We start from the raw sequence: 53,564 nt of genomic DNA, 5'->3' as shown, positions 1-53,564 counted from the left end.
TTACACTAAGGGCAAACAGTCTTTTTTAAACAGACCCCCTCCACCACCACCACTGTGCATTGCTTCCAGCTCCCGCAGACCTGTCCTGCCCCTGGTTCCCTGGTAGACTCAGCCAAACCAGGAATACCGTTGCTCAGGAGATGGCAATACTGGCAAAGTTTAGTCAACATCCGTAACATAGGAGACTATCTCTTTGATTCAAGCAACTAGTCAAAATGTAATCTTTTGTAAGCATTATTTAAATTAAATTAAATGCTTTCAGTCTGGAAGAGAATCATTTAGATATCTTTGATGTAATCCACCCACTGGTAAGAAAATATGAAGTCTTATCTTCTTGACCTCAGGAGGAAATAAGCAATAGGAGACTCCTTTTTATTTCACAGTTCCTTGACCTGAGAGATCTCTTTGTCTACGGGCTACATATTGAAAACATTGATTTTTTCTTCCTAGTTTTTTCCTTGACTTCTCTGACTGAATCATCTGCTGCTACCTAATGGATAAACCTACCAGATTCCTTGTGGTGGGGTAGAAATGGAGGCAGGAGAGTAGGGCAGGGTGAGGGGAGAGGAAAGGAAAGCAGAGTTAACACCAAGCAACCAGCAAAGGTATTACTGATCTAGTCAAAGGGAGCACATTCAGAAGATCACCTGACAAGAAAATGAATCAGCTGAGACAGACAAACACCTTCATGCCACTCCTTCTGTACTCGTACTGTTTGCCACTTTCTATCAGTAAGGCAAAAATCCATAAAAGGGGTTCACACAATTAAATCTTGGCTCATAGGAAATACCTCACCCTCTCTTCATACATCAGTCTCTTCCTGAGCAATGTAACACTTTGGATTGAACCTGATAAATTACTTAAAAGAAAGTTTCAACATGTTGTCCATTTTCAGAGGCAAAAGTAATTAAAAAAAAAAAAAATCCATTTTCTCAGCATTAGTCAGAAGCATGCTTTTTACTCAAATAAAGGTAACCTTTTACTTACTATAAAGGGACCCAACTATTTCAGAAAGTGGGAAGTGGCCTTGTGGAAATCAGTAGGAATTAATTGCAGACTTCAATGGGACCCATTGTCATGGTTTAGCCCCAGCCAGCAACTAAGCACCACGCAGCCGCTCGCTCACTCCCCCTGCCCCGATGGGATGGGGGAGAGAATCGGAGGAGTAAGAGTGAGAAACACTCCTGGGTTGAGATAAGAACAGTTTAATAATTGAAATAAAGTAAAATAGTAATGATAATAATAACAATATAATAGTAATAATAATATCCAAAGCAAGTGATGCACAATGCAATTGCTCACCACCCGCCGACCAATACCCAGACAGTTCCCGAGCAGCGATCGCTGCTCCCTGGCCAACTCCCCCCAGTTTCTATCTGAGCATGACATCATATGGTATGGAATAGCCCTTTGGTCAGTTTGCATCAACTATTCTGGCTGTGCCCCCTCCCAGCTTCTTGTGCACCTGGCAGAGCATGGGAAGCTGAAAAGTCCTTGACTAGCATAAGCAGTACTCAGCAACAACTAAAACATCAGTGTGTTGTCAGCATTATTCTCATCCTAAATCCAAAACACAGCACTATGCCTGCTACTAGGAAGAAAATTAACTCTATCCCAGCCGAAACCAGGACACCCATGTATTGGTCAGAGGATATGATGGCTTCTCCAGATTGCTCTGAATGCCACAGAGCTGGGTGTTGGACTGAAGGCTGCCAGAAGGTGCTCGCACTGTCTCAGAGCTGTGCATACCCTCAGGGAGCAACTGAAAAGGATGGTAATCATAGAATCATAGAAACATAGAATGGTTTGGGTGGGAAGGGACCTTTAAAGGTCATCTAGTCCAATCTCCCCCTACAGTGAGCAGGGGCATCTTCAACTAGATCAGGTTGCTCAGAGCCCCATCCAACCTGACTTTGAATGTTGCCAGGGATGGGGTATCTACCACCTCTCTGGCAACCTATTCTAGTGTCTCACCACCCTCATTGTAAAAAATCTCTTCCTTATATCTGGTCTAAATCTACCCTCCTTTAGTTTAAAACCATTACCCTTTGTCCCATTGCAACCCGCCCTACTAAAAAGTCTGTCCCCATCTTTCTTATAAACCCCCTTTAAGTACTGAAGGGCCGCAATAAGGTCTCCCCGGAGCCTTCTCTTCTCCAGGCTAACAAACCCAACTCTCCCAGCCTTTCATCACAGGAGAGGTGCTCCAGCCCTCGCATAATTTTTGTGGCCCTCCTCTGGACCTGCTCCAGCAGGTCCATGTCCTTCTTGTGCTGAGGGCCCCAGAGCTGGACGCAGCACTCCAGGTGGGGTCTCACCAGAGCAGAGCAGAGGGGCAGAATCACCTCCCTCGGCCTGCTGGCCACGCTGCTCTTGATGCAGCCCAGGATTCGGTTGGCTTTCTGGGCTGCAAGCGCTCATTGCCGGCTCATGTCCAGCTTTTCATCCACCAAATCTTCACAGTTTGCAGTGAGTTCTGATTTTGTCTATTACTACACCTGATCCCACTGGAAACTTCAAGATGCTCAAAGCTGATCAAAAAGGAATCTTAGTTTTCATATTGTTATGTGTGGGGCAGCTTTGGCTAGTTGGTAACTTTATTGCCAGGGAATTTGAAGATGCTGACCATGCTGTATGAACATACAGGCCTTTCCTAAAGAATGCCTGATGATATTTATATAATATATCTCATAATCTTTCAATATTACTTGCAAATTCCATTCTGTGTTCATGACGTGCAATAAGAACAACTGGTTTATCTTGTGGTAGGCAAGATTTGAAACAGCCATCTGGTTTGTATTTTTGATATAATATAGAAAAGTTGAGATCAGTACAAATGAATCGTCCAGCTGGATGAAAGAGTCATCTAATTCTGTATCCTGATGGCTCAGAGGGGAGCGTCATACTCCCATTCTGGGATCAGAATGATTCAGGCTGGAATGGAGATGATCTTGTTCAACCCCTTGCTCCAAAAAAGGCCAACTTTGAGGTTAGATCAGATTGCGTAGGGCATTATCTGCCTGAGTCACGGGTATCTCACAAGGTAGACATCCCACCACCTCTCTGGGAAGCCTATTCCAGTGCTTAGTCACCCTCTGGGAGAGTCACCTTTTCCTCCTGTGCAACTAGTGTTGTGGCTGATGGTTCTTGTCTTCTTTCATGAGCACCTCTGCGAGGAGCCTGCATTTGGGAGAAGTGAATAAAACCAGTTCAAAAAGAGAGAAAAGAATTGTTACATTTTCCCAGTTTGTATCTCAACATGGCATCTCGGTGTTTTATCCACCTGGAATCACCCATCAGGCAGAGGTCTCCCCTGAGCTGTGTACAGCAGAGCTCAGATCTCACCACCATGTTGGTGTTCTCCATCTAAAATTCCAAAAAGTGTTTGAAGAGCTTTATCTTTTCCCTCCAGTGCTCTTTGCTTTGTTTTCGTTATGAAGGGCTGTTCATCACGGTATCCTCCATTTACTTGTCTTTCATTAGGTTCTTCTTCATTCAACTTGCCTTGTAATATTCTCAGGTTTTAACTAAAACAAATAGCCATGTGGCCTTTGCAGGTTTTGCTAATTCACTGTTCACATCCTCTTTGCACATTTCCAAGTACTTAATATGTTATGTAGATCAACTCTTGAAGCTTAATGTTTTTAAACATTTTGATGTTTCTAATCTTTTGCCATCCTGAAAATCCTCAGTCCTACTCTGTTTTCTGTATCATGGCTAGATTTGTAGCCATAAGAAGATTCTGCATTTTTATAGCTGCTAGGAAAGGACTTCCTCAAAGGTTTTTGAATGATTAGTTACATTATGTTGTCCTTTATCTGTCCTTCTTTCAATTTTTTTTTTTTTTAATTTCAAATGATCTATTAAACCTATTTGCGAGCTACAGACACAAGGTTTACTGGCTCTTGATTCTCTGATTGACCCAGAAAGCTTTTTTTTTTTAATCTGAAAAAACCCAGAACAAAACAGACACTCAGCATTTTGCGTAACTTTAACCCTCTAGCGCAAAGTCAGGTTTCAGTGAGAAATTACATTTTTTTAGTATGTAATATATATTATTTTATACATTTTGTAATACATATTTGTATAGATAGAAAGTATGATGCAATATATATAAAAGTCTTTAGGAAAACTGTTTACATTATATTACATAATATAGAAAACAGAATAATGCTGAATAATATGTGATATGTTATTGTGTAGTTTAATAGTATATAATCTATGAATATATAATTATATTAACATATGTATATATTATATGCTACAAGGTATATAAGTATATAACAACATACATATAGAGTACATAGTGTATGTAATATCATTTATAATATATAATACATATAGTTTATAAATAATAATATAAATAAAATTTAAAAAGAATAGATTTAAAGTACAAATGAAGCATAAGCATTAACATAAATTTAACTTGATAAGATTAATTTTAATATATCTAATTAATAAACATTGACTACAGAATATGCATTTATATTTATGATGTTTTCTGTACTATAACATAATTTTATTCGCAGCTCTTCATTGTCAGGCTTATGTCCTTTCCAAGCTCTTGAACACACACCAACTGGACCTATTGGAACAGGCTACTCTTTGATGTGCCATTTTTGTTTGGTACCTACTATTTTGTTCACCAGTTTGTTCTGGTAGTTCCTGTCCTCATAAGACTTCATCATTACTCCCAAGCGTGGAACTGGCCTGTCTTCAACACTGTCTGCAGAGGCAGTTACCATTAAGAAATCACGTAGCTTGCTAGCAATGCCCTTAATTGCTTCCTTTAAGCACTCAAGAGACCAGCTCTTGCGCGGACGCATTTCCCTCAGGAGCTGGAACCAATAAGTGCATCAGTGCTTAAATGTGTTGTTCACTCCTGGAAAGCCGCTGTTTGAGTGCTGTGCACACACACTATGTCCCAGGTGCATCTTTTAACATTGGATATTTGATGTTCAAAATACTTCTAATATTCCTCTCATCCACAGCCAGCTGCAATTTCTTCATTTGCTTATTATTCCAAATGTTGCAGGATTGCTGTTTCTCCCAGCAATCTTCCCCAGCTTCCCAACTTTCTCCTAGTGCTTATCCTTTGCCCTCCCATTTCCCATCTAGTTCATCACTTGTCCCTGAAGCTTTCTCTCCCTTGCAGCCTCCCTGGGGACTCACAGCTCATTTCGCTTTCCTGCTAGGAAGCACAGAGCGGTTTGTGAATGGACACATCCACATGAGAAGAAGCAGGCACAGCATTTAAGAGCATATTCATGGTCAGGCCAAACCAGCTGTTCCCCTAAGCCAGGAAAGCGCTGCAGGGGCACCTATCGGAGGAAGCAGCTTTTATTCCATGTTTGCAATGGTTCTGCTCGCCCACCTCTGAGGAAGCATCGCTCATGCACGCTGCTCCACTCTGCAGTGCTTCTTCAGCATCCTGGGCTCCTGCAGACCCATCCTACATCCTTCAGGAGTGCAGGCAGACAGTGGTTTTGACCAGTTTGTTGAACAAGGTCACACCCCCTCCAAAGAACGCTTCTATAATGAGAGCTTGTGGAGCTGGTATCATGGGCTGCATACGCTTCGGCTTCTTTAGACAGGTTGTTTCTGGGCCGTCCCTCACATGTGCCATATGTGAGAGCACTTTGCTGCTGCTGGCACACATCTTCCACACGTAAGGGGGCTACAGCCAATCTTTCTGTCTGTGACCTTCAAGCTCAGTCGGGGGTCTGGAGGCAAATACAGTGGATTTCCAGTAATCCCGATGCATTTGTTAGACTCCTGTCCCCAGACCTTGCTTGGAAACAACACCTGACAGCTTTGCTTGGTGCTATCAGCCATAAATTCAAGTGTTGTCCTTACCAGCTATTTGGGACCTTTAACTTCTTATGATCAGCCTCTGCTCTTCATTTTTGCACAGTAAGGCCCCTCCATTGGCAGTTTTAGCAGTTAGCCTGACAAAAGGTATCACTCATATAAATCTCTGTACATTCTCTCTGTAAATCAACGGTAATTTGTTGGTAATGATTCATTTCCTACCGAGACCTCTCTGTTCTCCCATGTACTGTTTTTTGTTTGTTTTTTTTTTTCTCTGTCTGTGTGTGTGTGTGTTAAACACGTATACTGTATTTCAGTACAGCTGTGTAAAGGGCCAACTGACCTTTGTTTAGCTACGTTTTGCTGAATGCCTTCTCTGCAGGAGTGGGTAAGCACTGGAGCAGTTGCCCAGAGAGGTGGTGGACCCTCTGCCCTGGGACATTCCCCAGACCTGCCTGGACCCTGAGCAACCAGCTCCAGCCTTGAAGTTGGGCCTTTGTGGTGCAGGGGGCTCAACTGTGCAACCTCCCCAAGTCTCTTCCAACCCAACTTTTTCTACTGTTTCCATGATCCTGTGTTCTCAGCTTAGTGGACAGAGTTGATTTGAAATACAGCCTCATTTGCTTCAGAGCATAGGCTGGAAATTAATCTAGAGAGATGGAAAATTACATCATCTTTTCGTAGACAGTTGGCATGCTACAAAGAATATATCAGGGAAAATATCCTGTTTCATCTTGTTTACCTTTTCAGGTCAAATCTGATTTAACGTGCTTTTCTATGAACTTCTGGAAAGAATTGGGCTGAGTTCGGCTCTCCTTTCAATGTAGTTCACAGAGGTCAACAGCATTACCCTGTTATCACAGCGCTGTACCAAGACCGACTGGAGTACAAAATGTTAATGTTCTGCCCTGTGCTCAGTCTCCTCAGAAAAATATATTTTTCACCATTAGTGTTACATTATCCCTCCTATTTCTTCTCAGAGGGAATGACACAGCCTCTGTAATAGCATGATCAGAGATTTCATATTATTTTAATCCTGCAAACCCTTTTGTATGACATCAGTTCTTAATAAAGCATGTCACTTACATGACCTGTTGCAATTTGTCAAAGGAAACATTAAAGAGTTAGTTCTTATTTCAGGGGTTTGAGTGAGGTATTATGTGAGTTTTCCTGAACACTGATGTGGATTCAAATCTTATTTGGATGTGAAAAGCAGAATAACTGGATTTTCCACAGGAAGCAAATAAATTGTCAGTCGTGATGACTGCCTTTGTTGTTTGACACACTTTTTCCAGGTTTTGCTTTAGCTCACTTTTTTTCCAGTGCAAGGCATACCAGTGTTGCTTGAAAAGGTTTTTTTTCGAAAGAAAACCCAGATTAACTGAATTGCTTTTGATATTGGCCAAACACTGAAGTCCCACCCACAGAGAAGTAAGATTCAGTTGCCTTAACATCGTCTCTGACTGTCTTTAAGATGTTCTAGAGCATCAGAAACATCTCCACAGAACTGGCTGACCATCACATGGGACCTCCTGGAGGCCCATCAGCATATGCATGTGTTACTTTTCTCTGCAGACCATTTGTTTTTGAGATGTTCTCACGAGCCATCTAGAACAAAGCAACGCTTGCTATCAACACCTTCTACCAGTATTTCTTTCCTAAAGCGGAACTGCTTAACCTCCTTGAAACATACTGTAGTCCCGCCAGGATTAGTGCCTCACAGGCTGTCATTCCTTTAGTGCTGAGGCTTCCTTTCTAAAATGAGATACAGTGAGAAACTGAACCTGTGCCCCCTGATTTTACCACATGCCAATTGGTAATGTGTTATATCTCCTCTGGTCAAAGCTCAGGCCTGGGCACAATGCTGGGGTGGTGCTTGTTTTGGTGGATAGCCATCTCTTGGCCAAAGTCGAAGGGAACATGGGCTTTCCTGTGCTGTCTAATAACCCGATAATCCTGCCCTCCTTTCATTTTTTTGCAGAAAATGAAAATGTCCTAAAATTGCTCAAATCTGCCCTTTTTATCTGAAATTCATAGTCATTATGTACAACTCATCCTTTGCCTCTAGAGACAATATAACATTTACAGCTGAACATATGACTTAATAAAAATAGGAACAATTCAGATCTGTAGATACCTCACATTACTCATGTACCACAGCATCCGTGAGCTAGGAATGCAGCATGCTGAAACAGAGGACATAATTCACCAGCCTTGTACCTTCTGTAGCATTATTGAAGTAACCGTATTGTGTGGTGATACAAAAAGCCAAGGTGGAGGCTCGTTTCTACCATAGCAATCTAACACTAACAATTTCATCAACAGTTTCAACTCAGTCCTCTTTTATCCTCTGATTTATGATATAGTTGAATCAACAGTAAAGTTATTCCTTCTGCATTTTGGCAGATTCCACTGAATTAACTTGAATTACAGTAAATGAAAAGTACTAGCAATAGTACTGTACTACAGTCAGTAGGGGATCCAGTGACTGTGTTGTTAAACCATTGCACTCTGGTTTAACTTGAGTTAAACACGTGCACGTGCTTCTCTAATTGCTAAATGCAATACTTCAATGTCTGAATAGCCAGAGGGTATCCATAGGCGTGTTGAGCAGAAGAGTCTCAGAGGGCTGTGATTGTCTGTACATCACTGAAGGCATTCACCAGGGAGTGATCCTAGAATCAGAAAAAGACTAGGGTCTGGACATTAGCTGGTCCAAGCCCCTGCTCAAAGCGGGGCTAACTTCCCAGCTAGATCAGCTTGCTCAGGGCCTCACTCAGCCAAGTTTTGAAGATCAAGGATGGAGATCCACCACCTCTCTGGACAACCTGCCCCAGTGCTCAACTCCTCTTGAGGGGAAAACTTTTTTCCTCGTGCCCAACTGGAATTTCCCTTGCTGCACCTTGTATCCTTTGCTGTGAGTCCTGTCACTTTGCCTTGAGAAGTGGCTTTGTCTTTTCTATAGCTACCTGTTATTTACTGGAAGATAACAATAAGATCTCACCTACCATCTCTTCTCCAGGCTGAACAAACCAATTTCTCCCAGCCTCTCCTCACAGGGCATGGGCTCCATCCTCCTAACCATGTCGGTGGTCTTTCAGTGGTGGACTTTTAAGCGGAAAAAGGACTCATAAAAAGAGCGGGAACTTCTGTTTGCCAAAGTGAATGTAAAAGAATACATACATATAAGGAAGAAATATGTGCAAAATGAGATTCAATTTAAGCAAGAGAATTACAGGATAACAAGAAATCATTGTCAGGGTTTGTTCTTACCTTGTTGAATGGCCCAAAGAAAACACTGATAAATATATTCAAGGGAAAGGAATCAGCAGATGATTTCAAGCTGGATTGCCTGTTACATCTTTTGAATCTGTCCTCTCTAAATAGTAATTAATGTATCTAAAAAGAGGAACTAGCCCTTTAAAAAGATGAGGCTGTTCATGCACATAATATTGATGAAAAGGTCTCAGGGATGAGAGAAGAATAAGATAGAGGATAATGAAATAAGTGAGACCTAATGAAATAAATTAGACATCTTCAAACTAGACAAGGCTGATAAACATCATCTAAGGATACCTAGAGAAGTGGCTCTCACTGTCTCAGAAGCCTTAGCAGTCATCTGAAAAACTGAGTTATGAGAGATTAGAAAAGAGCAGATGTCTTTGAAAGGCTGAAAGAGAGGAGCTGGGAAATAATGGAACAATCAGCTTAACTTCAAGGCTGTCAATCTGGCACCTTTCACAAGCTCTAAATTATTTTTACTATAACAATAAAAAATAACCTAAGCTGATTTTGCAGCAATCAATTTGAAGTGGCCCCCACCCCATGAAAATATATTACTAAGGCATAAAAGAACACGTATTTCTAAGGTGTAGACCACTTCAGATCAGCTGAGCACACTTACCCCTCTACACTTTTAAAAAAACCCTCAGATTCGAAGCTAGGAAATGCTAGGATATAGAAACATATATAAAAATAAGTTTATTATAAACACCATAAGGTCTGTGCCGATGCAAATGACAGGTTTAAAAACAGAGAACAGACTGACTGAGACCGCAAAACTCGAGGTGGTGTTAAAACGTCCATAGGAGCAATTAAAGTTGCACTAGAGAAATAGCAATGTTCAACCATTTTGGAAAGGGAGGCGGGGCGGGGTGCTTTCTTTTTGTCCCTGTAAACGGCCACTCAGGAGGAAGGTGTTGACTCATCGTTTCTGTGGATTCCTGCTTAAGATCCTACAGGCACTAAGAAATTACATTACAGGAGACAGAGGAAGGTTTCTTCAGAAAAGGTGGCTATCTGATTATGGGCCACTAACACCCAGCTCCACCTGTTATCTGTGGGAGAAGGTGAAAGCTCAGAGAAGCAAGATCTCCTCTTCCTCCGCAGTTTAGAGTGTTTTTTTCATCAGAGTGACAGGTAACCTGTTGCAAACAGAGAGACCTGTTAGCATTGTGAGGGCCTCACACCAAATGGTGCACACACTCTGCCACCCTGGCTATCTAGAGGCTTCTTAGCAATGGATCAAACCTAAGAAAACACGTTATCTTCCATCCATCCTTCTATCATAGTTATCCCTTCAGTTAGTTATTTTTTTCTAGGAGGGGGAAGAAGCTGGTTGGATTCAGCCCTCCTCGGGGTCAGAAACTCCATTATCTGAAATCCTAACCTGCAGGTTTAAGAGGATTTCAAGCTAAGGTGGAGAGCTCCCCTCAGAAATCCAGACAGACAGGACCTCAGATGAGGGGATGAGAAGCAGTTTGCATTGCTGTTTGACTAGTACTTTGAGATTGTCCCCAAGAGCAGATCCATTCTACGTTGACCCAGACAGCAAGACTCAAAGCACTCAAACACTCTTCGCCTGTAGGACATATGTGTGTAGGCAGTGGACGAAGCTAGGAGCTTCTGGCTGTTCCTTTTTTTACCATGATGTAGTCATGCCCTTTGGCTCCATTCTGTACTGCAGGCAGAGCTGAGAAACGTGTTTTCTGCTTCCATAGCCCATATTTCTAGAACAATGTATTCGTCAACTGAGTGGAGATCATGAGGCATTCCCACGAGTTCCAGCCCCTTTCTGCATTAAGAGGTATGTATTTTGAGTCAGAAAAGAAGGCATGTATCTTTGTATTAAAGGTGATCCACACATTAAATATGATATTTAAAATCATAATTCAAAATAATTTACATTATTTATCATCATGAGGGTGTCACCACATAAAAAGCCCTTAAGCAATGATTACTGAAAAATCTTTGCATTTCATTTTATTTTCTTTTTGTATTCAAGAGAATTTTGCACAAAGCTAGTTATATCTTCTTATTGTTCAGTAAATTGGCACATTTTGCACAGCTGCACAGATTTTTTTTCTGTCATCAAGAGAAAAGCAATTTGAAAAATTAGGATATCAATATAAAGTTATGAGGCACGGAAACCCATCAAGAATATTCTAGAATTGCAGCAGCATAAACTTCTTGACATTTAAAACAGTCATGAAATAGCCAGGGGTTTGAGGGTAGCAATTATTCCCCTCTACTCTTTGCTTGTGAGGCTGTACCTGTACTGTGTCCAGCGTAGGTCCCACATTAGACGATTTGCCACCAAACTGGAGAGGCCTTACCAGTGAAGGCCCACCAAGATGGTTAGGAGGCTACAGTGCATGACAAATGAAGAGGGGAGGAGAGAGCTGGGTGTGTGTAGCCTAGAGAAATGACTGTTAAGGGGGTTTCAGCTGCTCTCTTCAACACCCCAAGAGGTGGTTGCAGAGAAGATGGAGCCAAACTTTTCTCAAGTGTGCAGTGATAGGACAAGAGGCAACAGGCAGAAGTTGCAGGAGGGAAAACTCCAACTGGACATACAGAAAAACTTCTTCCCCACGAGAATGGGTAAGGATTAGAAGAGCTTGTCCAGAGAGGTGATGCAAGTGCCATCCTTAAAGATTTTCAAGACTGATCTGGACAAGGCTCAGAGCAAACTAGCCCAACCTTGAAGTTAGCCCTGCTTAGAGTAGGGGTTTGGACTAGGTGACCTCCCAAGGGCCCTTTCAACCTAAATTCTTCTGTGTTTCTGTGATTTTATAATCAGAAAAACTCTCACTAATTGAGTGGCTCCTGATGCGCTGTCCTCAGCTGCTGTCTGTAGCAGGCGTTCATCTGCAAGCTCAGACTGGCTCACCTCTTCGTGGTGAGTATGTGGAACCTACACGGCTGCCTAAGTGAACATACAATTCCTGTAACATTTAAAAAAAAGCTGCTGAGAACAATCCTTCAGCTAGCTCACCTTGAATCATTTAAGTTACCTGCCACCTGGCTTTACATCCTACGTATCTGCATCTAGCACCATGGGTGTTACTGAACAGTTTCTGTTCTGTCCTCCCTTCTCCCCCTTACTTCAGCTTTTTTTGGGGGTGAAGAATCAAATGCCAATATGTTAGCAAGTAGGTTTGACAAAAATTGTAGGAAGTTTTAATTATGCTGGCTGTCATTACATTAATATTTCTTATTGGGAGATGCTACTATATTTAATCCAATGTTATAGCTTAGCGTTAGGTTCATGATGCTGTTAGCTACCATGCAGGACCTGGAATTTCATTCCCCAGGAGATTTTGCATTTGTAAAAATTCAAATGATGGAGAATGAAGAGTTGAAAATGCAGTTTTCTACATGGTAAAATGGCTTTAAAAACCCACTTGGAACATCTGAAACAGACATTTTCAGTATTTCAGGCCATTTCCCCAACTCCCTCTTCACTACCCTAGAGTGTCAGCAGAAGATACGGGCAGACAGCTGGACAGGGAGACATTCAGACCTACAAGGGCAAGAAATCCTGGTAACACAACGTTCAGGGTATCACCTTGTTGCACAACAAGTTAGCCGGTGAATTTGAAGCCTGAGAAGCCACAGGAAATGGGAGTTTAGGGGGCGGTTCTCAAGAGCTTCCCAGAGAGATTTCTAGGTTGAGGAGCCCTGGAAAAGATTCGGGGGAGGCTGCCAGAAGTCTTACTCTTTGTTCCCAAGGACACTTTTTTCCTTCCAATAAGCTGGTATTTTCCAGAATAAAAGCATTCTATGAGAGTAGTTTGTGGACAGATATTTTATTTTTTTTAAATATTAGAAAGAAAATACTATACTCTCTTTGGTGCTTGTTCATCCTGCTCATGAGCATTTTGATGTGAAATTCTTCTCCTGTGATCTTGTCGTAATGAAACAACTAGCTCAGGATCCCTTCAGAGTTACCAGGGACCTGCAGACTTCCAGAAAACTATTCTGTGTGGGATACAATTCAATCAGTAGCTATTGGCTTAGGTTCAGCTACAAAGAATTGCAGAAGGACCTTACAAGACTGAGCAACTGGGTGAGAAACTCAATACAGGCAAAAGTGATTTATGTGGGGAAAAATAATGCTAACGTCACATGTAAAACAACAGGTTCTCAATTGCCCCTCTGAACACAATAATGAGGTTATGATAGGCAATTCCACTGAAACATCAGCTTGATATTTAATAGCATTAAAAAACACCAACCAGATGACTGGAGGACAGAACAGAGAGCACACACTTGCACAAACGCCACATCCTAAGCATCATGTGCAGTTCTCGTTCCCCCACCTGGACAAGGACATAAAAACTGAGAAAAGTTCAGAAACATTTGATAAAGATGATGAAAGGTTCAGAGTAGTCCCCATACAGGGAACAAACAAGTAAGCTAAGACTTTCAGCTTGGAAAAAAGATGACTGATAAGGGATATGACAAGAAGACAATAAAATCACAAGTGTCCTGAAGAAACTAGTCAGCGATGAGTTGCGCGTTCTCTCTCCCACTGCAAGAAGTGGGGATCATTGAACAAAACTATTAGGAGCCAAAGTAACCAAAAGGAGATGATAATTCACACAACAGGTAGGATCTTGGGGGTCCCTGCCACAGGATGTTACGAGCGCTGAAAGTTCACGTGGTCTCAGGGAGCGACTGGCAAATTAATGGTGGAGAAATATACAAAGGACCATTAAATCCAAAGACAACATCTCTGGTCCAAGAAATGCCTGGAGTCTGGAAGAATATTCTGGGCAAGGATCATTGTTTCTTTGCCCTGTTCTTATAAAAATTGTACGAATTGTTTTGGCCACTGTTCGTATCAGTTTTCCCTTTAGGAACAGGCAAAAGTCCATCGCTAACACACCTGAAAGGCTTTGAGCTACACAAAAGACAACTGGGGAGGAGTCAATAATTTCAAGGGATGACAAATGGAAAATGGGAGTGGAAGATGCAAAGCATCAGAAATACGAAGAGGTATACAGGTGAGGCAGGAGTGTACAGGGATGTTCCCGAGGGATGGTTTGGTGACGGAGTGCCTGGAGTTACCCATCCTGACACAGCCACGCATGGGTAACTCATTTAAGGAAAAACATAGGATTAGAGGCAGACACGTATGTAGCCAACAGCCTGCTTAAATGTAACTGAATAGGAATACTGAGTGCAAAGTAAGGAACTTAATTTAAATTCATAACACAAGCAGCCACATCGCAAAATGTAAACCAGATTTTAGTCAAAAAACAATACTCAGGTTTAAGAAACACAGAGCAAGAAACTAAATAATGATTAAATACAACCATGTGTTTGATACAAGGATCAGTGGTATGCGTGGAAAATCCACCTGGAGAGACAGAGGTGCGGATGCCCTGCGAGCAACACCGCACCCCAAGGGTACGCCCAGCACCGCGCTGCCCTCGGTCCCTCCGAAACGGGCCCTTGCCGGTGCCCGGCCCAGGCAGCAAGGTGCCTCGCACCCCTGCACAGGCTGCAGGTCCCCCCCGCCGCTTGCTGACTGACATTCCTGAACGCCAGCTGCAAAGCGGAGCGGCAAAAACACGCGGTGCTACGAGCGCGCCAGCCCACTTTGTCCGGACGTTTGTTGGGAAGAACAGAACTGCTGTTGTATCCGTGCCGCTTTGCCGGGGGTTGTTTACAAGATTTGTCCTGGAGAGACAGCAGAGCAAGACGGCGTGCCCAGCTCAGCTCCGGCAGCAGCGCGGCACGAGCACACCGCCGCTTGTGTTTTTGGGATGGAGTTTTCCCACTGGAAGAAACACACTGATTTCCCTTTGCTGTAGCCTCGGATAGGGGTTGTTACAGGAGCTAAATTGCTTTCTTTTACCGCTAAGATTAAATTTGAAGTTTATAGGCAGGAATTTTTCAAGGGGCCGGTATACTTTTGAGAAGTCTCATTGACTTTTAATAGGATTCAGACATTTAAGAAAAAAATAAATCACCCCGGTGGCACTAGATTATGGTATATTAATTTTGCGGTGAACTGAAGTATGAAAATGGTAACAAACTTCCAAAGCAATGACTAACATTAGGTAAATACTGAAGAAAAAGCTACAAAGGAGTATCCTGTGTGGTGTTTTCCCTCCTTTTCTTTCCAGGTTTTTCAGTCAACAGATTATTTTCTGAAGGCTCCAGCAGCTTCTCCTGAGGGCATCTCTAAGCAGAACATAAACAGACTATCCATTTAGATGCAGAAATTTTTTCTTGTTTCCCCTCTATCACATATAAAACCCCCCGCCATCAGTGCAAGCATCTACAGTGCTTTCTAAAAAACAGCGTTAACTAGAGAAATCTCACATTTAATAGGGACTGCTTACAAGGATGGACTTAATTTGTGAACCTCAAACCTAGTGTTTTTTAAGAGACTTTCACATTTTCAAACTTAACATCATTGCATGTTTCTTCTCTTTCGTCTTCCATTTAAATTATTTGCAGCAACCCACGTTCAAAACCACCCAAGCAGAGGTTCAGCCACATGACCACCAGAGCTGCAGGAGCGCATAGTTCAGCAGAGACAAACAAAATGTACCCCGTCTCAGCAGGCTCCCAGCCCGGGAAGCTAGGACAGCATTTTCAGCCACTACCTGGAGTTTTGGGCATCTTCCTTTCTGGCAATCCAGGCTCTGGGACAGAGCAACTGGTATAAGCAAACATGCACTATTTAAAAAAAAAAAAAAATCTGCAGTCTCTGGGTTTTTTTTTGAGTTAAGGACTAAAACTGTTGATCAGCACAAGAAAATTAGACTCCTGGTTTCTTGGCTGAAATCTCCCATTTGCACTTGACAGGAAAAAAACAACCTCCAAAAAGCCAAGAGCAAAGCAAAATAGATAATGCAGGAAAATGGGACTACTCAAAGGATTTAAAATGATGCAGATGTGGGCTCTTATTCTATTACATGTCTAAGTTATACCCAATTTCAGTCAGTGTATGATCCAAGAACCTACTTTTCTTTAGCTCCCAGATAAAAGCTTTCTACTCTCATTTTAGTCTGCCAGTGGTAAGCTCTGTCAAAAAAAACCCAAAACAAAACCCCAAAACCAAACCAATCAGGACTGTTCATTTTCTATAGAGTTAGCTTTTTGCTGATTTAATTGTCTGGATTGTCTGTATCAACAAGTATTCTTATCAGCTTAACTTGTCATAAGATTGTATCCTTAGCAGAGTCACTGACTGAAAGGAAGCTTAAACTGCTGCTCAGGGGCATCAGTAGATACAGTAACAGCAGGCATAATTCAAAACAAATTCTGGTTTCTTCACGTAAGTTTTAACACTTGACCTTCTGATAATTTATGGAGATCATTAGAACGTAAAAAGATTAGATGGATTAAAATCAGTCATCCTCAGGGTTGAGTACTGCAAACTGTGATGGTGATGAGGACTTAAAAATGGCACAAGTTTTCCAGTATTCTTCCATTTCAAATGCCCAATGTATCAGAATAAAAACTCAAACCTTAACAAAATACAAGGGCAAGAACTGATTTTTTATTAACCTATTTTATGGACTCTCAAGAGGAAAATAATTACTGTCAATGGTTCTTCACTGCATGAGACTAATATCTTATCAGAGGACATGGCATTATTTCACTTCTATTACGTTTCACTTTTACGTTTCACTTTTAGCTGAAACCAGGACACTCTCCCTCAAGAATACTCCCTTTGATGAAGTAGTTCAAGGGCAGGCATCAGAAAGGCTGTTGTAGCAAGGTACAGCAAATGGATCCAAGCCACATTAGGGCCTCATCAGTAAAAATACACATGGTAAAATTTAGTTTGACAAGCAACACAAATATTTGTATCACCATGGTCCAGTGGAGGACAATACCTTGTACCACTGGTCACTTTCCTTTCAGGTCAACTTGATACAAAGACAAAGAGTATTGCTGAAACTAAGCCTCAAAGGATGGAATTTATATTGTAAGTTTCTGAGGTAGCCAACTAATTTTTTTTTTTTTTATGTCAAATTAAGTAAATTACCCTTTTGGACCTAAATAACCTCTTTCAAACATCTGCTATACAACAATATATACACCACCACACTTTTTTAAACTATTATTTCAGCTATAAACAAGTATCTTGCAAAAATTAGAGATGACTCCCACTTGAAGAAATGACAGAGAAACAGGTGATCACAGTAGATTTGAGGGACAGTCACAGACTCTTAAGCAGGCACATTTTTAAGATATGAGTTTGAGGCATGCTCAGCATACCTGAAGATCTAGTTAAGGACATTTATTAGCTGTGCCTGTCAAGCAATTCAGCACTCTGAAGAAGAATCTCAGACATCAGTCTCTGGCAAAATGCATTCTGCATTTTTTTTTTCCAGGACACTGCGCATGGTTTTATTTTGAATAAATGTTAACTACGTTGTAGCTAGATATCCTGTACGTGCATTTGTATGCATACTCACGCTGATTCCCTTACCCATTAAAGAACCTGCATAAGTAGCAATCAGATTGGGTGGTAGGTGGGGTAAGCAATCTTAAGAGAAAAGATGTTTTTCGAGAATTTGTGTGCTTTGAGTGAAACCCCAGTTTTCTCTTCTGAAGGAATTCTTGACCAGTTACACAGGCAGTTCATTTGTACATATCATTATTCCATTTCAAATACTAGCTTTAGATTTTACCGGTGCATGGTCCATTGCCAGCAACAGACATACAAACCGACCAGTAATATGGAGCTTAAAATGGTAAAAAGACGACACACTTGAAGAGAAATCTCTTTATAGTTTTCATTTAAAAAATAAAATAGGCCAAACTTTAAAAGAGGAACATCCCATTCCAACCAAAATTTTAAAATATACTTTCATGCTAAAAGCAAAAGTCTGGATGTGAGCCTCATGGAAGCTGCCAAGTAACAGAGAAAGAAACTTAATCTTTCACATTACTCGTATCCGTGTCTTTGCTTTCCTGGCTTACATGACTGTTGGCATTTTTACTAGATTGATCAAAATCCTCAATTTTATTTTCTACTTCCATAGTACTGCTTTCCACAGGACTGTGGGAAGATTCTTCACCTATTTCTGCTTCCATTTTTGTGACTAAATCATGTTCTTTATCTTCCACATCCATTCCTTCCTCTGTTTGTGCCAGCCTCTGCTGAACTTCTTCCTCCGTTTTACTTTCTGATTCCTCCTCTTTCCTCTTTGCTTTAAACACTTCAACTCCCATCATCCTCAGGTAATGAAGTCTCTCATTCTTGGGCACAAAGGCACGGAGTGATGTCTTTCCTTGCCAACCACACAGCACTATAGGACACTGAAGATCATCAGGTTTTCTACAAACAAGCAGTTACGTTCGGTCAACTATGAGAAAGTTAATCTTCAAAACTTAATTTTAAAGCCATACCGTGATAAATAAGTACACAATCTTCAATAGTGAATGCATTTTATAACTATCTGTAGAAGACGCAAGTACATCAGTCTTAAGTTCAATTTCTAAACAGGTACCTGCTTGTCTACAAGCAAGCAAACAAAAAAAATAAAGCTCAACCCTATTAAATTTCTGCAACAAGCAAAATAATTTTCTGGCTCTGGTTTCAAAACTAATATAAGCAACAGCAAGATGGAAGTTCACATTTAAAAAGTTCTCAAGAGCTTCTGATACTACTTTGTCAACAAAAATGAACAATGAAAAAGTTTAACTTTTTCTATTCCAAATGCTGGACTTCACAGGGAAACAAACAAACAAACAAACATACATGCAGTGATACTGTGGACCGCTGGCAGAACTACTAGCTCTCCCATATAAAGCTAAATCCTGCAATTGTTTTAAGAATACACAGGCAAGATAGCTTCTTTCCCTGTTATATTCTTTGTATGCTGTCTGGCTTTACTGTTGACCTCACTGCATCTCTATGCCTCCACTTCTGTTTTTGCTGAGTGAAAATAAATTCTTGTCCAAGTTTTAAAACTGCAGAAATGGAAAGCAACATATCTACTTACTCAGGGTCTGGGTCATACTTCAGAACTATACTTCCCATTGCTACAGGGAAGGGGGGAGGGAGGAACAAAAACAAAACAGATGTGTTACTTGGTACAATGTTAAAGTCATTGTAATTTGAAAATGTTCAAGAAAACAAGTTTTTAGACAGCCACACAGCATGAGCTGGTTAGCAGTTATCTACATCAGTACAGTAAACTATAGACAATACTAGTTTTTATTCCTTTTTTTTTTTTCTCCAGACCAAAGCATTTATATAGTTATGAAATCAATTACCAACCCTGCCCCCTGCCAAACACCAAACAAACAAATTAAAATACAAAACCACATAGTGGATTAATTTACTCAGTGAATCTAGCAAGAAACTTTTACTTAAGTAAAATGAACATGAGTATGTCAGCCCAAACTTTAGAAAAATTTTTCTTCTCATTCTGTCTCATCAAACACTGAAGTACAAGGACCAGTGATGACTTAGAAATAAAACAGCATAAACAAAAGACTGAAAACCAGTCTTCATTTCTTCAAGCTTCCAATGCAGAGGAAATAAAAGTTTAATATGAGTATACATTGTTCCCCGTATTTAAGAAAATCAAATCTGAGTAACTATATCTGATACATAAAATCATGACAAACAATTGCAGATGACAGACAAAACAGTTTCAGCTGGAGCACTAACAGGCTCAGTAGCGTATATAAAATCGTTGGTCATCAGATATTTTAAATGCTGCCTTACAGCATTGCTTCATGGAATTCACAAGTTTGGCAACTCTTCCGTTCTCTGGAGTTCATAAACCTTAAAGGCTGTGATCAGAAAGGACTACAGTTTCTAGTAGCACACTGGCTTTCAGTAACGCTTACTTACCTAATTAACAAGCATATTTAAGATAAATTTTGTAAAAATTTTAACAAACAGTTTATGTGACAGGATTTTCATAGTCTTCTGTGTACTGTATAATAATAATTTCGTCATAGCACAAATCAGAAGGCTTACCCATGTCTTTGACTTTCTTCTGTGTTTCACTGCTGAATTTACTTAAGAATGGATTTTCCTGGGTTAGCAGAATTTTAACATCTTCTATGCAGACATTTATAACCCTTGCATGAATGAATGGGTACAGAGTATAAATTCCCTGTTTAAGAAATAAACATAATTATTTCAAAATGCATATCTACTTTTTGAAGGAAAAATGTTAAAAACAGTATGTCCTTTAGCTAATATCAGAAAACAATTTTCACATTTTAAACCATATGAAAACACATATTGTCATTAATCTGACAAAGTTAATGCCAGCTGAGCTATAGGCTCTAGAGGAAACCAAAGTATCTCCTTCAAAAATACAATGCTATGTAATTACCTCTTGTGCTAATCTGAATGCACATCCAAACTGTTCTCCATCGCTGTTGCGAGACCAGACTTTTATCCCTGTGTTAATAACCTGCAAATGGCAAGGCCAATAAGCATCATTAAGAAGTATAAATTCTGTATTACTACTGTGAACTTTGTTTTTCCTCAACTGTTTGACTAAAAGGAGGAAGAAAGGATAATTCTGCTGTAATGTTTGTTCATTTGTGCTGGATGCTGAATTCCCAGTATCAGAACATAGTTCTCTCTCAACATAAACACCTTTTACTCCTTTCCATGTTGAAAACTGAACACTGTGAGGAAGTCTTAGTCTTAAAATGAGGGCAATGAACTATTAAGATCTAACTTTAAATTTAGTTTAAGTAAAAATTTTCTGGGTGATTCTGGGAAAGTCAATCAAGGACGGGATTTTAAAAATGCACAAGTGCTTAATATTAGGACACTATATCCTTTGTGGTACTCAAAGTCTCACTGCCTAATACAATGCACCAGTTTCTTAAAATGTTGTCAATTATATACCCATTTCCTGCATGTGGGATAAAAGGATAATTATTTATCCATCTCAAAGATCTGTTGCAAAGATGTAATGAATATCCTTGGAAATTTTCACAATTTGACTGGACGAGGCCCTGAACTGTATCTGATCTAGCTTTGAAGTTAGCCCTGCTTGGGGCAGGAAGGAAGCTGGACTAAATGACCTCATTCTAACTTAATTTTTTCAACAACTTTTAAGACAAATCTTTAGCACTTGCAAGGCATTTTCCATGGGGAGTTATACAGAACAAATTTTCATTTTTCCCTCTAATTCACAAAAACTACTTCTTATCCCATTATCACTCAGCTTAACAACTTCTCAAAATATTTTGTTGTTGAAATTACTTTGAAACAATGTCTCCATGTAACACAGCCAACTAATAGTTCAGCTGAAGTTATCTGTTATTTTTGGTAGGCTTTCAAAGCCCTTAATACTTTTATAATTAAGGCGCTCAGAAGTACAACAGTGTCAATGTAAACTTGTGAAGGTACCTAAAGACCACATAACAATGCTGGTACACACACAGCAGTTACATATTCCCTTCCATCTGCCAAAAAACATACCTGTTTTAACCTTGGATACTGTTATTTACTTCTCAGAGACAACTCTTCATCTCTTTAACAGGGGAGGGATAGAGAGGAAAACATTCATTCAGACTAAAAAAACCAAAGGCCTATCAGAGGGCTAATCCTCTATATAAACAATAAGCTTGGTAATAAAGTTCAAGGAGACATCCACTGATGCTTATGATCTCCATTGTGAAAACCTGAAGAGATGAACCATACCTTCATCTTCTCACTGTTGTTCAGAAGCACATTCCTTAGCTCCTTAGAAACCATGTACAGCTGTCTCTTCTTTCCTTCTTGAGTTCGAGTTAGTAAATTCATCTTGGGAAATGATGGGTCCAATGCATAAAACTTCCTGTGGCCATAATACTTGTTTTGATTAACTGAACAATGCAATTATACTCAAAATGCATGAGTTAGCCCATTTCCTCGAGCCATCTCTGCAAACACTTAACACTTTGGCTGCAGAACACAAAGACTAGACTTTCTAAAATGCATGACATTAGAAAAAGACAAGCAGTCATAGACACTGAGATATACTAAAAATTCCAGTGCAAACTACAGTTGGCTATTTTCATTTAAGAAGAGTTTAAGTGTTGAGGAAAGGGGCACCTGGTGCAAAGTTAGGGAAAAAGTTTTATGTATGACCAACTAGACCCATCTTTTGTGATGAACTGAACTATTAATATTCCTAAACTACCAGAAATCTTACTGCCAAACAGAAACATTTTTTCTTACTGGATAGGAAGGAACAATGGATCATCTTCAGGGAGAAACACAAAAGGATCTTCTTTAAAACCAAACAATTTCATTTTTTTAGATGGTGGTGGTCTAAAAAGAAAATACCATTGCATTGTCAATTTTAGTAAAAATACTTGGTTTAAAATCAGTATATTCAGTTCATTTAGTCAACACTTGCCTTATGGTAATGACAGTATGCCAAACAGAATACCGACAATTCTCCTGTGCTTCACTAAGACAACACTACCCACAATTTAACTTCTTAAAATGAGGTAGTGAAAGCAGTGCTTGAAAACAGAAACCACAAAAACAAGTAAACAGATATTTCTGAGGGAGTTATTGTGAAGACAGTAAAGAACTTCCAAAGGTTAACTTGTGAAAGTAGTTTTTCCCTTAACAGAGAAGAAAGGACTAACAGACTTTGCAAATCCTAATATGAAAAGTGGTTATTTTCCTAACTTGCTGAAACACAAGACAGAAAAAGTGGAAACATAGGACAACTGAGCAAGTTCATTAATTCTTCTTGATCAACTTCTAAATGAGTCCAATAACAAAAGAACTATAGAATACTCAGCAATTAAGAAGCTGCCACAGGACAAATACTTAGACATGGTCTCTTACCCACATACTCCTTCCTTTTTGCTTTGCTCAGTGTCTGAATTCTGCAATTCTTGCATTTTCTTAGACTCTTCATTGTCAGCAAGTGTTGGTTCTTCAGTAATACATTCAGAACCGTTATCTGAATTAGCTGCTGTCACTTCAGTATCTCCTGTTCTTTGTGGTAATTTCTGATGAACCTATTCCAAATTATAGCATTTTCAACATAGCAAAAGTAGTGTCTAACCTTGTACCAAAAGGTACCTATGTTCTCTCTTTGCATGTGCTTAATTCTTATCAATTTGTATGTAAGTGCTTAAACAGATCCATTTAGGGAGTTAATCTGATTACTAAGTCAAGATATGATTGTAAGTTGCATTTACCTCTAGTACTACTCTGGACAATTTCTTACCAACTGTCCAAGAAAGCTATTTTTGTACCATTTACAAAATCATGTTCAAGCACTCACAGAGAAGACTATTTTAAGTCAGGATCTGCTGCTTTCCTCCTAGCACTCAAAGTGACACACACATCCTGCTGCTGCACACTTTCTGTAAGAATGCTACAACATTAAACTTAGAACAGCATAAACTATTTGGTTGATGCTGGCTTCTGAATAAATGCTTTTTTCTTACTGCCACATGCATTTTACTCCTAACGTGTTCTAATAAAACAAATAAAATAAATAGAAACAGCTAAACGGGATTCACACAAGAAGTTTCTCTCAAATATATGAACAATCTAAAAGATCAAATAAATCATGTCAACTTAAAATCCTGTTGACAGGATTTTCAAGACAATTGACAACAAATGGATTAAAGTCAGATGACTGAAGCTGCTGCTGCTCCTAACAGTTTTACATCCATTCCCCCTGCTGCTGATCTGCTAGACTAATCTGCTAGTGAATCACTCCTAAGCAACCAGCCGCAGAGTAAGATAAAATGAAATCAGAATTAGCTTACAACACAGCAGAAAAAAAGCCTTCAGCAGAGGGACCACACACAGCTGAAGGAAGTGACAGCTTTAGCTACTCAATCTAATCCGCTTCTGTGATTCTTTCAAAGCCTTAATTTTAGGTTCAAATTTATCTTGCTATTTTACTATGATTTCAAAATCCCCCCCTTCCTTTTTTTTTTTTCTATTCTGAAAGGACTTTTTTTTAAAAAAGTCCTTAAGGGATTTAGGAATTGATTTTTAATTGACACACTGAACTATAACTGAAGGGCAGATACAAAACAGTTAGAGTATGTTTTCTATTACATAAGCTTTCAAAAAAATTCCAGAAATATCATTAAAATTTAACATTTTAGCTCTTTTAAAAGAAGTTACCTTAGGCTGGCGTTTATTCCATGGCATTGGAGATTTCTTTATTAACACAGCCACAAAGAAACCTCCTGTGTTCTGGTGATGTGGCAATATTCTAAGACTAGAGGGGCAAAAAAATGAAAAAATAGAAATGTTGCAGTGTGTTCATCATCAGCATTCAGGCTCTCACAAAGTACTAGAAGTGTCACATTTATATTTACTTCCAGGGTAAACTAAGTATTCCTAGTAGGATTGCACAGATTTAATTTATCAAGCTCAAAACAGGACCTAAAATAAAGCATTCTGGCAAAGTAACTTGCATCAGTGCAACGCGTTCATTTCACCACTCACATCTGAGCTTTAATGACTCATTTCTAAACACTATTTTTAGAATAGCTATGGGAAAGCCTTTCACAGAGAATACGTCACACTGTTAAAATGTTAAAGTTTTACATCCTTTTCCAGTAATTTTGGCTATGTATCTGTATTGGATGCAAAGAAATTGACCTGTTTGTGTGAGTACTTATCCCTGGTAAGCAACTTTCAATCATTTCTTTCAGTTCACTGGAATTTCAATATTGTGTACTGCCATTACATATGAAACAATCAAAATATACTCAGACCTATACAAGCATAGGTCTATACTGCAACAGATTCCTAATATGACCTCCTAATTATAATTTTCCCACCACCATACAAGGTAATCATCAAAACCTCATAATATCTACTCTGGGAAAACTTACCAACGCTCTAGATTCAATGCCTTTAGCTTCTCTTCATCTTTTACTGGAAACATAGTGGGACGTATTTGTGTTTGTCTGTTTGAAGGCACATCTTTCCACTCTTCAAACCACTGTCCATCTTTCAGCATTACCTTCAAAGGAATAAATATGAATACTGTGAGAATATGCGTCACCATTTTAGAAATTTTAATTAAAATACTTTCAAACCAAGGTTCAGACGTCAAAAAGAGAAGTTGTTTTCTGGTGTAATAAATTAAGTTCTTCAAAGTGTATTGTTCCCATGTGCATTTTATATGCGTACTTAAAAGCAGGAGATTCTTGCCAGCTGTACCTCTTTGCTCCACTCTTTATGCTTCAAGAAGTGTACAGTCAAGTAAAAACTGGTGCAGAATCAACCGCAGTGATCTCCGTTAACCTTCCAGAACATACAGAACATCAAAATCCAAAGGAAGGACAGTGGTGGAATAGACAAGAAGATTAGTAAGCCATCAGATTCAGGATACATTACTTTTCTCCATGAGACTGGCTGTAAGGCAATCTGCTCTCCAAGCAGTATACAAAGGAAAAGGGCTATTGCAGTCTAGGCAATCTGCTCTCCAAGCAGTATACAAAGGAAAAGGGCTATTGCAGTCTAGTAAAGATTAGAAATGAGGAATCCCAGTTTCATTACGTAAGACAGATGCAAGAGTGCAACACAACAGCTTGGTAAGCATACAGCCCCATGACACAGCCCTACACAGGTCATAGATAGAGATGTTTTCAAGGAAAGCTACTGAAGAACCATGTCCCCATGAATTTTTTACTGTCTGTACCTTTATCCAGGACTCAGAACAAATCTATAAATCCACTTTAAGATACCGTGTGGACATAACATCACCTCATTCTATCTAAGGGTCAAAGCTTTCGAAGGATGCTTAAGATTCAAGCAGAAGGTTAGAGCCACAACTCTTGTAGCAAGGCATTTTGAATGCTCTTTAAGCAAGAATACCAAAGTGGAAGAAACAAAGAGGACAAATTTGACTTCAGAACTCTACAGAACATTCTGTACTGGATGCTAGGGCTGTAAGAAAGGTCACATCCAGGAATGTGTGGGGCAAATGCATAAAATTAATGACTGAAATGAAGGCCCGTTTTTGTTGTTAAGGCAACAAAATAGAGAAGTCACAGTGATAGTGACTTCAGGACTGGCAAGTGCGATGAAGTGTTTTCATACATCTCCCTGTGATTGTCTTGAAGGCTTAACCAAGTGTTCTACTGGAAACTGAAACGTAAGATTTATCCAGATTACAATTTCACTAAGAATGTTAGAACACAGATTTCAGTGTCATTAAGTCTGGCGTTTCTCAGCCACTGATCAGATCACACCTAAAATATTGTGCCTTTGCATGTTCCTGAAATAGAAGTGACTGTACTTCCAGAATTAGTATTACAAGTCCAAATATGCTACATGTCATATTACTTGATGGAGACAAGATAGACTGCAATTCTGAATGGCTCTTCTTTGGAAGTCATAAGTTCAGCTTGAGAGAAACAAACAACAGGACTGATAAATAACTGGAAGTACAAACAAGTCTAGAACTATTTTGGATGTACTAGAATAACTGCCTAACAGCCCTGCTCTGTTCAGTTTTGGTTTACTGGTCTAACCACACAATGTAACTGCTGGAATGACAAAGCATCAAAGAACATGCTGAAGTCTTCTCTACTGCATATTTTGCTAGCCTTTTATTAGTGTAGAATGAAGACTAAAAGTGTTGCAGAAGTAGATTAACATATCTGAAGTTAAAAAGGTCTCTTCCTTCAGGATTCTGAAATAACACATTTGAGTTCAGCCATTGTCTGGCTTTAGAAAAGAGTACTGAATCCTATTTCCTAGCGCCTAAGTGTCTCTTGAACAAAACTTTATTTTTATTGTGTTGCTTCCAGAGATTTACAGTCAACTGATGCTCAGGAATATTCAATGTAATCACTAAGTCATAGAGCTCCCACTGAACAGACGTTTCACCAGGAAACAAAAGACCACACCAAGTAAAAACAGCACCAAAGCAAGCAAATACATTCACTGACAAGCTAGCCAACAAGGCTTGAAAAAATACAGTAGCAGCAAATAAGGGCTGAAGAAAATCTTGCAAACTTTCAACAGATTTTATTAACCCACTTGTAAAACTAAGATTATAGAGCCATAATCATGCATTTTACATTTATCCTTCAGGTACAAGCATAAAATTTAAACTTTTGGAACTGTAAGAAGAAAGAAATCAGCTAGTTTCTAAGCTAGATTTCCAGTGACAGAACATAAGCAAATCTTTATTCTAGGCATCTTGTTCATTAGCCTACTCACAGGCACAAACCATTGCAAGAGACTAGTGAAACGGTGAGAAAAGACAGAACAACCAATGGAATTGCAAAGGCACACTCTCATAATTAAAAACTAATCAGAGCTTCTTTCTCTACTACCAGGATGGCCTTCTACCCTTCTTGATTATACTCTTAACAGGAAGCTGAAGAAGCTTTGGGGTTTTTTGTCCCTCCCTACCAGTCTGTTTCCACAACTGAAATCACATAAGGCCTGGAACAAAACACAACATTCTATTAATATTCTAGGACTACTCACATAACTGCAGTTTTTATAGCTTATATCCAGAAAGGGTTTAACAGCTTTTACTTCCAAATGATTCAAACGGACCAGCTAAAGAACCGTACAATCTAACACTCACAGACTGTAAAGGCAGAGGAGGAGGGAGCTTAAAGTGGCTGAAATTATGGTGCCATCTACAGGCCACATGCTGCACACAACAGAAAAGGGAATTATATTAAGAGGGGATACAGCAAAGAAAGCTAGAGGAAAAAGAGGAGAGCAGGTGAGGAGAAAAGAACTTACCTTCAGAAAGATTTTTAGCCTTCTCCCCTGTGATACTATATTGTCTACAACTCTGAACAGCAAATCAATACCATTACTTCAGCTCAATCCAATGTTTTGAAATTTTACACTTCAAAATTTCCCTAATTTAACACTCTATGATAGACCAAGAACTTCACAGAAATATCAGGTAAATACCTTCCATTTTGTAATTCCTGGCATCCTCTTCAAACCTGGCAACTCAGAAGAGACATCAGCAAGTTCTAAGGCACCTGAAACCCCAAGAATATAAACATTCTTGAAAACAGAATTTGAGAGTTGTGCTCCTAATTAACTTCTATAAAAACAGTTTACCTTCAAGTTTTATGACCATTTTAAGACCATTGCTTTTTAAACCTCTCAAGGAACAAAATGTTATACAATTACTACAGTTTAAATTAACAAGAAAGGTGGTAAGAACTGTTCATAATAACTACAGAAGTTTGCAATCTATAAATTAACCAAAATATAATGGTTAGATAGTTTTTGTAGCAGCTGCATAGAGTAATACTCTACAACCTGTATTGTTAAACATCAGTGTTCCAGGCAACGCAGCCACAGAAGTTTTTATTCTCAGTTACTTAGTATTTGGATTTACTACACTGATTAAGTATTTTTTGGAGAAGTACTCTTTTGGGATGACTAAGCCTTTTAAAATGCTTGATATATTCTGATTTTATGGACTTACAATCTTAATATATTCCAGTGTGAGAGGAAAAAGAATTTACTATTTTTTAAACGGAAAGGAAAATTCCAAACTGCTTAACAGGAAGGTAAGTACTATCAACCTAATAGGACAAAAGGCTATGTGCCTAAAATATGTCAGGTTACTACAAGAAACATCAACAGAGTATAATTTAATCTACTGAATAAAAACTTTAAAGTGCCCCAAGTCCAGAAAGAATGACATAAAAACTTACTATTTAAATACGTTATCTCTCTAGAGAAGAATAACCTTAAGTCCTTTTTGTGATTCTGAATAGTTAGTTATTTAACAAGTAGGTAGGCTTTTCCTCATGTTGTACACGATTTATCAACTGTTCAACATGACTAATGGTTTTCTCTTACAGTGACAGTTTACGCAAGTCTTTTGAATAAATGACAAAGTGATACATGAATTCATAGACAAATTCCAAAATGACATTTCAAATCTGATTAAACTTGATGTTTGCGTCTGTCCTTTCAATATTCCTGCCTACCTACAGCATGACTCCAGCTGATGCTTCAAGGCTGCATCAGACTGATCAGACATTAAATGGTCAGTCAGAAGTACTACAATTCCCAGAAAAGAAACATGGTACAAAAGTGCCTTTTCCTTTCTCCTTCAGCCCCAAGGGGAAAGCAATCTCTGATCTGCTCCACAAGTACCAGTATAACACAGCGCTAGGAACTAAGTTAAGATTGAAGAACCAACAAACCTTCTGGACTGACCTGAGCAAATCCTCGAGGTCCAATGCCCCTTGCAGACCACTCCATTACCTCACCCTTCTTTAGCTACACCTATGTTCAAGCCCCAAGCATAACATTCGCTTGCTGGGACACATCATAACCTCCAAGTAAGCCTCAAAATACCCCCACTGGGCAGAGACAAGATCCAAATGCCACAGCCCAATACTGCAGTCAAGATCCTTACTTCCAAGTACTGAATTTGCCCCAAATACTGCAATTGCTGGCCTCCGTCAACATCCATACTGCTTTGTGCTCCTATCCAAACTAGTCCTTACTGCTTTCCAGTAACGATGACGGCTTGTCATTGTTAAACTTAACTGTGGTGCACCGCAGCCTTCAATAAGCCAAGCATACTATAATTTACTGCAAACATGTCTATGCTGTTTTTTTTCACTCAGTCTGCCAAATAAACCTGCCTCTAAATAAAAATGCCCTTTGAGTGGAAATTAAATTGTCAATACCTAATTATCTACAGGCATTTTAGCTAAACTGCTGTTTGGGAGACAATGAAATTTTGTGCATAATCTGGGGCCAGGAGAGTGACTGGCACAAAGGAAACACTACACAAAACAGGCTACTTTCAGGACCAGCGCAGTTCTAGGAGTAATACAGCTGCCTCTGTTCTGTACAAGGCTCAACTTAACAAACTCTGTGGAACTTTTCATGCAAAATCCAATTAGATGTCTCCAAACTTCAGGTTACTGACTCAGAAAAAAACAGTGTCCATTAGCTCAAGACCAGAAATTTGGGCTACTAAGCCATACTATCATAAACTGATTGCTGCGGAGCTTCCCAGCTCATCTCAATTTTTCTACCTCTTGTTACTTCAAATGATGGAGACTTAACAGCAACTTATACAAGCCTTCATATGCAAGTCAAAAGTGTAAAAAAACCCCATGAGCTTAAAGACATTAAAATTCCAAGCATGTCAAAATGTGGGTCAAAGGATGCCAAAGGTATCAGTGACTCCCACCTACTGGTGCACAGTAATATTCCTCCAAGTACACTTGCTTAAGTACACTCTGGGCTTTTTACTCCTATGGTGTACAGCAGTAATGTCCCACGCTGTGTTTTCCAAAGGAAATACAAATGTCAGACAGGGACTCCAACCACTGGAATCGATTAGCAGAAGCCAGATAACACAGACTGAATTCTACTGATCTGTAGAAGTCTTCTGTGTATCATTAACTGAACTTCTTCAGGTTTTATATTTGCTCCTGATTTAGGCCCGTTTAAGAAGACTGCTCATATCAACACCAATGAGATCCTCCCAGTACCAAAAAATTGCTGCAGTTTTGCATACTAGGAGCACGTTACCTACATTAAGCTTATTACTAGTACTATCATACACGCATCCTTTTTTGTGCTAAGAAAAAAAGATTTCCTCACTCTGTCCAAGCTTGCATTCTCACCTTGACTCTTTTCCAGCAGAGATGCGATCACAGCCTCATTTTCGATAGGATTCAATGAACACGTAGAATATACCATTCTCCCGCCTTCTGCCAGCTGTTCAACACCACGGGTTGCAATTCTTAACTGCAATCTAACAGAACACTCTTGGTCTAGCCAGGTATCATTCAAGAATCAGAAAGATTTGCCATCACATGTCTTACAGGTGAAGCTATATTGCAGACACATAACTCTCCATGGACTAAGTCAGCTCATACTGAGTTCCACAGCTGTCACCAGTACACAAAGTCAGTTTTAAAATAAGTCAGCTTAGTGCAGTCTATACTGCAGACACACTTACAATTACACTGATTAAAACAGCAATTAGGTCAAACATTAACATTACTGCATGATAACTTTTAACATAACATTCTGTATTTTGTTCTTTCTAGTGCCCCATCAAGTTTATTATAAAGTACTCAACACTAGAAAAGTAACCCCCAAAAACCTTACTCTTCTCTGAAATCGAGAATTAAAATGAGGAGCAATTTGACTATTACAAATATTATGGACAACCCAGCTTAGCTCACATTAGCCTTCTGAGAAAAGTGTCACTGAGCTGGGTCACCAGCTTATACCCTACCTGCATACTTACTACTAAAATAAAACCTGCAATTATGAATGAATTACCAAGCAGCAAGTCACCATAGGTCAGCTGAGTCACAGTAACTGACCACATTCCCAGCTTGTTAAAAATGCACAGTAAAAATGTTCTAAGCTTTTTCATCTGTGTTTAAATTACTGCTTTTTACCATGCACCTGCACTAGGCTAAGCACTCATTCACCATCAGTTAACATAAATCAAATCTCAGGTAACTGAAACTGTTTATGTATGATCTCTAACATTCTAAAGATGTTAAAACACTATTATTAAATTTTACAAGTTTCTGTATTTTCCAAGAGTATTTTATGTGCCCAAATGCTAAGAATCCCAAACAAATACCAAATGATTTGTTCCCTGTTTAATTAGGTACCTTGTCTAAATTAATTCAATGAACATTAGTATGTCAGATATTCATAAGAATACAAGAAATTTGTATTCATACACTCCACTGGAGGTTGACCTCACATCTGAAACACTTCCCTTTCTCTGAATAGCACATAAGTTCTTGATTTGAGAGAAAAGCAACTTTTCTTAGTCTCTGCTTTGTCATATTTTAACATGTCAATGCATGCAGATGTTAAAGGTATGGGAAAAGGAGGATAAAGAAAGGAAAGAAGTGCAGTATGCAACAAGCATTTTTACCCATGGAGCTGCAAACTATTTTGTGTTGTCCACTTCTTCCATACATCAATGTTTTTCCTCATGGTTCCATCTCCACTGTAACAGAGGTTGACCAGATTAGTATTATTTGTGGGTAAAACTCATTTCATATCCAAGTCATTTATAGCAGCAAAAAATTAACAGCCCCTCTCTCATGTTAACTAGTTCTCCTGTGCTGTACTGTTTGTTTCTACACTATTTTTGTATTTTAGTATCCCGAGCATAAGTTCAAAATTTCATAGAATCATAGAACGCTTTGGGTTGGAAGGGACCTTTAGAGGTCATCTAGCCCAACCCCCCTGCAGTGCGCAGGGACAGCTTTAACCAGATCAGGTTGCTCAGATACTCAAATTTGAAGCCCTTCAGCTGGCCAAATTTAAGTACCACTTGGAATGAAAAGAGTTCACCTTGAGTTGGTATCCCCTTACCTAAGACAGTTTAAGGCATTCACCTGTTTTGGAAGTCACTATAAATCATAACTCACTAAGCAACTCAAAAAGCATAACTCAGTAACACAAAAATGCTAGCACTGCACTTAATGCAATAAAATTTGTGTATTGAAGATTACATGCAAAATACCTGCAGGGGACGTCACACAAAATCCTGTCATAGAAGAGGACCTCTTTTCTTCCATCAACATCGATTTGTAGATTAGGAATGCTGGAGGCATCATGATTTACCACCATGATGCATGGACTGTTTAACCTCTTAGCCTGATGAACCAGCAAATAGCAGCGCTTGTTGTCGACATCATTAGCAATTACAAAACCCTCTGGAAACATAAAACAGTGGGAAGATGCTTTACTATTCAACAGCTAAATAATTTTACATAGCTTATTGCCTTATCTTCAAAGTTGTGTAAACCTTCCACTAGAGATTTTTACTTAAAAGACTACTTATGAATAGAGGACCCCTTGCTGAACATAAAGTAACATAAAGTACGTTAAGGTTTAACTGATGTGTCAAATACAGTCTCAAGAGTTCTAGCTTGCATGCAGCGGAAATAAGACACAATCAGGGGCCTTTCAACTTTTCACTCTCAAAGTAAAACCCTTGTAACAGAAAACCTCCACTGCCACCAAAGACAGTCTCTACATCAACAGATTTTCATTAGAACACAGAAAGAATCCACACCCCCCAACTTATTCTTATGGCCAGTATTTTCTGTGAGCATCTAAATGAAAGTAAAGATTCTGAAGCTTAAAAAAAAGATAAATATCATGACCATTTTAAGGCTAAAGCAGCTTAATCCAGTGTTTGCAGGATACCACTAAAACACAAGGGTTTATGGGCCACCATCTAAAACTAAGCTCTGATCACATCTACTGTAGTCTGAACTGCGAAGGTTTATAACCCATCTCTCTCCTTCAAGCCAAGGAATCCCACAAAGTTTCAAGGAAAAGGTGGGGTACTTCCCATCTCATATAACTCAGCTACTCTGGGAATTCACTGTGTAGTTAAATGCAGTTACTTATCTGTGATATTAAAAGTAATCTTCTACAAGAAAAAGAGGAAATTCAAAGTCACAAAAGTTTTTGGTAGTTTTTCCAGACTTACTGGGAAAAGGAACATTCATGTCTGCATGCAACATTTCAATAAGTTGTGCAGTCTTAGATCCAGGTGCAGCACACATATCTAGAATCTACAAATACCAGAAAGTTAAAAAAAAGTCCTACTTTGTAGTGTTTAAATACTTGAAAAATTTCCTATGTGCTCTTGTTTAAATTAAATATTTTTGCATACAATTGCAGAATTATAATTGTTCTGAACACCTATTTGCAAAACCACAAAGTATGGTTCTGTTCTTTGTATACATCACGGAATGCGGCTTTATCTCCGAGGGTCTAAAATATAACAAGGACTTTGGTTTGTAGAGAACAAATACACCAGCTGAAAAAATTTTGAAAGAGAAATCTGAATATAAATATGGGAAGATGGTCCTTTTATCAGCTCACAAGCAATTCCGACTGAAGTTAACTGGAACTTTACATATAAACACAAACATTAAGGGAAAAGTTACATTCAAGAGCAAGCTGTACTTCTCTTTAACTATCAGTAAATTAATCAGAGAATATCCAACAGTTGATTATATAGATTTTATAAAAATGAACTGCTATCTCTCCTCACACATTTGTGTTTTAATGCAAAAAATCAGGGCACCATAAACTGCCCATTTCTATATCCTGGAAGAAGTACTTGGGAAATATTCGAACCATCATTGGGCAGCAGAACAGAACAGCACAGACACCAACACCTGATTTCTAGCGTATTTCTCCCTCCTGGTTCATCACAAACTTGGCTTGCGATTGAATCATTCATGGAGTCACTTTCACAGCAAACCATTAGCACTGTTTTCTTAAGGAAGGAAGCTTAGAGTCTTTCCTCTTGCCTAGTTAAAGATTTTTCAGAACCATATGACTCTATCTTCTGGACCTTTAGCTCCAGTAAGTTAGCTGAAATCATGCAACAGGATAAAAGATGGGGATGGATCTGCTCAGATCCTCATGCAAGCCCCTGGCATGAACAAGACTAAATGGGAAGACAGACCCCAGAGAAATGCTGACAGTTCCAGAGAGCATGTGATAAGTGCTGCCATGCAGCAGCGTTAACGCATCATGAGACATACTCAGTAAGAGAGCATCATATCTGCTGTTTAAAGTAACAGTTGTGATGCTACCCGTTTCCACTTATTTTTGTAGATAATGCAAATTTTAATGAAGAATAAGCAAGCCTAAATGTGCTCTAAAATTGTCCAGCAAATTGATGGTGATGGAAAACTGAATTGTGAAAAGTAGATTAAAAATGAACACAACTACAGAGAGGTTTGACAGTCATCAGGCTGATCCTTGTATAAGATAGGAATCAGCACAAAAGACATGATTTACAGAACATGCTGTTTAAGCATGAAAAGTAACCTGCAATTCTGGTCATAACAAGCAGCTCAGAAAATAAGGCACTAAGAACCATAAAAGGTCCTAAATGACAACAGCCAAGGCATCGTTAGAGCATCTTAGTATATCCAATATAAGTAAGATGCGTGCAAAAATATTCTCACAATTTGTGTTTTAGATTAAGTCGAACACATTCACTACCTGTTCAACTCCAGACAAAACTCAAAACGCACCTGTGACACATTAGGACTGGATCTATCACTCAATTTGTTATTCATTTAAGAGAGGTGAGAAGACCTTGCCACATGTAACATAGCCATCAGCCCCGTGTCGTACATTGGGTTGGGGTGAGAGTAGGAGAAAATAAACTGGAAAGTTATGTATGCTAAGTAATGTTAATATAAAAGCGAGTATGTATGAATGAGTCTCTAAAACGTACAAGTCAGAAGTTTGAAAAACTTAAAATTTTAAGATACGTCATGAAAAATTTAAGAGAGACGTGCACAACATGGTTACTTGAGATAGCAAGGCACTTCTAACTAGCTCATTACTTTAACAGATTAAGAGAATAAGGCCACCTGATTAATGACATTCAATGACAGATTCATTCTGCAAACAAGCGTAGTGTATGAAAACATCACTAAGGTTCGAACAGGAAGTTTGCTACCAGATATCCCCATTCCTACAATCTGCCATTAGAAAATATTGTGGGCATTCCTTAAACACCTCAGTTAAAGTTAGCAATCTGTACTCTTCAGCCACCATCAAAAGCGTGTTACAGCTCACCCAAATTATTTTGCCTAACAGATTTATAGAACAGAAGTTTGCAACTTCTTCAAAAGGTACAGAGGGGTGAAAACTACCTGGTAAGGAACATTATCATTTGAATCTGGAAAACTACATCTTTTCTCAGTGTGATGGATAGCAGGAAGTTAGAAACAGTCATCTTTCTTTAAAAGGGGATCAAAACACGAATATGTAACTTAGATGTGGCTAAATACATTTACACTTTGAAAGTAAGATTATGTAAGTACTTAAAAACTAAGTGGTTTTTTACAGGGTATTACACAAAACTGAAGAAGCAGATGTTCCCCTGATAGTCTACTTGTGATCTGAACACTAGTCGATTGCTGTTGTTTACATGCAGAAAGCATAAAACATACCAACACAAAACAGAATTCTGTATTAGCATTGATACTGCTGTTATAATTTGTAGTTTAATCAAACTATCTTCCCGGACAAAACTCCAGCACACAGTATATTCTAGAGTTACCTTATGATGAGGGTTAACATTAAGCAGCAGAGGTGGGATCATACTAACAGCCTCCTGACGACTGATATTTCCCTTGAAAGGAAAAAAAAAATCAAAACCAAAACAAACTCCTTTTTATTCCATTCCAAAAGAATGCATTTCTTTTGCAATACATTTTTAAAATCTCTATGTAGTAAAACAATAAAGGAATTGAAAACACACTATTATAAACTTAGGATTAAATTTTGTTAGCATTTAACAAACAAAATCACAGCATTTCACCCAACTGAAATTTCTGATAACTGCACATTTACTCGAATTTTATTCATCCTACAGATGTAGCTTCTGCTCAAGAGATGAGAAACTGCCTTCAACCAAGTGAGAAACATCCATCACTAAAGGTAAGTCTTGCTAGGCACACACATGAACTTTTTACCAGACTCAAACATCTGTTTTCTAACAGCAACTAATTTTTTCACAAGGACTCATTTTCACATTCTCAAACAAACAAACAAACAAATGCAGTTAGTTTAGGAGAAATATTTGTAACTGCGGTTATGTGCCAGAGTCACGGGATGAATCACTGTCAACAGCAACATAAAATCCAGATTCTTCTGAGCTACTCAACCTCTGAGAGAAAAGGTACAGTCTCAGTTTCTCATAATGCATTTAAATAAAACATTGCTTGGGATATGAAAGGAAAAAAAAAAAAAAAATCAAGATCTATCCAAAACTTACACATTCCGTCTCGCTAACCAGAAACTGATGAAACTTTTCCAGTTGCGGTGACTTGCGTAAGATTTTTCTACTCAAGTTAGTGTGCCAGGCTAACTCTTCTGGATACCTGGGGGAAAAGAGACAGAAAAAGGGCAGGGGCAAAAAAAAAAAAAAAGAAACAAACCAGTTTGTCAGGCTCAACGCTGGCAATACGCAGGGTATATAAGGTGCCTTACTGCACGTCCAGCTTGCTTACCAGCTCAGCGACTGCGGCATTTCGACTTTTTGCCCATCCACCTCTAGGTCCTGCAGCTCTCTGAAGTACTTTTCCTTCAAGCAGTGGAGGATCTCTTTGGCGTGACTGCAAGGGAGAGAGACCGGCAGAAGGGGACCGGATGGAGCTCACGCCTTCTCGACAGCCGACCGCCTCCGCGGTAGGCACGGCGGGCCCTCGCCGGCCCCGGGCCCCCGGGGGGAGCGGGGCACACCGGGTCCCCCTGCCCGCCCCGCCGCCCCTACCTCCGGTAGCCGGTGATGCGCAGCGTGGCGGGCAGCGGCTCCCTCAGCGCCGCCATGAAGGCGCCCCACTCGCCGTCGGGGACGATGCCCAGCTCCCGGTAGTACCGCTCGAACAGCTCGTTCTCCTTCACGATCTCGGGGTAGCCGCCGGCCCAGCCCTGAAACACGCCGCCACAGTCAGCCCGGCGGCCCTGCCGCTCCCCGCCCCGCCCCGCCCCGGCTCTCACCGCTTGGTCCTCGCCGCCCCGCTCCGGCCGCTGCTGCTGCTGCTGCTGCCGCCTGCGGTCGCGGGCCCGGCGCCCCATAGCGGCCAGGCGCCGGCCGAGCCCCGCCGCACGCCCCGCCGTCGGGGCGGCCGCTCCCGTCCCGCTCGGACAGACGGACCGCGGCGACAAACGGCTGCAGCGCCGCGTGCTCTCGCCGCTAGGCGCATGCGCGGGCCCGCCCCCACCGCTCCTTCCGGGCGGCGGCCGCAGCCGCGCCGCCTCCTCTTCCTCCTCCTCCTCCTCCGCCGCCCCGCCGCCGCCGCCCCGCCGGAACTTCCGCTCCCCAGCGCCGCTGCCGCCCGCGGCGGCCCCGCCCACCAGCGGGCGGGCGGGCGGGCGGAGGGGCGGGGCGGGGCGGGCCACCGCCCCGGCGCCGATTGGTCAGCGTCGGCGGTGGGCGTGCCGCCGGCCGGCCGATGAATGGAGGCGCCGGGGCGCGCGCGGCTGCGTGGCGGGATGGGGCTCGGCGGCGGCGTCGTGTGCGGGTTCTGGCGGCGGGTGTCGGGCCCGGAGGAGCAGCGGCTGCTGGAGCTGCTCGCCTACGGGCTGGTGGCGCTGGGCGCCGCCTCCAGCCTGCTGCTCTCCTTCATCCCCATGCCCTACGGCCGGTACTCCTCGCGGCGCTTCGGCTGGCTGCTGCCCGCCCGCCCGGCCTGGGCGCTGCAGGAGCTGCCCGCCCTCCTCGTCCCGCTCGGGCTCGTCGCCTGCGGCGGGGCGGCCGCCGCCGCCTGGCCCAACCGCCTGCTGCTGGGCCTCTTCGTCGTGCACTACGCGCACAGGTGCGGCCCCGGGGCACCGGGCGGGGGGGCCCTGGCAGCGGGCACCGCGCCGGAGCGCTTGGCGGGCTGCCTGCCGCCGGGTGCTCCCGCTCGGGCGCGCCCCAAAAGCGGGGGGGGTGGCCGATGACGGAAGATTCTGTAATCGTAGAATTGTGTAAGAGGAGCAGTTCTGCGGCTGGTCAGGGTCAGTCTTGATAGAAATGCCCGGCTACTGCTTTCTGACTGCAGAGACTGGGATTCTGTCATTAACTAATTATTTACCATAATAATCACGACGGTCTCTTCTGCTTGTGCACGCGAAGATATCCTGTGTTTTTCCATGAGCTGAGCAAGTAATTGTGGCGGTGCGGTGCTTGCTGCTTTGTTTTGCTGCTGTGTGGTTTGCAGTGGAGTGCTACGGCACCCTTCGGCAATGGCATAAAAATGGGGCGTTGGGTGCTCGCTCAGTGTGCCGTATCATCTGTAGGCTATAGCTGTAGCTTTTGCGATTACCCCTGTTTAAGCAATGACTTGACCCAGTACTCTTAACGACACAGTGTTCCAACAGGGAATGTTCAGCTCTGGATGCTGGTATAATGCAATTTTAATATTGTGAAACAGTAGTTATTTTCCAATTAAGTCTTTCAAGGTAGCGTTCATTGCAGAAGTTGAACGCAGTGATCCCTGTGGGTCCCTTCCAGCTTAGGATATAATGATTCATTAAAATACTGGCAAAGCTGAGGCTTAGCGTTCCATGTTGCCTATGTAGTCAATGGTATTTGGGTATTTTGTAAAACTACTTGGGAGAAGGCAGCTTAGTTGGAAATCAGATAAGATTTTGCTGTTCTCTTCAAGTCATTGGCAACAGTTGCTGGTAATGCTCCACGAATAATTTTGCCACCATATGAATACGGCAAAGACAGACCTGTCAGGCTAATTTTAAGCTGAGTGTGGCTGCTATACAGTTATTCTCCCCTGCTTATTGTAAGACGCTGTTGCTTTTGACCAAAAGTATTCCACATCCTTGCAATTGAGAGAGACGCAATGTGCGGTTGGCCTGATGTCTGACTGGCTTTGTAAACCCAGGAGTGTGTCTTTACTCCCTCTTTTTCCATTCTTAAGAGTAAGGAGATTAGGTTTGGCATGGGATCTTAACTCTTCATTAATGTCTGGGAAAAGCTAGAAATGCAAGGCAAAGGTTTGTACGGAAAGCTGAGCTGTATCACAGTTTCTTTTTTCCAGTTGCTTATTGCTATTGCCAGACTGAGGGACTGTTCTGCAGGCGTGAACATAGACTGGAAGAGACCTCTGTTACCCTGTTCTGTTTGTTGTAATGTAGCAGGCTTTAAATAATCATATTAATGAATTTGATACGCTTTCTTGAAAGCCGTTACAGTTTTGCTTCCTCTGGAAAGACTCCTTTGAAGCAGTAGTCCTTGGGTAGCTGGAAAACACGTGAAGAATGCTCAGGCTTCAATAATTCTGCTCCTATATTATTATAGATTGTAATTAAATCAATAGGGGATTGGCTAGTTACGTGGGGCAGAGCACAAAAACACTCACCTGCTATTCTTGTTTGGAGCTTGTTTGTTAACTCATGTAATCCCCTGGGAAAAACTATCAAGATTCCTTTCCCAAATGGAATGGCAGTTGCGGATTTGTCATGTCTTTAACAGGTGTCATAGGGTAGACCAAGATTGGCAAGGCAAAGCAATTAATGTTTTTAAGTGACTTTCAGGGCCAGGAATACATTGAGCTCAATTATCTTCATTTCAAGGGGATTGACTTTCCCCCCCTGGAAGTGCTGGTGGATTTGGTGTAGGGATTGAGAGAGCTGGCTTGTTTCAGAAAGCTTGATGATAATACCACTGAGGATTTAGGAACAAAGGCAGGCAAAAATATGCTGTGCTTAACATTGGTTGCCTTTACTGCTCTGGTCAAAGTAATTGCCTTGGATACAAAATTCAAAATTTCTGTCAGAAGGGGAGCGAGGACTGATGTTACAATCCCCAATAGGCAACAAAATTAACATTTAGGTGTTAAAGCAAGTGTAACTATGCTTCTGAACCAGGATCAAAGACTCGGCTGAGAATTTGAAAAGCAGGATAATATGGACTATGGATTTCAGTTTTGGACATTAAAAGTATCTTTTCTGTTTGTTAATGCAACAAGGTTTCTTTCCTTGTTTCCCATAGGGCACTCATATTTCCTTTTCTGATCCGGGAAGGAAAACCAACACCGTTTTTCACTTTTGTGCTAGCGCTTCTGTTCTGTATTTACAACGGATACTTGCAAGGCCGAAGCTTAAGCAACTATGCGAAATACCCCTCAGGCTGGTTAAAAGATCCGTGTTTCATTACAGGTGAGTTAAAACACGTTATGAGAATATTAGGTGTAGTCTTCCTTTGCCTTCGCAGCTTTTTATTTTTTATTATAACTTTATAGTAGCTTCAGTCCCATTTTATAACTTTTCTTATTGTTAATTGCCTTGTTTGCTGTAGATGGAAGCCTTTTAACCTTTTTTATTTTAGAACTGTGAACTGATGTTTCTTTCCACAATGTCAGTGCTAGGTGAGCTGACTGTCATCTTTATTTTTAACACCAAAGAAAGTACAGCTTACGTATTTTTTTCAATGTAGGAACTTGAGGCCTTAAATGGAACCAGCAGGACACAGGTTTAGAACAAAGCAAGCAGATTTTCCACACAACATGTAGATTAAACTGAAATCCCTTGTTTCTTGGTGTTATAGGTACTAAAGGTTCGTATGTGGTCAAACAGAAGTGAACAAATTAGTGTAGTAAAAATCCAGTAAGGGTAGCTGCTCAATACCAAGATACCACTTCTAATGCCAAAAGTCCTTGGTGTTAGGATATTTACACATGCGTGCACACACATGCACCAACCCACCCACTCTCGTAATAGGAGGGTATTTATCTCAGCTAGGTACTTCCAAATATCTGCAGTTTATGCTTGTAGCTTTGGTCAACTTAAATGCAGAAGTGCTGTATTGTACACTGGATACTCCCTGAACAACTGGACTATTACGTTCTAGTTCTTCAAAAACTTCTGGCAGTGTCTATAAGCCTCTGTTTAAAATGACTAAAAAAAATTGAGTAGCAGTTTAGAAAATAGCAATAGCGAGAAAGCATGTTTGCTGAGGGCTAGCAAGATATTTTTTCAGTCTATATGAAGTTACATGAGGAAGAGAAATGGGAGGGTGTCTATAAGTAGCAGCCAAACAAGTTCAGTAGTTGGAAGCTGAAATTGGATAAATTTACATACAAGACAGAAATTTGGAGAAATGAGGCTGATAACCATCATGGTGGGAGGTTTCAAACAACTGATAATGTTCCCTGTCTGTGGAGCCTTAGTATACAGATTGACTGTCTGTTTCCAGATGTTTAGGAGTTAATTCTGGAAAAGCTATAGGTTATCTACACCAGCAATTGATTTGGAGCAGCAATATAGTTTTGATGTGATTCCTTCATGGTTCCTCTGGACTGTGTGTGAGTGCAGTGAACTGCAGTGAACTAGTCTGTTTTCAGAGGAAATGGAAATGTTCTGCTTCAGATGCAGTACAACATTTGATAAAAACCATCAGCTTGCAAACCAATGTGGGAGCAACATCATAATCTTTCAGCATGTACCTTACATATATGTACCAATAAAAAGTTTGTGGTCTTACCAAGAGAACCCATGATACCCTGAAGCGGTGAATGCTACAAACAGGGGCATGCATACGCACCTGCCTGTTTCACCCTTGTGTTCTTTCCTAATACGTCTGCGCTTCTAGCTAGAAGCTCCTTCCTTTCTTTGCTTGCTTTAGCTTGTTCAAACACTTAGCAGTATGCTGTATGTCTTTTCTTACTCTTTTAAATCCCCACTCAACTACTTCCTTCTAATGTTGATAGCTAACCCTTGTGTGCATCAAAACACTTTTCTCTGCAGCAGCTCTGCGAAGCAGAGCAGTACCCATAACTCAGAAGGTGCAGGTGACAGAACATCAGCACCTAGTCTGTTGGGTGAGGCTTTTTACCTGGCAGTCACGCAACCAAGCACATGTGCCACCTCTGCTCCCTACACAGAACAGGCACGAAGAGAGCATGGGGAGTGTCTGTACGTGGATATGGTCTCATGACCGAGGGATGTGGGTTAGTCAGTATCTCTCCTAATATCTATAGGCATCTGGAAGCTCCAAATGATCTTGTGCCTTCTTGGAAAGACTAACCATGCAATCTGAGATGAGGCACTGGTTCACCTGAAGTGTCTACCAGCACTACCAGCTGTAGAAACTGGCCTCCTGCTGTTTCTATACAGCATCTTGTACTGCATATTCCTGAAATCCGGAGTGGGGAGGTGAACCAGATAGCAGTTACCATACTGTCACTCTCAAATAGCCTGCAGAACAAGAGTAGGTCTTTTTGTGTGAGATTCTGTGTGGGTGAGGGTGAAGAGAGCACTGGCGCAACAACACACACGTGCTCTTCTGTTGCACTAGGTTGTTTGGTAATGTAGACTTAATTACTGTCCTTCTTATGCAAGTGTTCTAGTATGAACCCAGGCCTTAATCTCCAGGTTTATCCTGATGAAGGAAAAAAAAACCTCTTGAGTTTAATAGTCTTGTGAGGTCATCTGTGTTGTGTGGCGCATCCTGTGGTTCTGAGAACCCACTGGAGTACGCTGTGGCTCCCTTCCTGTTTACACATCTGTGTTTCTCTGTGGTGGAAGTGAAGTCATGCAGATCGTGGTGCATAACCAGCTCTTGGCTTTGTAGAATGCAGTCCTAGGACTCAGCCATGGTGAGAATCTGCAGATGAGGACAGTGAAGTACAATGCCCACAGAGTATAGGCACAGGGAATGTGGTTATGCAGTACTTCAGGGGGAAGTGGATCTTCAAATCAAAGAGGGGTGCTGTGAAAGTAGCCTATGTTCATCGGCTTGTTGTCAATGAAGAGAGATTTGATTGTTTCCTTCTGACATATGGTAGTTTTCAAGTAGGAGGGGTAAAAATGCACAGAATCAAACTAACCTTCTATAATAATTGGACATTCTTAAAGCAAGCTCCAGTCTTTCTGCATTATCTGAAAAGTTCTTAGCAGTTCATACACTAATTTACAAACAGGTACCAATGCAGAATGCGCAGGTAACATTCTTCAAAATTACGGTGGCATTTCAGAGAAATCAAAGGGACTCTAATTTCCCCTCCTGAGAAAGAAATTTAGTATTCTTTCTAGAACTGATACTAACTTTCAGTATAGATTTTTCCTCATGATAACACTGAAGTAAATTAGTAGAAATATTGTTTACGTTTAAGTAGAATTAATCTGTGTGCTTGTTAAGAAATTTCCTTTCAAATTATTGTATGGATATAGATAATGACTTGCTAATTTAGTTGCATGCATAACATCCCTTGTTTTCCCAGGTAGTCTCAATCTTCTCTGGCAATTAGCAAATTCATAATAATTACTAATGCTAAGAGGAGAAAACTATTGTTGTTGCTGGATGCAGCAGGGATTCAATATCCTCTGTTTGGATAGAGATCTGTTTTGATGGAAAAACATTACAGTGATCCATTTTCCTGAAAGTAGAATTCAACAGCATTTGAATTCTTCATCCTGTGTTTTTGAATGTTGTCATTACATGAACTGGTCTTCCTCATTACATTGATTTAACCTATCTCGTGATGATGTAATTACATTGAATATACAGTTGAAAGGATTATGGTAAAATTTTACTACAAAAGACACTTTGCATATGGCATCTACACACCTTGATTGCTAATGGAAACTTGCTGTGCTGTATGAACAAAAGGTTAAGAAACACGCTTCTTCACAGGACTAAATTCTGCTACTAGTTTTGTAATAAAGCAGATCATAACAAACACACACCATTTTTTATTTCTATGGGTAAATATGGAGAGAGCTTTCATGGAGAAACCTCAGTTTCTCTGCAGAACAGTCATTTCCTCCTAATCTACGTGGAAGCAGAGAGCTAGGTCCTTTAGGTAAACACAGTCCACCAGGGCTTGAGAGAAAGCAAGCTGCCTATTTAGCAACTTTTTTGAGAGGCAAGGTCCACTTGTATCTGTAGCTTCACTTTGAAATGTAGCTTAAGTCTTGGTAAAGTGTGCTCTGACAACCAATTAGTCTTGCAACATGACCTTATACATCTGGATATCCACTTAGTGTCTTTGAGGTGGTCATACCACTGAATTTCTCTGTATTGAAGGAGAACCATCTGAAAGACTCAAGTTATGGGTGCAAAAAGGCAAAGTTTTCTTTATCTGGCATGTGACTTTGTTCTAGAAGCACATCACTGGCATTTCCTTGGTAATTCAAATAAAAACCAATAACTTGGGAGGTGGATTCAAAACAACGCAATGGATATACCCTCAAAACCTGAATCTTGTGTGTTCCTAAGAACAAAGAACACTGCCTTCAAAGGAAGATAACATAGGTAACGTAGCCAAAGACTCAAAATGGAAGGGTGAAAATACTGAATTTCAATCCAAAACTCCTTTTGATTTATCCAATGCAATTATGGTGACAAGACATAAGGATGCAGAATGTGACAATAATATCAGTTGCTTTGAAAGCCTAGTATAAATGGTTAAACCATTTTGCTGAATGACACAAGTAAATGGTGCATGAATTCCTTCACAATTTCATTATTCCTTTTATTGCACAGAAGCCTGCTGTGGAAACTCTGGTATACTGTCAGTAAAAAAAAGAGGGGGACTGAGATGTGTCCTTCTGGCAGGAATGAGAATGGCTGTTTCTTTCAGTTTTTAAAACTTTAGTGTATTTGTTTTTCTGTGTGAAAGTTCGGGAAATACACACTTTAGGTCTGTATATATGCACATGCATACATTTATGTAAGTCTAGCAACATAAGAATAAACTTCATACTTACAGTACTATTCCTATCTAGAAACCTGTTGATTACTACAAGCTCTGCTGACTGATGAGCTCAGTGTGGGACTGGGATTGTGCATGGTGTCACCAGAATTGCTTATACTGCTTACATTACTACTGCTTTGAGATAATATGCCTAATATGTGATATATGGCTGTAGTTTGTTTTCTGAACAAGCACTTTGGCTCAGTGCATTAAAGATAGTATTTTAAATATTTCTTTTCAGGTTTTATAGGGTGGTTGATCGGCATGGCCATCAATATTCATTCTGATCATATTCTCAGAAATCTGAGAAAACCAGGGGAAACCGGTTACAAGATACCAAGAGGTGAGTAAAAATTTTACAGAAATTTATATAGCAAAAGAAGCATCTGTCATATGAGGAGAGGTGGAGGGAGCTGGGACTGTTCACCCTGGAGAAGGCTCAGGGGGATCTTAATGATGTATGTAACTACACAATGGGAGGGAATGAAGAAGAAGGAGCCAGGCTTTTCTCAGTGGTACTCAGTGACAGGACCAGAGGCATTGGGCACAGAATTCAAACACATGCAGTTACATCTGAACACATTTTTTGCTGTGAGGGTGGTCAAACACTCGAACACGTTGCTCAGTGAGGTTGTGGAGTCTCCATCTGTAGAGATACTCAAAACCAGGCTGGACATGGTCCTGGGCAGCCTGCTCTAGCTGACCCTGCTTGGGCCAAGGGATTTTGGACTAGATGATCTCAAGAGGTCCCTTCCAACCTAAAATGATTCTGTGTAAAGATGACCTTCTAAAGCTTGGTGTATTTTAGGGGAGATAGTAATTTATGATATAAGAAGAAACTGGAAATAGCAGTTTGTTGTCTACCTCAAGAAGTCATTTAGTAGTGTGGGAAACATTTTTTTTTTTTTCCTCTTAAGCCAAATATTCTAAGGGATCTGTTTCATGGTATCACGTGGCTTGTGCAAGGCTTTGAATTTCTTGGCCAGCTTTGACTGTATTTTTAAAAAATGGTAAAAATGTAGCATAGCATTCTAAACTTGTATGAGAATCAGCAGGTAGGTGGAGAAAAAAGACCTAAATTATCATCCCAGTGGTGGGGCAGGACAGGAAGGCAGAAAGTACTCGGCAACTGTGTGTGGCTGGCCCATCTTATGTTGTCCCACATATGAAGAGGGAGGGCTCTTAGGTAACTGAAGAGCAACCACTACAGCTGTAAGGGGCATACAGGGAAAAGAGGACAGAAATCTAAAGGAAATTAGGCATTATAAATTCTGGGCTTCATGGGAAAATGGAGAATATGAAAGGACTTCTTATGAAGCCAATTGAACTGTTAAGGTTTATTGACACTTTTGGAAACATTACTTTTCCAGGTATATTAGACTCTCAGTGAGAGCAGAAAAATAATAGTTACCTCTGAATTCTACTGTTTCTCTAAGTTTTTCCTTTAGTTGTTGCTCTCTTCTGTTTTTTAGTGAGGTTTTTTAAATAAAACTGGAAGAAATAGATATATAAGGCAGTAGACTCTTATTTTTCACCAAGAAGTTAACTCTATAATTTTAATAGATGTAAATCCAAGTGCCCGTGTGAAAAATGAATATGAACATACTGTACTGTTTTCAGTGTACAAAAAAATTCTGAAGGAAATAAGATGTTATTTGTTGCACAGTCAGGAAGAGTTGGTCTTATTGATATTGCTCACTCAGTTTAAGTGCTAGAATTCTGCTTCTCTTTTGTCACAGAAGTAAAGTAATTAAACCAAGGTCAAAACATGTCCTTTATTACACTTGGCAAATACTTGTTTGTTTAGTCCCACTGGTAAAGCATGTACTGAGATGTTATCAATTTGTACACTAACTTTGGAATTAGGGTGAAAGTTCTCATTTTATAAAATTCCCAGCAGGTGAGTACTGATTGTTTATGCATAGCTGGCTGCAAAACACATTTAATGCAGACTGCCAATTACTTCTTTCACTGAGTGTCAGGGCTGAAGCAGTAGACCTGATGGGGGATGGGAACAACAGGGCAACACATTTTAAGCTAGAGGATAAATTTGGAACTTTAATTCATAATAAACTTAATTTCTGAAGTACTTAAATTAAATTAAACATTGTATGCTAACTAACCCTATGAGTATTTTCTGGGACTCTTAAAGGGGAGCATATTTTCTATTTTTACATATTTTAAAAAAGGTTTATTTTATGATCAAAGAGCCAGTTTGATATCATTGTTAAATAATTATTTACAAAGGCATGAACTTGGTTCTAATACTGGTAAATCTGCTTTTCTTTCATGGTCTAAAGAGGAAAAATGGAGCTGGAGAAGGTCTGTCAGAATGAGGTCTGAAGTGATTCTTCATAGTACAGCTTGAACTGGAAAATGCTGGCTTTAAAAATTATATAGAGACATTGGTGATATAGCTCTTATCTGACTTATGGTAGAAGATAGCTTTGGAGATCTTCACGATTAAGGTTTTTTTAAAATACCTCTGTCCTGCTTTCAGGAGGGATGTTTGAGTATGTCAGTGGAGCCAACTTTTTTGGAGAGATCCTGGAATGGTTTGGGTTTGCCCTTGCCTGCTGCACCATTGAAAGCCTTGCATTTGCGTTGTGTACGCTTTTCATCTTGGGTTCAAGGGCAAAACAACACCACCAGTAAGTGTGTCTTACAATTTCTGTTGTCTCTATGCCACATTTTATTTCCATTTCACAAATTATGCCTCATCCCATAGGGATGTTGCAGAGCAAGTCTTGTGAAAGACTCTGCTACTGCAGTGGAGAATGATAGAGAATACTCTGAGTAGTATTAAGCACTGCAGAATTTCAATGGGATAGTACTGAGCATAAACAACACACAATGTACAATGAGGTGGTCAAAATAATGTTTAAATGAACATAGTTCATCCTGGATCTGTAAAGACTATAGACAAGTTTGGGAAAATTGTCTTAACTGATCATATTTATACTTTCCCTTGCGGCTCAAATTTGTTTCTATAATACTAAAATTTTGAAAATGACTAAGCCTTCTGTAACAGGCACACTTTATAGTCAAGCCTATACCATATTGGCTATAATCAAGTGTATAGACAGTATGAAAACAGTTCTAGTAGATGATATTTAATAAAGTCTCTGGTCTGTAATTAAACAGTCTGCTAATGTACTGTATTCATAATGTGGCTTTCCTGCTAGCAGAAGGATCATAGTTTAAGACTTGTTTCTTGAAAGGATTCTCTTTAAGGAATAGCATGTTTAAAATAATTTGAATGCCTTAATCTTATTTTGGTTATTTTCAGCTTCCTGCTTTGGTTCTCATGCTTAAACTTAGTGACATAAGACGAAATAAACATGAATTTATGGAGGAAATAGGTTGACAAAAATGCCATTGCTAATAGTCTGTCAAGGCAGCCATGGCTATGTCTAGTGGAGTCTTGAAAACCTCCAGAAACAGAGGTTTTCTTGCACCTTGTATGTAGGGTGTTCCAGGTCTGTATTACCCTCCCAGTGAACAAGTTTTTCCTACTATCCAACCTGAACCTTCTAAGCCTGTCACCTGTGACCATCTCTCCTTGTTTTACCACCTGCAATTACTGAGCAGAGTCTCAGAATATCTTAGGTTGGGAGGAGCATCTGAAGGTTGTCCAGTCATCCGGTGTGACCTGCTCGAACCAGGGCTAACAGCAAGGCTATATCTGGTTGCCCAGGGCCTCATCCGGTTGAGTTCTGAGTGTCTCCAAGGGTGGAGGCTTCAGCACATCTCTGGCAAAGCACTGGAACAGGATTTTTCTCATTCTCATGGGGAAGAGGGTTTTTTCCTTATGTCCAGTTGGAATTTTCCATGTTGCAACTTTTATCCCTGCCGCTTGTTCACTTGCTGTGTGCCTCCAGGAAGGGTATAGCTTTGCTTTTATTCTTCTATCACTGTAGGTAGTGGAAGACTGCAATTAGATCTGCCTCTTAGCTTCTTTTACAGGCTGAACAAGCCTAGTTCCCTCAACCTCTCCTCTTACATGTTCCAGCTATGCAGTTGTATTAATGATGATCTACTGGATTCTTCTACAGTTTGTGGACATCTCTATTGTGCAGGAAGCTGAAAACTGGAGGCAGTAATGCAGATGCAGGCTCTCAGCTGGTGAATAGTGGAGAATAAGCACTTCCCTTGACTTGGTGGCTCTATACTTGTTACAGCAGGCCAGTATGCAGTTAGGCTTCATCATTGCATGGATCCATTACTGAACTCATGTTCAACTTGTCCACCAGGATGTCCATGTCCTTTTGGGCAGAGCTGCTATCTAGCCAGTCAGTCTCTGCCCTCACTTTTGTGTGGGGCCATTGCATTCCAGCTGCAAGAGTTTGCATTTCATTCATGGTTTTGCTCCGTTGTCTTAAATAACTCCCCTTCCAGTACCTGTAGGCAGCAATAACAGGCCCCCCTTAGTCTCTTCCTTGTCAGACTAAGCAATGCCAGGTTCCTCAGCCTCTCTTTGTATATTACATTCTTCAGACTCAAATTCCATGGTTGGTTTCCGTCTATCTTAAGTCTTGACAGCACTCTTTCAGGGCTCTTGACTTACAGAGCATAATGAAAAGCTAAACATTGCTAAAAAGTAATTTGCACTGAAGAAAAAATGCATAAAAATGAGGGGTACAGAAAAAAACCCTAAAAAGTATCAAATGCTTTTAAGTGAAGACATATTTTGGTGTAGTCTGTTTAGTTTGAAAAACTTGTAATAAATGACTGAAAAGGATAAATAGTGTAATGCTGGTATTCCACAGCTGCAGGTTATCATGTGTTGCATGTTCTGTTCTCTGCTTATTCCAGCTTTGATCTTGCAGTTAGCTATTGATAATACGAATGCCTGCACCTTTGAGGAGCCCAGACAAAGTAATTTTTTTTTTATTTTAGAGAAGCAGAAGAATAAATATTTGAAAATCAGGGTAAATGTGTTATACAAGGTGATGAGGCAAATAGTAACATTTGGTAGCACTATACATTTATTCTTTTTAAATTGTCTGGATTTGAAAATAGTGATGGTCTTTGAGGGGGATTAGCAATAAGGCTACTGTAATGTTTGTCACATTCAGTTTGATTATCCAAATCCTACAGTGGAACTGAAGACATTTCTATCCAGAACAGGGCTGTCATTCCAGTATGTGAAGTATCCCTTGCTTCCACATGAAGTCATTATACAATTTGACATGTTATCCCCTTGAATGTTTTTGATTCTGCGTGCACTGCCCACCTTCTAAAATGCAAATATGCAGGATGCATAACAACATACATTTTGCAACAACTCACTATTCTTTCCCTGGCTGCTCTCACCACATCTGTTGGTTTGATTTCTCATTGCTGGCAGCAGTAACTTTGTTTTGTTGTAGTTGGTGATTAGATGTCATTAGGATGAGTGTGGTAAATGGCAGTTTTCTATCCAGAGTAGGTTCTAAATGCATTTTTTTGTTTGTAGCCAGAAAATATATGGATTAAATTGAACACATTGTACAATTATTTAATTTCCTCGACAGCATTTTGAAGACTCAATACTCATCACATTTCTGTCTTTGTTTTTCAGATGGTACCTTGAGAAATTTGAAGACTACCCAAAGTCCAGAAAAATTGTGATCCCATTTGTGTACTGAACTGTGCTTTTAACACTGTTTTTGAAATGCATGCTTTCTGTAATAGCTAATGCTTTACAGGTGTTGGCAGGTTAACAACATACTCTGATCATCACTGTGACAAAGCCTTTGCATCAGTGCTGCTACTAGCTGCTTTTCCTCTTGATGAAAACCCAGAATCTGATGGGTATGGTGAATAGGAACAGAAATGCTTTTCCGACAATGGAGCACCATCATAAATACATTAGACAATGTGTCTGCATTCACGTCAGTGGAAAGTACTGTACAGGACAGCTGGTGCTTCCTTTTCTGCCTATGCTGGCTTCTGCTGTTTCCACTCGATCTAGCCACGCTGTCCTGAGGACTGTGCTGTGAGGCCAGTCACCCTCACTGCAATCTGGATGGTGTATTCTGCCTGTTGTTTGCCTGCATACACAAATGGGGCTGATTTTTTTTTTTCTTTGCCTTCCTAATCCTTTCTTCCCCCCACCTGCATTTCCAGGAGAACTGATGATGCAGACCAAGGACATTAGATGAATATAGTTGCTGTTAGGTGAGAGACAGTGTTCTTTCTCCTCTTTGCACTCTTACACAGATATGGACACTGTATAGATAATGCCATTTACATAACCAGCTGTAATGCTACCTTTCCCAAATGATAGATTAAGGTTGTCATCTACCTCTCAAATTTGATAACTATCTCAATATTCAATATGTGTTTTCTCACTCAACACTATTTTTGGAAGGCATTCGTTATTTGGGAAACTTAGGCCTGTCTAGTGCTGTTAACAACTGTGTAATGTTTTCTCACTTTACAAAAAGAATTAGGATTTTTACGAAATTCTCTTACTATGCTGTTTAAAAAAAAAAATCAGGTGTCTTCCTTTTCCTGTTGATAATGGTCTAGATGATTTTATATTCCAAAAATCTGGAATCTTTTAGTGCTGCTTGTTTTATTAATATCAGTTCTCATACCCCTACATTTTTCTCCCAAAGGACTCCAGAAGGGTTTCAAAAACATGGTGGGATCCCAAGTATACCGACTTTCAAGTTTCAGGCACATCTGTGTCCTTTGCATGCTTGTGATATTAAAGAATTTTTTAGAATTGCTGAAAAAAAATTTAAGAAATTCTACAGAAAACTTAAACAAAAAGCCACACAAAAAAACCCCAAACCGACAACCAAATAATAATAATTTAAAAGAAACTAAACAACAACAAAAAACCCCCACTTCCCACAAACCCCAAAAACTCTGCTGCTAATATACTTTGGAAATAAATGGAAATCATACTTTTGCCAAGTCTTCTGATCTGTTTACACTGTATATGTTGGGTTAAGTTCTTCAAAACAAATTGGTAGTATAATTTTGCCAATGATGAGTTTTCTGGTACGGTATTGCAGTAAGCTTTGTCTAAAGCTCAAAATTATGTCTTTGCTGTTGAGTTACATTAGTTTCATTACTACAGCAGTGTATCTGATGAACTTTACCTTTAAAGTTTTAGATACTACTTTAAAAAAAAGTGCATTCAGGTAATGGGCAGTGAAAAAGGATTTTGTGACCCAAGCCTCTGCTTAACAGTTGTTTCTTTCTCCTCTCCTTCCTGCCATGTTTGTACAGTACTTACTGCACTGAAGTCTTGGCTATGATTAAGGATTTATTCAGTGGTGTAAATGAGTGTAACAAAAAATTCTATTGTTATTGAGTGAAATAGTCAAAGGAAGGAGGGGAGAGAAACTGGAAGTCCTGCAGTGATGATAACTTAGCTACAGCTAAACCCTTGGACTGCCAGTTGCTCCTCATGATGCTGACTGGGATGACTGATCCTGCTCTTGGCCAATGTCCAGAAAGTCCAGCTTTGGGAGAGCATAGGAATACAGGAATACACATTCCTTTGATGCCAGTGTCATTACCTGATTCTCAAATTGCTTTAGTGTTTACATCTTTCTTTAGTGTTTTACAGGAAGTTTGAGGCTTCCCGTGTTGTTCTTGTTATCATACTATAATTTGACATTTGATCCTAGCTGTTCTGATGAACATTCAGTCATGAAGTTCCCTGAGGAGAGGATGGTGGGGAGGATGATTTACTCCTCAATGCTAAAGTGGAGTTAGTGGACAATAAAAGTTCAATAGGATCACTTAAGGCATATTCTGAAGAGAATTTTAGAAACCTGGTCTTATATATCGAGATATTTCTAAACCCTATCACATCCCTGTGGCAGTTTTCTAAATCTTGGTATCTAAGTCATCCAGCTATCAAAATCTGCTTTAGGGGAAAAAATACAGGATTCAACAAGCCCTATCTACTCTAGGTGTTTAACTATTTGCATAGTTTATGGTGAATTAATATCTTTTAGCTTTAGGGATATTTGTTAAAAAAAAACCAAACCACTAATGGGACAACCAACCAGTAAAAAAGATCTGACTGCAGCACTGTAGTCTCTAATCCACCAGGCTGGTTTGGGGTTTTTTTTGGCCTTTTGTGAAAAGGCAAAGATTATTTTTAATAGTAAACAGTGAGAGAAACTGCTTAGTGTTCAGTATGTTTCCTTATATTCAAGAGCTGTAGCTCTCTGTAGTCAGTAGTCTTTATCGTAGTTTACGGAAAACTTGTACTGATGCCTCAGTTTTGCTCTGGTGCTATGCTGCTAAATTTTTGTCTTGACTAAAAGTTG

The 53,564-nt window shown here is 40.1% G+C and overlaps 2 protein-coding genes across 4 annotated transcripts; one reads left to right on the top strand and one right to left on the bottom strand.

Annotated features, from left to right (window-relative positions):
- Window positions 1-17,833: 17,833 nt before the first annotated feature.
- Window positions 17,834-37,663, bottom strand: NSUN2 (NOP2/Sun RNA methyltransferase 2). 3 transcript variants are annotated; one of them, XM_075728313.1, is made up of 19 exons: window positions 37,586-37,663; window positions 37,359-37,516; window positions 37,096-37,200; window positions 36,861-36,966; window positions 36,144-36,215; window positions 33,537-33,621; window positions 32,559-32,751; window positions 31,962-32,036; window positions 30,679-30,809; window positions 27,977-28,050; window positions 24,919-25,049; window positions 24,200-24,296; window positions 22,895-23,070; window positions 22,271-22,363; window positions 21,752-21,887; window positions 20,424-20,504; window positions 20,060-20,198; window positions 19,071-19,110; window positions 17,834-18,403 (listed from the first exon to the last, which is right to left on the bottom strand). In XM_075728313.1, exons 1-19 carry the CDS (start codon window positions 37,661-37,663, stop codon window positions 17,998-18,000), a joined length of 2,376 nt encoding a protein of 791 aa, XP_075584428.1. In that variant the 3' UTR covers window positions 17,834-17,997. The 3 variants fall into 3 exon arrangements, with proteins under 3 accessions (XP_075584428.1, XP_075584425.1, XP_075584427.1); XM_075728310.1 differs by having other exon boundaries at window positions 37,359-37,663; XM_075728312.1 differs by having other exon boundaries at window positions 22,895-23,061; window positions 37,359-37,663.
- A 377-nt stretch (window positions 37,664-38,040) lies between these two features.
- On the top strand, window positions 38,041-50,912 carry SRD5A1 (steroid 5 alpha-reductase 1). The gene is given in 6 exon segments (XM_075728314.1): window positions 38,041-38,066; window positions 38,068-38,403; window positions 40,578-40,744; window positions 45,524-45,625; window positions 47,783-47,933; window positions 50,846-50,912. Coding segments are annotated over 6 exon segments (849 nt in total).
- Window positions 50,913-53,564: the final 2,652 nt, after the last annotated feature.

Source organism: Pelecanus crispus, chromosome 2 (assembly GCF_030463565.1).
Source record: "Pelecanus crispus isolate bPelCri1 chromosome 2, bPelCri1.pri, whole genome shotgun sequence".
NCBI lineage: Eukaryota > Metazoa > Chordata > Aves > Pelecaniformes > Pelecanidae > Pelecanus > Pelecanus crispus.
This window is presented reverse-complemented; position numbering and strand designations above follow the sequence as displayed.

Coding starts and splice junctions, on each gene's coding strand:
- NSUN2 (XM_075728310.1), bottom strand. CDS start 37,663: ATGGGGCGCCGGGCCCGCGACCGCAGGCGGCAGCAGCAGCAGCAGCAG. Junction 32,037..32,558: donor TTGTGTGACGTCCCCTGCAG/GTATTTTGCATG, acceptor CCTCTGTTACAG/TGGAGATGGAACCATGAGGA. Junction 18,404..19,070: donor AAGTATGACCCAGACCCTGA/GTAAGTAGATAT, acceptor GCTTGTTTGTAG/AAAACCTGATGATCTTCAGT.